Below are 72,089 nucleotides of genomic sequence, written 5' to 3' on the forward strand. Positions count from 1 at the left end.
GTGTCCCTCGAGGGACAGGGCAGCTCTGTACTCTGTTAGAGGTTTGAAGAACAGAGAACAAGAACCAGGCACAATGAGAGGCAGTTTGTGAAGTGTTGATTAGAGGGGTACAAAAAGTGCACCATGCTAGGGTTAGCTATGGGAAGCTTAAATTATGGATAGTGATAGATCTTCAAATATTTGTCTTAGGCAATATTTGACCCACCCTTCTCTTCCTGCTGCCTGTACACTGCTTAAACCCCTCCCTTCTGTGCACCAAGGGTACAATTCATCTTCTCTGTCCTTACCCATCTGAAAGCTGTAGGTCTGGTGTGAACTCAGTGTCGAAGCTCTACCTTTACTCAGTGAAGAAACAGAGGCAAGCAGTGGACAGTCATCTACAGGAGCAGGGTCTAACATGGGGCTGGTGAATTATTTTCTTGGGGTCTCCTGTCTGTATGACTAATCCTGTCATGACACCTAACCTTCAGACAGTTAAAATTAGCTGAAAGGAATCCTGCACCAGGTCTCCTCTTTGACTAAATCCCTTATTAAATACCTACACGTTTTTGAAGCATTAAAAATAACAACTTTAAAAATGTGGTAAACTTCAAGTTCCCAGGGATACACAAAACTACTGTTTCTAGAGATAATTTTCTGTATTTTCTGACCCTCGTACCAAACAGAAAAAGGAAAGTTACAATCCATTTCCCGTTGCTAATGTTACCCTCCTAAGAACTGGAAACCATTTCTGTGATGGGAGCTTAGACAGGAAGGGCTGAAGTCGACAGTTCTTCCTATGACCTGAGGGAATTTTCTAAATATCAGTGTTGCAGTATAATTTTTCGCAAAACAGATGCAGCACAGATAATGAACACTTTGTTAGTACAAAATATATTTTTTATCTACAGCTGACCAAACATAAAAATCCATGATCAAAAATGTTTCATACCGCCAAATGGAAGCAGTGAAAGAAAATAATAAAAAAAATCTTTTCCACAGGTTTTCCCACCAGCTCTAGTTCTGATGAGCTTTAAACTACAGCATTTATTTGAGTGTCTTCACGGGTACTAATTTACATGTCAACAAAGCTGATATGAGCATTTAACTGCTGATCACTTCAGCAGTTACTGTGCTTGTCCCAAAATCCCAGTCTCACCAGTTTCCCTAGATGCAAAAGCCTCAGATGTCCCCAGTATAGCTGTCAAAACCCTCCTGCTATTCTATAATGCTAATGTGCTTTCAGCAAAAAGGGCCATGATACAAAGGCTGGTAAGGAGATTGAAATGAGTGGCTTTCAGTGTAGAAGTATCTTGATGGGGAGAAATTAGTAGGTACTAGATGTCTCCTTCATCCGGCAGAAAAAAGAAAAAAAAATCCAAATAAAACCAAATGGGGATAAGCCAGATGTATTTAAATATGGAGCAAGCTACCTCCTCTCTTGGTGACTTCAAATTGAGATGGCTTTGAGGGAAGTATTATTTGACATCGTGTGCGAGTTGTGCTTTAGGAAAGTGATTGTGACTGTTTAAAAGGGCTAAGTGGGTAAAATACAGTACCTTACTATGCACAGGAGTATTATGATGACCTACTGTTTCTTTCTGACATGAAGAATTTTAAATTCTTGCATCAGGTTACCTTCTCTCAACCTCTCATTGCTTTATAGCACTTCATCATCATCTTCAAAGTAATTTTCTTTCTAAAATAGTCAATAAACCCTCAACCCCTGAACCAATCCTCCTTATCCTCCTCCGTGAATCTTTCCCTGCAACTGCTTTCCATTCCCGTGATGATGTTACTGCCGATGTCTAAAGTCTTTTCAGTTCTGCACCGAGTGTTTTCTGATTTTGCTTTTATTTTTCTGGAAAGGTGACCTGTGCCGCATGGTGACACAAGGACATTTGATAACACTACTGAAGTGCTGCACCTCAGCTGCTGCTGTTGACTTCTGTAAGGACTTTCTGCCTACTGGATCATTGGTAAATCAGCCTCTATATGCTCAAAGTGTTTACATTTCAGAGACATATTTTGGGAAATATTTAGACTGTACTGAAAGAAACAGAAATTTTAACATTTATTTCAAGCTGTTGCAAAGTTTGTCTCACGTTTCCTTCACAGTTTGTCTACTCGATTTGTTAGTGCTTAGTAGATATTAGAAACAACCATTCAGTTCTACTTTCTTCTACATTTCATGCAATTACTTTAATTTAAATTCTGCAATTGGGCAGTTAGAAGTGGAATATTCCTGAAACAGTCTGAAAATTCTAGCTGTCTATTTTTGTTGAAAGGCAGAAATGAGAATTAATAACCAAAAATAAAATTAGATTTGAACTCTTGGATGAAAACTAATTTCCTGTGTTGTTTCTAGAACACATAAAATTACTCTGATAACACAGCTGAGGAGTTCATTAAATACCTGTTTGGTCATGTACAAATGAGCCTCTTTGTTCAGATGGGGAAGACTGACAGGGAAGTTGACCCAGATGGGGAAGACACTAACGAAGTTGACCCTTATTAAAGGTAAGATGCAACTTTAGTAATTCCATTTTTTTTGTTAAAACATTTGCATGCAAAGCAAGATTTCTTCATATGAGTGTCTTCCTGTTTGCTTATTCAGAGAGGCTGTGTCACCAATGGTGATAACGACTGTCAATACATAAATTATACGGCCAGATGGTGGGAATTGCCTGTTTATAACCAATTGTTTTCAATCAGTAATTATCACAACACATCCAGGGTGAAATCTTATTGCTGTAAATGCTGAAAAGTATATAGCAGTGCAATGTGTACCCTGATGACAATATTATAGTCTTGGTGTCACTCAAGCATTCAAGTGAGTTATACTAAAGCACTAATGTATATTTAGTTTGAACCACTAAGGTAGTCCCTGTACAATACGAGTGCTAAATGATTGCACTCTGTCATGGGTGACACTTAGTCTTCAGCATTAAACTTTAGAGGGAAAACTTCTTCACTTGATTTCTTCTGCTTTTTGAAGATGTACTTACTCTGTGCATTGCACAATATGGTACATAATTGCAATTGTATAACCATGCAATTCTACAAGAGCTTTTAATAAGTGAATCTCAAAATGTTTGAAAGTTGGTACTTGAATAAACATAACTCTGAATTCTGCTTCAAAGCTTCCGAACCTTTTGCATATATGTTTTGAGCCGCAAATCTCATGAAAACAGTCTCTGCAGTGGGAATTAATATTGTAAGATTCTATTTCTTGTCAGGCTGGAGGTACTATGAGAATTTATTTTGGTGTTTCCACAGCTGACTATGCCAGATCTAAAAATCCAGAGGTGCAGAGAAATGAAAATTAATCTGATAAATTCATAGGTTTTGATACATTTTCAGTGTCACTGGATGCCCTGGTAGCAGAGGGAAGGCCTCGTACTTCACAGTTATTTACAGTCATCCTGATGAATTTCTAATGGAGACCATTTATGACTTGCAGACTGTTCCTCCCATAAACATTGATCTCCGCACAGGTTAGAAGGAAGCTCCAGGATAAAGAGCACTAGCTTTCTAGTAATTAAGTTTTAATAACTTAATCTGGTAATTCCCCAAACTTAACATAACATTGCCGGTTAACAGTATGCTGCATTGGGAAAGGCAGCATCATCCTCTTCTGTACTTAGCTCAGTAGAAGACTTAAATGTTATTTGAAACAGAAAAGTTAACTGTTCTTTGAGAGCACATACATGAGGATTTTCTTTTATCATCTATTGTTCTAAAAAAGCATTGCTACAATATCCGTAACTGCTCAGATAGCGAGACAAAGACATTGCCCAAATAATTTTGAGGTGCATTTTTCTAAAGCTTTGGGTGGTTGTTGGATTCATTAATGTAATGCATTCAAAATTTCTGGCAAATTTCTTCCAGAACCATGTCATTCATTACTTTGTATGTATCTATGTACCTTGAGGGCTCCATTAAAAATTACTCTCATTCATTAATGAAAGAAATAATATCTGTGAGCCCTACACTTACAGTTGTACTGAATTATTGAATGTTTGATGAACAGTTGATTTTTAAAAAAAGTTTGCAAGCCTATTGAGTGAATATTGTTGAATAACATACTCTCAGAAATAAAGAAAAGCTTATAAGGAATAGAAAGCAAGAATATGCATGCCATAGCAGCCACACAGGTATACATTTCTGATTTGTTGACTACTCTTTGGCAACTTTGATAATAGCAGCAGAGAATTACACTATGAGTTTTGCCAAGGACTCAAAGACTAAGAATTGTGTCAGGAAAACTTTTTGTATTAATTATGTATTTTTCCTCCTCTTTTCTAAATAGTTTTTTCCTAAAAAGAAAAAAAAAAAAACAAACCTGTGCTTAAAATGTTAATTTCCTGTAAAAGATTATTTCCTCTGCTTCAGGAAGTTGGCATGCAGCAGACCACTTCTAAATCAAGCTGCGAGCCGGTACTGTAAAAAACAAAGAGTTTATTGGTACCAGACATTTGTAAATAAGTAATTGACACTCATGCTATAACAATAAGCAATTCCAAAAAAAACAGGGAGCTGCCAGAATAAACAAGTCTGCAATGAGCTCCATCCAATGCTGTATATCCATCAGGGTCAGTCCCATCAGTGGTGGTCAAAATAATAGCTCTGGGACCATCTGGAGTTCTGCAACGCAGCAGCCGTCTCCTGCTTTTGTCTCTTCCTTCCTTCTCCGCAGTCTTCCAGTGGGATCCCTAGGCACAGGCAGGCTGCGAGCTATAGCAATGTTGTCTGAACGATGTGTCTGAGGGTTGGTGACAAATCTAAAGCCTCTGGAATTACTGGGATTTGGATACACAGAGGACCAAGGTGAGAGGTATGCTACTGCCAGGGGGACGTAGGCTCAACACTTCAGTTTTGAGGGACCAGAATGACTCAATCAATCAGGCCTCCCTGCTTTGGGTCAGTGCTGTGGGGACGCAGCTCAGGAACAGACGACGGAGCACGTTTGGCCTTCCTCTGTTCTTGGTAATTGGGTGGGGTGTGATGAACATTCATGGGTTTTGCGATAGCATCTAATTAAATTTTGAGATAGATTTTCCCCTATCCTGCCATTTCAAGCTTCTGGACTGGCTCTCTCCAGTCCACCCTCCCCACTCCCACCACTGCCATTTGCTTTGCTTTCTCCTTACCTCCTGCACTGCTACCTTAAACAGGTCTGTATAAAGCTGGCAGAGCAGTAACGTAAGGGGTGGGGGGGCTGCAGCAGACGTTTGCCACATTTCAGCAACTGACAACAGTCATATAAAGTTGAAGGCAAAACATAAGGTAAGAATGGGTGTAGGGTCTGTGTTGAACTGTAAGCACTCTTCGGTAGCGGTGGGCTTGTTAAAAACCGTATTAGATAATAAGATACTTGAGCAGAAAGTTTCTGTTCATCTCAGTGAAATGTTATGATTTAAATGAGGGAGCGCAGACCTCTAGACTAACTCTGTTCCTTCACTCCTGTCTAATGCAGCATCAGAAAGATGCTATTCATCAGACTGGTGAGCCAGGTAAGAAAGCATAACTTTATTATTAGTGTGATTTAAAACAAAATTAATGATGGCTTTGTGTGGAGTGAAACTGTGCCTAGTGTGAAAAAAACCTGCATTGCCTTTGTCAGGGACTATGGGTGAGGTTGTTTTGGGTGGGGGGGTGGAGGTAGGGGGGTTGTCTGTGTCCATGCCCCTTCCCCGTGGACAGTTATTTTCAGAACACTCCACTGACAATCCAAAGAGCGAGCTAGGTTTCTTTATTTTTTTGTAAATGTGATCTTGTTACCTACATAACTCTCTTAGCAATTAAGTTTTGGAAAGTTAGAGGATAGATCTCAAGACTCCTAAAAGCCTTGGCTTAGAGTATCTGCTATATGAGTTTCTGCCGGCTTTGACTTTCAGGATATCTTTTTTTTTAAATTATTTTCCTAGAAGGAAAGGAAACTGGAAGGGATGAAAAACTACAAATTTTCTTTGATAGCATTTACCTTTCCTATTGAGGGTGATGATGCAGGGCTTTGAAGTGAAGGCAGAGAGGGGTAGTGGGTTGGTGACAAGGAACAGTTTAGGAATGTCTCTTCTCAGCCTCTGCCCAAGACAGTTTGTGGTGTTTGGTGAGGGGTTTTTTGCTGTTGTTGAGGCAACAAGCAGGAAAGTCAGAATATGCAGAAGACGGCTTGAATTCCGGTGAATTGTGGTTTAGGTGTCAGGTGCTGGATACATGTTGTTGAAAGTATTGTTATACAAGTAAGTGCATAAATCTATTTTAACTGCTTTCTTTAAAAAAATGTTTAAAATCATAAATACTATAGGTCGCAAACAACATAAGACAAATAGTACAGTAATAGATATGCACCCACATTTATACTGTAAATCAAATATATGCTGTTATAGAGTAGAAGCCCATTATTTTTAGGAAAGTTCAGTATTTCCAAAGAGATGTTTCATTGCTGAGGCAATTCTAGGCTAATAGGAAGAGTATTTGAATTGTTCAGCAATACTCTCTTCAGTACTTGTGTCATGACAGCAGATTTCTGAAATGTTACTGAGCCAAAGTCACTCTTAATTCCCTTGATGAGTGACACAGTGAGTGAGAGCCATTATCCCAAATTTAGCTGTTCTTTTATTCTCAAATTTATGTATATTTCCCCAAAATATTAACTGAATGGCTTCTAAACAATGAAACTTCAGTCTTGTGAAACTGCTTGCATGCTAGCTGCTCAGTATTTGTGGTGTGCAATGAACAGCCTGTGCCTATTGTTTTTGTTCCCAGACTAAATCTCTGAAGGCTTTGGCAGCCTCAAGCTCTGCTGAAGTCATTGGGCTCTGAAGATGCTCACAACTTTATTATGTTGCTGTTAAAAGTGTTAAAACTTTCAAAGGCCTACCCACCAAAATATTGCAAATAACAGTAGCAAAACCTTTTCATTTTGTACAAACACTAGTGTGACTTGGAGACCATTCCATCCTCCAGACATACATCTGTTTGAGCAAAAGGTTACCAGAAACAAGTAGTAAGGATATTGAGACCATTGCTCAATAACCACAGCCATTATTTTGCAATATTTATTGAGCTCTGCAGGGGTTTTCCTGGGATCGGAACTTGGCTGGGTTCAGTAATGTTTTCAGTTGTGTCATATGGATTGTTTCATGTTATTAGAGCTGAATGCTGTTATCTGCCATTTCAGAATTACCAGTTATAGATCTTGCAGCAGTGCATTTGTATGCTGTAACCTACAGCAAAATGCCATGTAATTTGAACACCAGCTTTACCCACTGTGAGTCTCTCTGGTATGTATCACTATCCAGGGAATGTGTCTGGGGGTACCTTTCCTATTTAACCTGGTTGACTGAACATTATACATCCAGGCACATTATTTTCAAAACTTATTGTTGAATGTTTAGGTGTAAACTGTCCCCCAAAAAGCATATAGATAGTTGCCACTTACTTAAACCAGTTTTGTAAAAATGACATGTGGGGATTTTAAGATGACCTTCACGTCTTTTTCCAAAACTCAGCCTACATAGTGCTTTGAGACACAAGTACAATCAATCAATCAATCAATCAGATGCTTTTTCTTGTACAGCTAAAATATATGGGTGGTTTTTTCAATAGATTTGCATATCTTTCCAGAAAGGACTACTCTTCTTAGGCAGCAGGTAAGGAAAAGAATATGGGTAAAATATTTGGGGAGGAATGGGAAAGGACATTTAATATATTTAATCTTATTATACATTTTTCTACATTAAAGTCAATAGGCTGCAAATATATTCTGCTACAAAGCTTTGTGTAAGAAATATCTCTATAAGAAAATACATCTCATTAAACATTTCCTGTAAATAAATTATCCCAAATAACTATGTTTTGCAAGAGGAAAAGGGGCGGGGGGGGGTAGGCCAATGATAAGAAGAGCTAAAAATTGCTAAGAGCCCATTTCTGTAACCACCCCTGCTGACACTGGGTATCATTTTCTTTTATATGTAGTCACTATGAGAGCAATAGAGCTCCTCTGCCGAGTGTGTGCTGTGTCACTGTACATAACACTTGCAAAATTTGTTCCTGTACTTTTTTAATATCTTGAAATTATGCTACTTCTAAGCCTTATTCCTGTTTCAGTTACACTGGAAAAACTCTGAAATAAGCAGAGTTGCAATGATAGGACTGCAAGATAAAATTCTGAGACTATTAAAAAACAGAAGACGCTGTCTCTGAGCAATCCCTCTACGTCAATAAAAACTAACTCAAGTAGGGGAAAGAGGCATGTGAAATACTCTTCTTATTTAGACTCTTATGAAAGATAAAGGCAATGTAGCTGAGCTCTGTGTTGTAATTAGGATGTCTGAGTCAGGTGGTATAGCTAAGCTGTAGCCTTAAAACAACCACTGGTGGAAAAAGGTGTCAGGTATGGGTGACATGGTCTTCAAAGTTAAACTACATACTGGTCTACCCGCGTTGTTCAGAACTGATTAAACAGAAAAGTCCCTTGTATTACAAAACATGAAAATGGGTAACTATAAATGGGTAATTACAACTTAGCAGTAGGTCAGTTATAGAATCAGACTTCTTTAAAGAAATATCAGTCTCTCTACCACTGTCTATACAAAGGAGTACTTGCAAATAAGTAAAATGAAAAAAGTTTGAAAAGACCTGGGAGACAAGTCAAGGGATAGAGACTGTCCTTTTTTTAACCAGTACACAAACAATGTAGAGTTGTCAGCTTTTTCCACAGTCCATGTACTTCCATCATTCCTGGCAGAACAGTCCAGACTGAGAGGACATCAAGTTCAGGCTGAATACATGCTGGAGGCTGGATATGCTGTGACATTGCATGATGTTTAACAAGTCATTCGCCATCATACCATCTTCCTACATCCTTTTCTGCAGAAGGGGTGCTCACAAGAGCCAACTCCTTTTTCTTTGCTGCCTCTGAGAAACAAATCTGTTATACTTCTGCAGAGTGCCAGCAGTAGCCCATTGCTACTAATAAAATGTAAAAATTTGAGTTTGTAGCAGTATGCTCTAAACACCTTAACAAATGTCTACATCACCTGTTAGCAACAGTGAAACAACTTCATAGCTCTTCATGTTAGGCACTCCACCACTCTGCTATTTCATTTGGAAATGTCTATAATGCAAGTATGCTTAGGCAAGGAAAGTATATTTAGGACTAATTAGCAACTGCCTGTATATAATTCTGGATTCAGCATGCACGTATTTGCTTCATCTGTTCAACCCAATGTATACTAGTAGTAAACGGAGGCAAATACAAGCGATTAAGTGCCATACTATGACATTGAACTACATAAAGCATTTCAATTTACCTATGTATAGGAAACAAAACCCTGTTTAAATGCCTCCTCTTAGAGAAACTGCTGCTCCCTTGAAATTGTGAGATGGCAAGTTTTCTCCTCTTTCATGAGGGCCTGCAAAACGTAGCACTCTTGTCCTGCAGGAGTGCTTTCTTTGCTGAAGTGTCAGCCCTGAATGACGAGGGCATGTGGACATTCACAGTAACTTTATTTCCATTTCTCACACCTGCAATGTGGCCAATAATGTGTTGACAGATTAATCTTCCTGGCATGCACTGCTTCCTATAGGAGTACAATGTATACAATTTATTCAGCAGTCATTACCACGCCAGAAACTCACTGTAGCCCTAACACTGAACCCCTGAAACATCACAGGACAAACACAGCAAGGTAAGTGACATTAATTTCCACTGTACTTGTTTGCATACTAGCATTTCCCACAAACTGTAGAAGTTATTTACAGAAGAGCTGCACAGGAGGAGAACTCCAGCTGCACTTGTGTTTACCACCAGCTCAAAAGGAAATGCATTTGGTGCGACTTCTACTCCTACCCTAACTGTTACTTTAGCCATTCCGCTTTCATTTGCAGTCCTCATTTCCCACCATGCTGTAATGCATTAAATACATAAAGCCACAGTCACTTAATACTATCTTCCCAATCCTCATTCAGATTTTCTGGCACACGTGAAGTCTTGATTTAGAAGAGGAGGTCGCATCTTTCCATACTTTGCAAGACAGGCCCTTGGCACAGTCACATCGTTGGAAAATCTCCAGTCCATGGGACCCCTTCTTGCGCTGTTTGGTGCACACCTCCCCCTGATGCAACACAGGCTTGCAAATTTTGGTCCAGAAATGGCGAGCACAGCAGTGTCCCTCAATACAGTCTGATGACCGTAGGCAGGGATCGCCTTCATGTCCTAAAAAGAGCAACCACACTATTTTACCTCATGGGAAAATGTGAAAGTACAGATTCAGTGCAGACTGATGCAAATGAAGCTCAGAAAAAAAGGAGAGATGATATTTCCATCTGTGGCTATTTGAAGGATGTAAACACAAGGGAAGATATGAATTAGGAAGGTTCAAAGGGGTAGTTAATGAGACCTGCCATAGGACTTAGTAAGGAGAAATTCAGCCGCAAGATTCTAAGCAGAATTGCAAGTCCTTAATTACGTGACTGTTACAAGAGGAGGATACATGCAATCTTGCACAACTGAAAAATGGATTGTCAGTCCACCTCTGATACAGAGGAGAAAGCAGATGCTATTTCAGTCACAGGAACTGTTGGCTGATGTTACATCACTTTTTGAGTCATGCTGGGAATTCTCGCGATAGACATTCATTCCCTGTGAAATTACTGCCTACTTCTGTTTTGTATTGCTGTACCTTAACAGCAATAACATGATTCATAACATAAAGGAACAAAGCAGTGTAGTGCAAATGTGATCTTACCTTTTATGTGTGACAGCTTGGAGCGCGGCCTCCCTAGGTTTTGCCATCCCAAATCCTTGCTAGCATAATGACCGTTCTTCTTGTTGCGTGGCCCTTCTAGAGCAGGGATGTGAGGTGTAAGGATGCTTTCGGTTACTGGTATGCAAATACCTGGGAGGAAAAGACAATCAGTCAAAGATTTGAACAAGAGGAAAAGCAGCTGAGAGACACACACAGACCAGGACCAGGACCAGGACCAGGAAAGTGCTGGGGCTTGGCCTCAGCAACGCTCAGCTCTAATCACACCTCTGTCCCTGATCCCCAGCACCTAACTTCACGGCAGTTCTGCTTCACTCACTGTCAGACAGTCTCGCTGTCACTCTGGCTTTATGGTCTGAGCACCTGGAGACTGCCTTGTAGACATCCCTCTCCAGGCTCCAGAGGAGAGTATGGGAATGCAGACAGTATGGTTATAACCCCCCCCTCAGCAAGAGTAGATCAAGGATTCATTAAATCTTTTTTGCTTCCTTAAAAATACGGGTTCTATGCAGTGAATCAAACCACACTGAATGCAGTGCTGTGATTTCAGTCAGCAGCAGCATCATTTTTGGGTTTCCCCACCCCAAAATAGGAAAAAAAGTCTGGTAGCCTTAAACTTAGAAATATTATTAAAGAAAATGTAGTGGAATGAAGTAGGAAATGAATTTTTCTTTGTTTAGCAAAAGAAGAACAGTCACCCAGAAAAAAATACTGTTCCTGGGTACACACAGAGAAATAGATGCTGTCAAAATGCTCATTTTATGGAGGAAAATCAAGAAATGACTGACGTACCATTGTTGCAGCGGTTCCCAGGGCAGCACATGCCATCTCTGTGGCAACGCTTCTTCTTCCTCCGGCACATCATGCATGCAGACGTTGCTTGATGAGGACTGTGACAGTATCGTCCAACTTCACATTCCTTATCATTGGTACAAGGATAGGCCTGGTGGGTAAAAGAAAGGTTTACAGTGAAGCACTCCTTTGTACAAGGCATGTATGCAGCCCACTTAAAAAAAAAAAAAAAAAAAACCAACCAAACCAAACAAACAAACAAACAAACAAAAAAACCAAAATCCCCACCAATCCACACCACTGAAACCCCCAAACAAAGAAACTCAACAGTTGAGGTACCATTCACCGGGGCTAGGAGATGTGGGGAGAGATGCTTCACTGCAGCCAAATAGCAATCTTTAAGCTCACGCTGCTGGTGAAGACATATCTGCTTAAAGGATCAGGGAGATACAACCAGCTGCCTAGTGGTTTCATCTTTTCATGCCTCAAACATATGTTGGCACAAGAGAACTCATATTTTTGTGGGTTCAGGCCGATAATTCATAGACAAGAGCTTAAAACTCCACAGTGAAGAACAAACAGAGCCATAAAGCTCCCCTCAGTCAGTAACAATCCTGAAACACACCCTCCAATAGGTAACATTTTAATTTAAACTCCAAGGAGGCATTTTCTTTTGATAGCTGTCAAGCACATTGATGGATAGTAAGTTCACTGTCCTCACAGTGAACATCTACACCACATTGGTACAAGCTCCTTTGCAATTGCACCACTCCCCACTGGCCCACCCCAGTTGGACTCCTTGGAAGTGAACAAACATCACTGATCAGCATTTCACTTTGATAACCTTTACTTCACTTATGAGCTTAGTATACTCCTTAAACTTGCCACCTGCTAAACAACACCCTGTGGTATGCAGCATGGAATATATTATAGAGCACAATCTGGTCTTGCACATATAATGCCCTGCAAGCAGAGACACACATATACAATTCTTCTATATTCATCAAAACCAGCATTATCTTACAGGAAAACTGACTTTTAAAAAAAGGGTGTGAAAGCACTGTATTCTCCCATAAAGAGAGAGAAAGAAAAGTTTGTTCCTACAAAAGGAAAAGACATGATGCTTTAAGGAGACATAACAACACACACACACTGCCACATTCCAGGATCCTTTCTGCCGAATCCCACACAGCTACAACTATGCTCTCTGTCTGCATCTAATTTTACTGCCTATTAAATTAATCATAAATCTTTTTCATTCCTCAAAAATTATACTTGAGGAGTTTGTTTAGATAAAAAGATGAGAATAAATTTTGGGCACTTTCTGGAAAATGATGTTTACACTTCCTCAACAAACTTTCTCCAGCATTTTCAATAAATCAAAGTATTGCTTTTACTGTTTTCAAAATGACTCTTGCAATTAATTATTCACCACAAACAAAAACCTCAACTGACTAATTTTGAATGTAGGCTGATTACTTTTCTAATAATATTTTAAATCAAGGCTTGATTATATTGTTCCCAGAGAAGAAAAACTTGGAGGCTGTTGAGAATTTGCTTTGAAAATTGTTCTTTTAGACGGATAACTTCTTGTTTCTCTTTGTGCCATTCTGTTGAGAATCACAGAGGAAACAAGAGATCTGATAATAAAACCAAGCAAGTTTCTCTAGTGCCATTAGTGGGAGGGGAGCCCATCTGATTTCATTAGTCGTTTTCTTTGTCAAATTTTACTTTACAGTACCAAAAGTGCTGGCTGGACATTCCCCAAGTGCTTCTGCCCCATTACTTCTGCCCTCTGAATATGGGTCTTTGAAGAATGACTCCAGAGTGCAGCTGTTTGGAGTAACCTGACATATGTCTAAGTCTTTCTCCCTTAAGAATAAACATTTCCTCTTGAGTTCATCCTCTCAAGGATGAACTCAGGAGGATGAACATCAAAGAAGGCCAGATCTTTTAGCTAGGACTAGCAATAAGACACAAATGCAAGCACTCACCTGTTTGGTACTCTTAAGGCATAAGTGGATTCTACCTATTCTAGCAAAGCGGAACTAAAGTGCCCTCCCCTCAATCTCATCACTCCTTTCCCTCATTTTTTCAGAAAGAAATCATTAACACTGATGTACAATTTATAATATAGTTACCATAAAGGTAAGGCTTGCCTGACTTAAATGAGACGTCACTAAACTAAGGATCTTAGAATGCAAAAAAACAATTTTGTATAAACCTGTGCACGGTTATACTGCATTTGGAAAACACTAACACTGCTAGCTGGGGGAAATGCAAATAAAAAACAGATGGACTAGCTAAAACCTGGAGATGAAGGCATTTTAGACCCTTGTCTGTCATCAAGACCTTCATAACCGCATCTTTTTTCCAATATGGGCATGTGGTATACACCTGCAACTTGTCAGCAAGAAGCCTACTTGCAGTTTTCTTTTGGTTCCTCAAATAGCTTTTAAAAAAAGAGTTCCCTGATCCTGAATGGTGCTAATGAATGCTCTCACATACCATATCTAGCAACTGTTTTACTTTCGGCTCTTAGGCTGATGACATGTAAAAGACACTTTAAGATACACATCTAATTGCCAACTCTCAGCTCTGCCTTTAAGAACTGTAAAAACAACAAAAGACAATTTTGACATTAAACATTGCCAAGGAAAGTGATGTAACTCAGCCTTTAGTCCCACTCTAGAGCCCCATCCTAAATAAAGATGACACTTTCAAAATGAAAAAAAATAAGCCAAAACATTGGCCTACCTAAGGCAAATGACTGCAGCACATCAAAAAATAATTGTGTTACATGTAGCTCAGAAAACAACTGGCAAGTCCATTCAAAATGCCAAAAGACCAGCTGCCAGCCAGCTAAATGAAAAACCCTCTTGCAAATGCCTGGTGCCATCAATTGCCTTGATCTTTCTTCCAAAACCACCATCTATTTGATATCCTAGCTATCAATCACAGGGAACTTGAAACAAAAATGCCTACGTAGCCTTATGTCTGTCTCCTAGTCACTAGACATTCATTGGAGTAACTCCTGCTCCCAGCAAAGTAATTTCTATTGCTGCACAGCATTCAGTATTAAAACACAAAAATAAAACAAAACAATGTAGTGTGTACATAGCCTTGGCTAACAGGAGCGAAAAGGTGTTCATAATTGTCCTATTGTTGACAGTAGCTGAGCCAATCTAGGTATAAATATGTATATATTTTTTAAAATACAGGATAAAGAAAACGTTCTTGTAAAAACATACATGCTAACAATTGTGTCTGCATGAGTTAAGGTTTTCAAAATCTCCTACACCAGAGTGCCTGAAACACAGGCTTAACGTTTAGAGAATTGCAGAGAACATTTCCTATATACAACACAAAGACACAGATCAGTCCCAGATGGAGAGGCAAAAAGCAAGCTGTAAACCAGCTCTACTTCCCCAGCAATGATAACTAATTCTACAAGGCACATCATCCCTTCACATTCTTCAGTTATACATATCATTTTCTGGTCGTAAATCTCTATCCACTAAACACAGCTTTGATATTACGGGAAACCAGATGAAACCGAGATAAAATATGTAGCACTCCCTGAAGCTGCATTTAAACAAACTTACTTAATTTTTTTAGCCCAGATTACAGGCAACCAAGTCACCCGTAGCATGACATAAACTAGATTTGCCCATGATAATGAGTCGTGTTTTCAGAATATGTTGCCTGTTTAAGAGCATTGCTTGCTTAGATGTTTTCTCTTCAGTCATTCCAATTACTTTTGTATCCTTGTATAAAAGATAGTGTTGAATGTGTGTCCAAAAATGTACAGCAAAGATGTACTGGATTTTTTGCAATGTTGGAGGATTCAGGCTAGATATTTAAGTGGGTGCTGCTCGTGGTGTGCCATGATGTCCCCTGCATCAGTTCACCAAGACCAACCTTTGCCAGCCAGGTCATAGCAACACGTAAATGTTAAACTTTTCTTTTTGAGAGAGAGAATATGAATCTCCATTCCTATCCTTCCTGAATTTATATTCAAAATGCCAAGAGTGCATGACAGAAATAGTCAAGGAAAATTATGCAGGTGATAGAGGAGAAAAGTTGGGGATTTTTGCAGTTGAACAAGTCCTTCCAGGCTACTGAGGCTCTTCCTTTTGTATTAACTTCACAGTGAGGCTGAGGAAGGGAGTAACTATCTAACTTTTGTGACTAAAGTGGCTAACGCCATTCCCTTGATTTGAGGAGCATGCAGGAGTGAGGTTTATCTCTACCTTTGTCTTCCCCTTTTGGCAGAGATCTAGCTTAGCACCTTTTCTTGGTGCAATGAGGTTTTCTTGATATTTTTGCTGGAGTCATTTGCTATCCCACATATTTTATATGGTTATCCTGAACCACAGAGTTTCACCGCAAACTGGAGCAGTACGAAGTGGTGGGACTGTTGTGCTATGGAGTCAGTCAGTCTGAGTCTCTCTGTCCGGCACTATAAGACGTAATGGAGAAGCACTCTGGGGAAGAGTAAGACAGACGCTGTGATGTGCTGAAGGGTGAGTGAGTAGACTTATGGCAGACACACTTTACTGAGCTTTGGGAGATAAGGGCTTGAATTTCAGCATGGCCTCCAGCAAATACTTGAAGTCAATACTCCCGGCCAGCGTCTTAGTCACTAGGCTCTCATTTGCTCATATTATGATGTCTCATTTGTTTTTATGCTGAAGTTACTCCACGCTGTGCTAGCTATGTCAGAGAAAGGCAGGAAGAGCCACTGGCATTTTTACCTAGGCTGTGTCATCACTTATCCAGCACAAGCAGTCCTAGACACTGCTAGCTTCAGACCCACCTTCAATGCTGAGAGGAGCTGTGCCTAGATAAGTGATTTGGTGGAACAAATATCAGTAGTGGCTCCCCCAGAAGCAGTTAACTGTTTTTTTTTAAAACACATCATAAAGTCCAAGTGCAGAGTCAGTCCTGGCAGGAGATCATGGCTACTACCACTCCCAGCAGAAGAAACAGCATGGAGGTTATTCATTACCATTGTACTGTGGCTGCTGAGCAGCAGTCAAGAAGAGAACTAAAGTTTCATGTACCACATAAATGACAATATCACTGCAGTTACTGTACTGGACACTCAACCACCAGCTTCTGTCTCATACGATCATTCCATGATGGTACTGAGGACTGAGCCGAAGAACAGGAGAAAAGCCACAGCCAGAAAGTAAGAGCACAGTAAAGCTACCTGCTCAGTCCTTCATCACTCTCTCTCACCTGGCAATAGACAGTAGCTATTGCAAAGGTGAGACAAATGGCTCAAGAAAATGGACATACACATTATCGCAGGAACGGTCTTGCTTTCTAGGTACCAGTGTGTTAGAAAACAGATTTAGGCTACTACCCACAGTCTTATACATACAGAACCCCTAGTTATTAATATCCTATTCAAATACCTGTGCCACTAGGTTATGCTATCACATCCAGCAGAAATGTCTTTTTCTGCTGTCAAAAGACTTCTCTTCTGTATCACATCTACCTCATCTTTTATATTCACACCATGCCTGTAAGACAACTTACCACAAATTAATTGGTCCTGCAACTCAGTCTATTACTCACTTGTTACTTAAGGAAAAAAGGTTTTCTCTATTTCTTTTAATTATACTTTTATAGATTTTAAAATAATGACTGTAAAGGAGGTGGAAGCTGACCTCTCTACAGCCAGTGTGCTAACTAGATAATCAAAACTGGCCTGAACTGTAGGCAACAGGACAGAGTTTCCACCCTCCACATGAGATGAACAATACAGCTTGTTTGCCCTTAGTCTCGGGACTGTGCGCATTGCTTAATATTCCACAGCCATCAGGCACGATGACGCAACTGACTGGCTCAATCATGGTGAGAGCCTTTCCTTCCCATCCTGCTTTGGACAGGACAAATCTATCTTTCTGTGCAAGGACTCAGTCCCCATAGAGCAAACATATGAAATAGCCACAGGGGTGCCAGGTCTGCTTTTGCTTTTCTCTCTGTCTCTGAAGAATTAGTTAATCCAAAGTAAAAGCATGCCAATAAATTAGGAAATGCAAACATATGCTTTAAGCAAATAGCCTGCTGTCAAGACTAATTACAAAGAATGCAAGTCGTTGTTTGGCTCCTCGGTTGGGCCTGATTCTGAGTTGGGATCTCAAATTTGTTTTGGCTTTTAGCAGATCAACATTGGTGGGACAGTTGCACGCAACGTGTGGCCTGTAGAGCTAGATGAATACATCACACGTGGGATTTGTCCCACTTGCCTCTCTGGAGATAGAATGAAGAGCCTCCCTATGAAAGTCAAGGAGAAGACCCAACACGATCTCACAGGATACAAACCTTTGTAACAATGGAAATAAGAGCTCTTTATTCAGAACCACATAAATGTGATAAAGCAAAATGGAGGGGATAAGGGGCAAAGTCAAAGCTTTTTAACAAATGAACAAACAAACCAAACAGACTCCCAACTCTTTGTGGGTTGTTTTTTTTCCCTGCAAGGCAATTAAACTACTTTCTGATAGCTTCTCAAGTGTATTCAGACAAATCCATGTCTAACTGACAAATTTCAGCCTATCTTTCTCCTAGCTGCTAAGCAAACATGTACGTTAAGTTGTGGATGAGAAATGACTGTCATTTACTACTGTTTTGTTTTTAATCCCAAATGAGAATCGAGTTTATCAGCAGCCATCTGGAGCAATGCAGTTTTCCCACAGCACTGCTGATGTTGCTTTTTTCTATTCTTAGCTCAACACAAGCATAGATGATAGCGAGGGATCTCACTGTGCACAAGCAGAAAGCCATGGTTAATTTATCCCATGGAGGAAATCATGCTGTGCGCTCAGACAGCTCCAGACATGGATCCTGTCTCAGACTGATCTCACCAGAAACTCTCAACTCTCAGTGACTGTGGTGGCACAGACCATTCCCGAAAGCAAAACTCACAGTAATTGCAATGAAACAGATTTACCCCGTTCACTTGCCATGACAAGTTTAACGATTCAATTTTTCTCACCGAAACTCCTTCTCGTTAAAATCTCTGACCCATTTGTCTGCCAGACCCAGAGAGAAAAGCACCATCCTCCATCTCTAGATTAAGCACAGGCACTTTCTTCTAGCAATAACTTATTTTTAACTCTTCAACTTAAAACAACACTGCTGTTCATGAGGTCTGATTCACAGAGTGCTACATCATGGAGACGTATACTGCAGCCTCCAAAGATCATTCCTTCAAACTGTGTGGCTAATGGCCCCAGAAGCTTGCATTATTAAGACAATAAATATTCAAGTTTTGAAGTAATACTCAATCCACTGCTAGACCACCGGGGGAAGAACAATTCTAAAACGTGCAGTAGTCCAGCTCTCATGATTTGCTAGAGCCAAAGAAAACTCAGATCCTAACAACCAAAACCCAAACCTCACTGAGGTCCCTCTGAACCGACAAGGCTGCAGGACTCACGTGGGTTCTGACTCAGGCTTTCCTTGTCCCAACAAAAATGTCATGGAAAACAACTTCCCGTTCTGCAAGCGGTAGGCAGTTGTGTGGGGAGCTGTGCTTAGGGGGAGCCTGTAGCTGCACCTGGAGGAAAGAGAGTCTAACACCTTAAAATAAACATCGAACTGTACTGCCCTGTTGCATGCAGAGCCAGCCAGTGCGAGTGGTGCCTCTTCTAATGCAGACAGAAAACCTCCAAAGACTTTTCCTGTATGAAATCTCACTCGCACTGTGACCCTATGTGACCTCCTGGCCCACGTAGTAGATTCCAACGAGCATTTTAGGTCTACAGCAGAAGCTCTTATTCAACAGCTTGCAATTTAACACTCTTGCTTACAGAACTACCTACATTTTGTGTCCTACTGGGAGGAGGTAGTATCTGTTTAAACCTGGCCTTGGCTGTAGGAGAACACATAGAGAAGGTAATCTGAAAGACTGCAAGTGGATCAGGTGAATTCCTGGGTAGATACTATTATCTGAATTAAATTGGCCTTAATTTAGTACATTTTACATGCGTTATGAAAGTATAAACTCGAAGGCTTAAGGCACTTGAAGTAGTCCACCTTACAAGTTTATTCAACTTCGTTCACCTTCAATTCCTCATCTAGGTAAAGCCTGAAATGAGTTACATTTCCAAATGACTTAAAGGGTAGCACACTATGCCCCAAATATGCACAGATGTATGTTGTTTATACCACAGAACAGCATAAAACTATTACCAGGGCATGGCATAGACATTGTAGTTCCCAAGGCAGCACAGCTATGGGTCTTCCTGTTCTATCACACCTTTAAGGCAAATTATTAACCTTAGGTCCATACTGGTGTCACTGCTGAATCCTACCATCTCAAAGGAAGCATACAGTGTTTCCTGCCCCAAGCACAGTGTGCATACATAGGTGCTCAAGTTTTCCCTCCCTACCTTGTATCATGACCATGGGATTACACAGCAGTGCTTCCTTCTCAACATTTGGAGAGACCATGAGGCTCCTACGCTGCTTGATTTCGAAGGAGGCTTCCTGCTCCATAGAAATGGTATCTTACAGAAGACATGATTAAAGAAGGTTCAAAAGTTTGGGCAACAGTCAGTTTGACCCCAAATTTTATGGACTTTGCCTCAATGTGTATGATTGCTATTGTCTAGTGAACTACCAGCAGCAACATTACAACGGAGAGCATCAAAATAATGTTAGGTAATCTTTAAAGTCAACAATGTAGTACTAAATCAATGTGACAGGAAGCCTCTAGGTCTTGATTTTATCTTTTTCGAATGCATCACCAAAGACTGCTTGAAGAATAAAGGTTTGTTAACATGCACTTTGTTCTATGTCCAGCCTTTTCAGCAGACTGTTCTTGCCCTTTTATCTCTGCCTTTTCCCCACCCCTTTTCTGATGGTTTTGCTTTTTAGTTTTGTCTCTAATTGGCTATTTATCATCTGTTCCAGAGTGAGATTCTTCTGGCTTTTTGATCAACATGTTTACCGCGATGGATGAACAGTGGGTTGCCAAAAACAGTTTTCCCTCTGGATCTATTAACTCTAGAAGTATGGAGATTTTTATTAATCTAAGAATACTATCCAGATGGAAACAGCTAGCAGATCCTAGGGCTCACAAAGCACCAAGCATTAAACCACAGGTAGATACTCAGATATTGCAGTTGGGAGTAGAATAATACTGCTTGCAACTGGCAGTAAGTTACTGTTCTAACACTTAGGTCTGAACATCCCCAAATCATGACGCACTTTCAAGGTGGAGCTTTTATTGGGAACCATCTCTGCAAGCATGTATTCACAGCAAGAAAAATGAGATGACAGCTTTACCTTCTGTAGTATAGCTACTAAGGAAAGTAAACTTCCTTTGCTTTTAAACATTCACAAAATCTAGAAGCAGCAAGGGGGAAACCCTGCCTTATTGAAGCCAGTGCAAAAACTCCCTTTGCTACAGCATCTGGGGAGAGAATGCATCCAGGTTATGAACATTTGTGCCACATCTGCAATCCTCACCCTGGAAATGACTCATAGGTATTCCTTGCAGAATACACTTTGCATTGCAGAATACAAAGCATTTAAGACACCACTTTTTAAAATGCAGTTTCTCTGGCCCTCATAGTTAAAAGGACAGCCCTGAAAACACAAGTTCGTGTCAGCTGGAGACACAGCCAGATGCTGTATGTCTGAGAAGGATGAACCGCAGTCTCCACCTCAGCAGACTGCTGACTGCAATCTAACATTGTTACCGAATGTCAGCATTATTGTTTGTCTCCCTGATGGTCATTTATGGGAAAACACCTGGTTCATACGCCTCTTTCAATCCCCAGTTCTTTCTCTACGCATCAGAAACCACCATTGTCATCTGATATTCAAAACACCTTCCCTCTTTTCCTGCTCTACGTGAGCCCCTCTACAATGTGATGGCTGTGACTGCTCCATTGTGAGGGGAACTGAGAGAGACCAAGTCCTTTGAACTCCAAAGCACTTACAGAGAATTGAAATCAGACATATTGTCAAAAAAAATCAGTCAGCCCAGCTTTAATATCAGAACAAACAACGCCGTGGCACCTGCACCAGCTCTCACTATCCAGTCTCATGCACCACAGAGAATTCAGAGACACAGCCACAGAAATTCATGAGTTTTAAGGACTGGGGGGGCGGGGGGTGAAACTACTTCTGTTCTTACATTTGGTCTGCATGAGAGAGACTGAGAAACAGGATGAGTCGATAATGCAACTTGGGGCTTTCCCCTTCATAACAACAGGAAGAATTACATATGAGAGCACAGCTCCTCATCCTGACTCATTCTAGGAACAGTTATGTTTGTATGAGGAGCCAGCAGTGCTCATGCAGTAGGACTACCTGCAAAAGAGCAGCTGTCCTGGGAAAGGGTTTGGTCAGAGCCCCCTGAGGGCGCAGGCAACCTCTGTGAAATGGTTAGATTTGTATTGCTGTTCAGCTGACTCTTCAGTAAGAATAAAAGGAAAAATTGTAATACTAGGCTATTAAGGCAAATTATCACACTTTACTCAAAGGAGGCCAAAGATGGCAGAGAAGGAAAGGACCCCTAACAGCATCGTTAAAAAAAAATCATTGAACTCTTATACAATTAAGTTAGAGCTGCCTACCCAACTTCAGCCTGTGATAAATAACATAGCAATCAAGGTTTCAACACTATTTACCCTTTTTTCCCTTTTCTTTTAAAATGCTCCTAGTTAATTTTGCACAAACAAGAAAACAGGAACAACACAGCAAGGCAAGAATAACTTGTGAGTAAAACCAGATGAACACTAACATATTTACATAGTGTAATGACTTCACTATTAATTCAAACAAACCCAGGCCCCAATTCTCAGAAGAGAGAGCTGAGCACATGCAGTCCAGGAGGCAAGAACAGGGTGGCTTCAGACTACATTTATGTCTGCAGCCCCTGAGTTAGTAGGGACTGCTCTTAGTTTCAGTCTGCAATAGCCACTAAGGGACCATCTTTCATTCCAGACGTTGTACTCTGACTACACCCTCTTCTCGATCTTATGGGCCCCTTTCCACTTTCAAGCAAGACTTTTTTCAGTGCTAGGGACCATAACACAGAAGAGACAGAACAACAGGATCTAAAAAAATAACTAATTCATAGAAAAAATACCTAATGTCATAGAAATGAGAGAAAAAAAGAGAGGGGGAGGGTGTGGGGTGGGATCCAGACTCAGGTCCACTCCCCACAGGGGACAGTCGTTTCTTGATAAAGGTACCAAAAAAAAAAAAAAAACCAAACCACAAAACCCAACCAAACCCACCAAACTCCATCCAAAGAAATAGGAATAATCCTATGCAATTTCTGAATCAAGCCAAAACAGACATTGTCCTATTCTAGTCATTGTCAGCATGCAGTTACCTAGGATTCTGGCATTTAACACTGAATTAACTATAAATTTGTTCTCCACACTCAAAATGAGCTGTTCTGCAGCTGAGGCTTGCATTTATCCTCTTCCCTGCTACATTTTACTGTATCTTCTGAACTTATGTTTTCAAGCACTCTCTTCTTGTCTGAAAATAATATTCTTTATGTGGAGTTACGGAATCTCTTCTTTGTTCCTAGATGTCTTGGATGTTGATCAACAAGAAGTCATTAAAAAGTTTAATCCTCTATGCTTGGCACTACATCAGACTGAGAGCAGTTTCTTTGTAACAGCCTTTGGAATAAATAACCATTAAAGATTTTTTTTTTCCTTATACTGGTCACCCACACTTTATAGTGGGTGGCCCTTTCGTTTACCCGTTACTATATTTCCATTTCTAAAGCTAAGCCAGATGCAGCAACCTGATACTACTTTTTAGTTCACGCAACTTTATTGTAGTGAAAACTTCCGTGTATATCTGATACTTGTTAGGAAAGCCAAAGAAACAGGAACCATGGTAATATTGCACCACCTTCTTGACAACTTTTATTCTGCATGAGTTGGATTCTCCAGGGTACTGCATGCTTCATTAGCAAGCTTTTTTCACATTTAGATGCCCCAGAGTGCAAAGACAGAGTCAACCCATATCTAAACTCCTCTTGTTGGTATTATTTGCATTATAACCATGCCCAGAAGCAGTGTCTAGGTGCTATGCTTTCTTATAAGTCTACATGATCAGTTCTTTAACTGCTAGATAGTCCACATAGGCAAGACCAAACAAGGGCAGAAAAGAATTTAAGGGTTTTGGTTGGTTGGGGTTTTTTGCCCCCCCCCCCCCCCCCCCCCCCCCCCCCCCCCCCCCCCCCTCTTCTTTCTTTTAAACAGATGGACCCAAGGTAGTGGAGATTAAATGGCTCGTCTATGCCAAGGCCACATAAGAAGACCACAGTACATAAGTAATTTTCTTCAACCCTTATGCATTTAACTGTATGATTCTTTCCTTTTTCTGAACTTGTGCCCTTCCTTTCAGATGTGCTAAATATAAGTGACTATGTCTTTAACAATTCTCTCCTCTATACAGGGATACAAACACAAATCAAAGTGGCCACATTTACCAGCCAAGTATGAAAAAACGTAGTCCTACTTTCTAGTGATACCCAAAGAAGCATATTTTGCATAAATAGATTGCCTAAAGCATATTTTACAGATGAACTTAGACTAACAACTGCCAAACATTTCTTAGAGCATGGATGCGTGCAGAGCTCTCCTTAAACTCCACGCTGAAACCAACCATTGATGATGGCTATGTGAGTATGGCAAAGGAAGATTTCCTTCCTTACCTTTTTGCTAGTGTTTGCTGGAAGATGTAAAAGAGATGTGATTTATTGTTTTCCCTGTATTTCACATGCCATGCTGGGGGGGGGGGGGGGGGTGGGGGAAAGATAAAAGGAAGTTTTATTAAGACAGATAAAAATGTTTATAGCTAAATCTTGGGTAGTTCAACTAGCAGCAGTGGAATTATTCAAATGCTTGATGTTATTTATATGTTTATGCTCGTGAGAACATAAGCATATTTATAATAGTTTACACAAAGCATGATTCACCTCTTAGGCAACAGAGGCAGAAAAGCAGACTAGACTGACATGAATAAAAAGTACTCCATCACAGAAAAGTAATGAAGTAACACTAGATGGCTTTCCTCAGTTGTGAGAAGGCTATTTCCCCAGTCAATCAATTCCCTTTAACTTTCCTGCTCTTCTAATTCTCCAGGTGACAGGACTGCACTGAATACTTTGCACTCAAAACAAATGAGACAGCACATTTCCCTGGCAAGGTGCCCTTTGCACCATGTCTTTAGCACTGTGTTCCGACGGAGCACTCAGGCTTGAGGATTTCCCTCCACCTGCACTTGAACCAACAGTTACATCAGTGGTGGTTACACACCTACTCTGCTGAAAAACCTGCAAAAACCACTAGGCAGCTCTTTGCGTATCTAAGTGTCAAAATTCAGCTGAGTGTTTGTATGTTTTGCAAAAACATGCAGGGAAAAAAGCAGAAAAATGTGCCCTTTTTCCCACAGACCATTCAGTCCCCAAACAGGCACAATTCCCACTGGCTTCAGAAGTTTCTCCCAGGTAGGAAAATCAGCCCATAAAGTAACAAAATACCACTGTTAAAATGTTAGAGTGCCTTCTAAATTTGGTGCATTTTCCTTGAAACCAATTCAAAGGATCACACGGGATAGGAGCAAACAGCACTTTGCCTAGTAAGAGGATCTCTCAAAACTGAGGCACTGAGACACAGCCTTGCAGCTACTCGCTGCCTCATTAATTCAGGAATTTAGCTTCCTGGAAGTCATGCAAAATGGTCACCAGAACACAGTGGAGAGGGGCTAAACATCAGGTTTTGCCATCATTTCCTAAGCCAGTCTCTTGCCAGCCTTTTTACATGCATAGGAAGGGAAGAGAGGAGAGAGCATAAGACCTTTGTAGTGTTTTGCTGCTACGACTTGGCATTTTGACCCCTGTCCAGATGAGTATGAATAGAAACGCCCCTCCCTGGAAACGCTGAAATGCCATTTTCATTGCTGTTCATTTTCCCTTGTATCAGCGGCACAGAAGCTATCCGCTTCTACTGCAGCCTGCTTTACAGGTGCTAACGCTCCACTGACTGCAAAGGCTAAAGGAAGGAGGAATGAGTCCTTCCACCCCCAGTGCCCGCAGGGGAAGGAAGAGCTGCTACAGAGTCCCAGTTCCCACTGTGGGAAGCTGCTCCTCTGAACACTCCTGTAAAGCCCATTCCAAAGCCTGGACTCTCTGAGTCCATGCTAGAGAGATGCTGTTACAAATTCCTTTTTTTTTTGGACATATATAGGCATGGTGCATAGCAAATACTGGTTTTGTTCCTGAAAACCCATTCTTGGTCCCTTCAGTGCACTGTTCTCATTTTAACCAACAGAACCTCATTTAAAAGTGACACTTCAGGACTTGGCCCAAAGGCAAGATAGTGCTCTACATTAAAGGGTTAACAATTAGGATATATACTGTAGAGAGGTAAGCTTTGTCACTAAAGGAAAAACATACATTTTTATCAGTATAATTAAAACTATCAGTCAACATTCTTGGTTTGAGGGTGTCAGGCTATCTTGAGCTGCAACAATAGGATATATGAATTACTTAGTAATTAGCTTAAGTTTTAGATAGCACATAGTGTACTTACAAAGGTTTCATCTAATTTACGTACCTTTATCCAGGTTTATTCAATAGAAGAGATTTTTTTTTCCCTCAGTTAAACCAATGCGATCGTGCTGAAGCCTACAGGTTGAATGTGTAAAAGACCATTGGGATCACTGATATCAGTGTAAATACTGAGAGAAGTCTCTCAGTAAGCCATATCATACAAGTACGGCTCGTCAGTTAGGACTCTATATACTTCAGAATATTATTTGAACATGCAAATACAACTACATTGCTATTTTGACATTTTTCTAGAACATTCTGAGAGAACATAACCACTCTGCTCCAAAACATCCCTCTCCAAATCTTTTCTCATTTTTCCTCATCTTGTATTAACAAGATTTACCATGCTTGATCATAAGATCTGGAAAAATAAAGGAAGAAGCACATGCTAATGCAGTTAGCTCATTTTTCCTTTAAACAGAGGACAAAGTCTGTCTACACACACACCTTTGCAATCATTGACCTCACTATTTCTCTCCCATATTTTTACGTCCTCATTATAAAACTCTGTGAAGGGAACTCAAAGGCACCAACAAATATCAGCATTAGCACCAGTGCAACAATCTATCACACCAGGAAAACCCAGCTGTTTGTAGAGTGATGGCCAGTAGGGACTGCATGCTAGGAACAAAATACAAATGCCTGGATCCTCCCCAGCACCTTTTCCAGCTATTATACAAACCTTTGCCGACCTTCTTTCCTCATTTCTTTTCAGTGTCAGCTTCTTTTTACTCATGGCTAAGCCACAGTTGTTTACCATATATCAAAAAATTCAAGTTAATTATCTTAAAGTCTTCAAGTCAAAGTACATCTGGTTTGGAAATGACAGTCTGTCTTAGGCCTGTCTTTCATGTAAATACACACACACACACACACACACATCTGAATGGAAAAATGCTTGCGTGTTACAGATTTGCTGAGGAACGTGCAGTAGTACCCTTATCATTCCTATCGGGTGTAACTCAAGAAAGACTTTTGGAAAGTTCAAAAGAAAAGCAGCAAACTGTTGTTTTAATGAGACTCCATTAGGCAGAACTCTGTTCATGACTCTCCCGGATCATTGTTTTCATTAGCAAGCTACATGAATAACAGCAAAGCTATTTGTACAGCGCTCGTTGCTTGTTGCTCGGGTGCAGAGGCTCCCACTCTGCCAGAGTACTGTCTTTTAGATGTTCAATCCAGCACTGCTGTTATCTGCTCTGTGAGAAAAAAAACTGATGCAGATGAATGGAAATTTTGTGGCTGGCCAACAAAGGGGCTTTCCCAGCCAAAATCAGAACAAAGGTTTTAATTTATTTAGGAAATCAAAAGGCTAAAATGCATGATCTTGCAATTGCTCCCTAATGCGAGTAGTCCTCGCTGAGATATATAATCCCAGGGTTTCACTGGGCTTCACAATGGATTTACTCATTAAAGGCTTAGCACATGAGCAAAGATTTGAAGAGCAAGTCATCAATACATGACAGCACAAAAATATTATGAAAAATATTATGTGTTAGTTGGAAGCATTCACTTTAAGTTATTTTAGAGCAACTTGGACAAACTCTTGAAGAGGCATACAAATGGTCTGGTTTGTTCACAGAAAAGCTAAGACTGTGTGTGTCAATTTTTCTGAAACACCACATCCACTCATCTATGAGCAGAGTAATGTCATGGTCTGACAGTGTCCTCACAAATCCATTTTGTACATCTGAAATAAAACTCTTTCAAGCTTAACTACTCTGCTTTTGTAGACTAACCAAGTCTATAAATATTTAAATCATTAGACACATTTGCAAATCTAAAAATACTCTAAAAACCATTACTGCATTCAGAAAAAGCAGCTGTAGAGCACTCCATAAATCTACTTTTTCTGCTTGCTCTGAGCAAAACCTGTTCCAATTTCAGAGCTAACTCCAGTTCAATACTACAGAACAAACACATCTGAGAGAATAAACCAGATTACTTTTTGATCCTAAGCCTTTCTCCATTTGTAATTATGGCTAAGACAGCGCTTACATTTAGGCTGCTCCATACAGCCACCAAACCTACTCTAGAAAATGACCTAAGTACCTACAAAACCTCCAGTATACGCATGACCCCATTGATTATGATGGGATTATTGATTGAAGGTCTTGCCCTAAATGAGGGAGTACAGGAGCTCTGTACTTTGAATATCAGGCTGCTCGTGGCAAAATAGAAAAGACCTGCAGGTTTGCAGTCAAGCCCCAGCTGAGAAGGGTGGTGGATCTCTACCATCTACTGTCAGCGCTATCTTCAGTGCATGGTGTTGCTCCTCCGCAGGTGCCTGCTGGATGCCTTCCCATGGATCACACAGGAAGCCTGGACTACACACCTTTTAGTTCTTCAGATTCTGCCTAAGTTTTGTCCCCAAAAAAGGGGCCTAAAATGACTGGTAAACTTTTACCATTGTTTGGGAGGAGTTAAGCCTATCCTTATCCCCCCACAGGGTGCCTGCCACCAAGGGAGCTCTGGAGCTACCTCAGAGCAGGGTGCTAGGACACAAGGCTGGAGGCACAGGGCTTGCACTGGCAGGTGGCACCTCCCAAGCAAGCACACAGCAAACAAACACTGCTAGTAACACCTCATCTCCCCCAAAGTGCAAAACTGTGGGTTAAAGTACCGTGACCCTTCATTTGCTGCCTTTCAATTAACTGCTGAATCTCTTTTTCAAAATTCAGGAACTAACACGCTTCAGAAAGCAAAAAACCCTACCACTTTTTACCAAAAAATTTGCAAGAAGCAATACTACTGAAAGGCTACCAACAGTCTGATGTGGACTCTCAGAGGAGAATCACCAAGCAGCACAAGCTGGAAAAAACTTTCTTTAAAAAAAGATAATCTGCTTTTTTATAACAGCCTTAGGAATAATATATTGGCAAAAGGAAAAAAAAAGCAACAAAAAGTGCTAGGAAGCAGATACAGGTACCATTTAGAGACTGGTCTGCATCAATAACCAGGACTGGTGACTACCATGAGCCAGGCTGTCACAGGCTCTATGTGAATGCTATCATGTTCAGGATTTCAAGGGAGGGAGACACACATATGCTTTCATGCTTGAAAAATGTACTGCCTGCCTGTACCACATGCACATGCTAAAACCTATACAGAAATGCATTGATGATTTCATTTTTAAAATCCCTTCACTTATCTAAATATATGTCACACGAATATGTAGCAGAGAGATAACATGGGACCATGCTGGTGCATGGCAAATAATAACGGAATATAACAAGCAACAACATAATTTGCAAGTACTGTTATAACAATGTTATATATTCTTATACTTTTTTTCTACTGGGAGGCAGCAGGAGGAACCTCAGTTAGAGACAAGACCTGCATTGTTCTAAGCAAAGTAGAAATAAGAATTCCAGTGTAAATGCCAGAAGGGTTCAAATCTAGCTCTGTAGTGGATTTACAAAGAGCTGAATGAGGTCCAAAGTCTTTTAGGATATGTCAACAAATCAAATTGAAAACACAGCTATTCCAACAAGGGATCTGCATGTACTTACATACTGCATATTGGTATACCTGCCATGTAAGAATTGGGTTTAGTTAACGTAGTTAGGAAACTCTTCATTTAAGTTTTATTTGCTTCTCCCTTTTGAAAACAGCTTACTATTTTCTTTTTTTCTTTTATGGGCCACCAAATTACATGTGACTAAATGTACCTATTTAGTGAAAATGGGTTCCATTAGTATGTAATCTTATACTTGCATTGTTTTCTTCTGAAGGAAAATAATGGGGAACAGGTGGTGATGCTTAGCATCAGGCTCCTGTTTCTAGAATTACAGTCTACTGGGAGCCACCAGCAATCTCTGAAAGCTGTCATAAGTGCTCAGGAACTAGTATGATCCAGAGCACACTCAATACATTAAAGCGTCTTTTTGAAAATTTAAGTAGGTGTGACAGGAGAAAACTGGCTGAATGGTGCAGGGATTCTAACGTGTCCCTGCAAAGGGTCGTGATTTCCTTCTGCATCCCACAATAAATAACTCAAGCTGGCCTCCATTTCCACAGCAGAAATTAGACATTTAAAAAATTCAAATAGGTACCATATGTACTATAAACCTTTCTGGTTTAGCATTCAAATACAGCCACATTCACGTTGTTGGAAAATACGTGATTTAAATTCTCCTAGAAGAATTTTAAAAAGCTGCTCCTTTACACTTATTTATTCTTTTCTCAGCGTCACAAAAACAGCAGTGCTGATAAATATCTCCTTGATGTAGTTTGAAAACCTACTGATATCACACCGCACAAATAGTTTTACCCAGTGAGTCACAACACTGCATGTCAAATGGACATTTCTTTGTTTTATCAATCCCATCCTTACCTTACCAAGTAGGAAGCTGTTTAGAAGTAATTCTGTATAACCGACAACTGTGTTTCTCAATGCGTTCTCATGATGAATGTGAGACGTAAACAACACCAGCTAGCAGATCTATACAAGCAAACAAGCGTTATAGCCATGTCTTAAAATCTGGCTCCGAAGCTGAGGAGTGGGACAAAGACAACACATATTTGCATGACAATTTCAACTGAGCTACAATTCTACAAAACCAGACATGGAAGACCAGCTGATATCCCTAATTACTGTTCTGTGTCAGGTATACCAAGATACACACTTACATGAGGAAATAGTTAATGCAGGTTTGTTTTGTGGCATTGTAGTTTGGGAATAACAGGAATTAAAAGAAGATAAAGTTACTTGCAGGGCCAGATTTTCTGTTGGTGGAAATTGGCAATCTCCTACCAATTTCCACAGGAATATGTCAAGTTGCTCCAAGTAGTTAGATTGTACTTCACATTCCAGATTTCTTGCATAGCTATACAAGATCAACGTTACATTTATTATTACTGTTATTTCTTTTGGGAGACCTTAGTCAAAGTGGTCCCTGCAACTTGAAATCAGTTGACACTAGGCTAACTTCAACAGACTTTGTGGCAGAGTATATATATTTTAGCCATCATCAGTCTCACCTGTTTTAGCTTTCCTCCAAAACAGGAGGCAGTGTGATGAGCTGCAATTCTACAGAAATCATATTTTGATTCAGCAGTGCTCAGGAAAGACTTTTACTGCTTCTGGCTTTCCTCAAAGTCTTAATGCAAAGAGAATGCCCTGTTCTCCAACGAGTCCCATATAAGCGTCTCTTCACTTGAAGCCCTGTGGCTATGACAGAAGAAAATTAAAAAGGTGCCCATTGCTTTGAAGATACTACAGAAGGAACTCCACCTTACAGATGCAAGACAAGCGCAGCCCACAAAACTAGGAGAGACAGCAAAAGACAAAAGTATTAGCGTAAAGAGGATGGCAAATACTATTTTTGATTCCTGGCACTGGGCTAACAATGAAGTTTTTCTCTTTAAACTTTGTTTTCCAAGATTAAAAACACAACTGTTGTCACACCTATTTTTTTAACCTAAGAAACACTAGATTTGCGCTACAAAAACTCAGTCTTAAATAGTCTTTCCACCTGAAATCAGGTTGCTGAAGTAAGGGATTATGTTAAATTGTCCCATCAGATCCATCTAGAATCAGCCAGTTTCTGAATTTCCTTAATACAGTAAATATTTCCCCCCATTTATCACTCCTGTTAACCTGGATCCAGCTAAATAACTGAAATATCTTCTAGTGTGTGCATCATCAGCAAAATTCTTGAGCACAAGACAATCACAAAATTATTATTACTGGTCATGAGTGAACCAGAAAAAGTGCACAGCCTGATCCCCGGAAAGGTTTAATCTCCAACACATAAAATCGTCCTCATCCTGTTTGTGAACTGACTAAATTTATACATTGGAAAACAATACACATGAATGCACATTATGCCATTTTTTAAGAAACCTGTTTCACAATAATTTTACTTTAATTCCAAACTTCAAACTTACCTTCAAAAGCTACTTAGAAAAGGAAATTTGCTATGCTTTGAGCAGTGAATAAGACTGAATAATGAAATTTAGAATCATGACCTAATTTCTAGGTTTTTTTCCTAACAAGAACTGAAGGGTTTGTGTCTTTATCAACACTTCTCGAGAGAATGTTATTTTATGACATTTTTCCTTTTCCTCGTACTAGAGATTGCAAAAGCAATAACACCAGAGTATTGGTAAAAACCAGAAAGTAAATAATAACCTTCCTGCTTAATCCACATACTATAAATAGTCTTAGCTATTGTATATATGTGTATGTGTGCAGATACGTAAATCAGATATAATGTAAAAAATAATATACAGGTCCAAATTAGGATACGCTATTACAGTGGAAAAGCCAGGGACATTCTTCTTACTATACCATCCCTAAAATTATATTCTTGGCTAAAATTCTGAAGGGATTTTAAAGATAGAAATGCTTTAGTTACCTTATGAAAGATCTTTTTCCATAGCCTAACTGATCACCTGTTAAGTCAATTGCAGCACAAATTTACCTTAGTCTAGAGCATAAAGATATTGGATTTAGCCCTTACAAATATCAACTATTACAAACTTACAAGTATTGTATTGCTTAAATTTCCTTTCAATTCAGACGACTTGCCCAGGTGGAATAAAATCAGTGCAGTTCAGGGAAAATGAGGTTTTCCAAGTTATAATAGCTTACAGTGATTTTTCTTTTCAGAAAAGGAACCTTGGATTTCAAATTCACATGGCTGCTTGAAGAAGCAGCACAGTTATAACACTGCATTTTAATAGGATAACTGGCCATTAAGTCCCCACACTACTTTCCTCCATCCTCGATAATATACTACTACTACTACTAAAGTTAGCTCCATGGTAGAAGCAAATTCCTTTCTTTGTGAAAGGAGAATATAAAGACAATAATGATGAATTTAACCAAGGAACAACAGTGTTAGAACAAAAGATAAACAGGGAACTGAATGCTTGATTTTCCCAAAGATCTCATTTTGTGCTCTATTTTTGTTGCCTTCAGGAAATAATGATTTTACCATCTTTCTTCAAAGAACAGAAATCTTCACTTTCAAAATGATGTGTTGCCAGATGAATCTGTCCTGAATTGTATCATTCTGAACTAGCTGGTAGATGGTACATGTACATGAACTGTATATAATTCATGAGGAACAGTTTTCATGGTACCGTGATTTCAACAGTTCACGGATAAACAAACCCTTTAATTTTTGCCCAGATTGCACTTCTCCATAAGCAGAACATTAGTACCTTGTGGCAACGCACTTTGCAGACAAACTGCATTGCCCTGCATTTGACACAGTTGTTCACCCTTCTCAGTTTGTAAAATCTGGATCCAATTTTCAAATGAAAGATCACTTTGCTGAACATTTATTTTTCCTGTGGAATTACTTTACCGATGCTTGGTGAATAGGCTCCTTTCAACCTTGGGGGTTATTTATTTAGGTTTTTATTCTCTTCAAAATGTTGGTGGAAAATGTTTGTCTGCTGGAGGGACACCACATGCTTCTGATCTGAAGATTGACTGACTTCTACTGCCTAAAAAGCAAGTCAGCAAGTACAAATACAGACAGGAGGTTAAATGATCGTTAAGTATCTAAACGAACTGGGAATTACAGCCCCATTTTCAAAAGTCTGTCAGATGAATTGAGTTCCAGTCTAATTCAGAGTCCTGGGAGTGTAGATTTCTATACACTCAAGAGTTTACTAAACTGAACAATATAATATCGCAAAGAGATGGATGAGCGAGCATGAAAGCCGAGAAGGATGGAAAATGAATGCAGCAGTAACCTGCCATTTCAAGAGCAAATGCAGGTTCCCAAAGCAAATACTTTCCCTATCTGCAATAAATTGTGATATTCTTCTGCTTAGAATCTGTACAAATTGTGAATACAGCACATTTTTTTCATTGAACGATTAAAAAGAAAAAAGCAGCTTTTTATTCCAAGAATTTTTATGGGAAAATGGAGCAGTCCCAGTGAAGTCTTGCAGTTTCCATTACTTTTTTTTCTGTTTCCTCTTAAGCACTAAAAGCACTCACTAAGTTCTGATGTTTCCAGTTATTCTAGAACCAGAATATTCTGTCAAAAAATGGAGTTCCAAAAGTAGACAATATGTTAGGTATATGCATCTTTTAAGAACAAATATTTCCAAGGCAAGTTTAGAAAAACTACTGTTTAAAGGAATATTGATTTAAACAGTATCATTTTCAACCTGTGTACTTCCTATTAAACTTTATGACTTTTAACACCATTCTTTATTAATTTCATCTGTATCTTTCTTCTCTGAAAATACTCTACTGCGCATTGTATAAATGTTTGGATTGGTCATCTATATGTTATCATTTTCCAAACGTTTTGAGTTCCTTAAAATATCATATATTTGTTTTGGATAAGAGCATTTTTACATAATGGGGAAATTCAGATGGGATACAATGGCAAGTTTTTGGAATCAATGCCATAAAAGTTTAGCATAACTGATGACTGAGCCAACCAAACATTACACTCAAAATGATAGGCTTCCACTCATGGGTGAATCAAGTGGAGCCTTTATGCTTTTGAATGAGATGGTCATCTATTGAATACAGGTCTTAGACCAAGTTTCACCGTATTCGGTTTAATTTACACTTACGTAACAGTGGACCATCTTGGGAAGGTAATTTCACTTTTTCTCCAATACTTTGTGCACTTAGAACTGTTTGAATGACTCAGTTCTTCTATTTCAGTTTAACTTCTGCTTATGCACCCTTTAATACTATTAATGCAATGCTTTGAAGGTAATACAACACTGAAGTTAAAAATATTTCTTTTTGCCTACGTAGGAACTCTTGCTGAATCACAGGAAGAGACTTAGGCCTGGATAGATGTCTTTGGGAAAAGGAGAGGTGGGATTCTGCTCCAAATCCAGGGAATTTTAGTGCCTACTTCTTATTTCAAATTCTGTGTCATAAAAACAATTCTAAATTATCTTTTTTTAAGCAAAGAAATGTCATTGCAGAACCAAAACCAATCTCCAAACCCAAAATCTACATTAGTCTTACCAATGCATTTCTATCAGCAACAGCAATGCTGTGGCATCAAGATGCAAGTAGCAAAGCAATGTTTTTATTACCACATCATGGAGACCTGTATGGGCTTGGGTGACTGACAGTGCACAGGCTAGAAAGGACTTGGGAACTTATCCATTCATGAGCCCATCAATATAGAGGAGATACATTATCTTTTATTAGATGTCTAATACCAACTCTATTTTTTTCTTGAACACAGTTGTGCAGTGTTGGTCCATGCACTCTAATTTTATAATTATTTAACAGCAGTTCTTTGCTTTTAAATATACCGTCTTGCAAAGGCACAATACTACTGTCTTGAGAGGAGGACTCAAGGGAAGAATTTGGAGTTTTTGATTAATCTTTGAAAATGCTGAAATGAGAACCGACACGGACAATGGAGTGGAGCTGTGAGCCAGGCTTTCTCGACATCTAGATAAGTGGGCTGACTTTCAAAAGTGACTAAGCACCCAGTGTCTTCCAGCTACAACCTATAAGTATTGCTGGAAGCTCAATTTGAAAAATCAGACTATGTACCTAAAACTGTAAAAGGGACCTGGCAGCCCCACATTAGTCCAAAAAAAACAAACCCAACTAACCAAGCATTTGTGGCCGTTATAAATACTATATCACATACCCATTAAATACAGTGTGCTCAGATAAGCAATAAACTGTATGCACAAAACCAGCAGAATGAACACATACATGCCATTAGTTGGGATTTTTTTTCCCCAGCAAAACTGTGTCAAAATCAGAGATTTTAACAATCAGTCAAGTTCAGGGTAGCAAATTCCTTTCCACTTCTGCTTTAAAGAAGGGAGCAGACTGGACTTGGTCACATCTATCAAAAAATCATATACTGCATTAGCCATAAATGTGACAAGACTTGTCATGTCAATCGACTAGTCACAAGACATCACATCTTTCTCTCAAGTGCAGTGGAGAGACAGCAGCTCTGCCAAGCTCTTTACTGAACCTGGGTAGTTGGAATCCAGGTTTGAATGCCAAAGTATTTTAAACATGTGTTAGGAGTTTGCAGGTGGAAGAGGAGACCAAAGGAGAAGGTTTAAATTTTTTTTTTTTATACTATTGATATTCATTAAGTTAGAGCTGGTAATCAGAGACTGCAGCTAGGGGGAGCAACAGAGAGAACACAATATTTTTTAGACTGCAAATTCCCACTTTTGCCTGATGTGGAGGGAAATCCAGTGAAAGCAGGGAAAGACACATCCCCCCCTCCCCACCAGCACTTATAACACCGTGACTTTTATTGAGGCTCCCTAAAATCTCTGGTCAAATACATTTGAAACATGAAGTAGGAGATTCTTGGGTTGTTTGACTATAATCTTGAGTTGCTTTGTCCTCAGTTGTCCTATTTATTTGTAGATGTCCTATTTATTTGTAGATGGAGCCAACCAACCCTGTACTTCCCTGGTGTGAGAATAGTTTCCATCAAAACTAGCAACTTTGGAAACATTAGACTTTTCAAAAAGCTGTAAGGTTGTTCTAACAGCAGAAGTGATAAATATAATTTGCACTAGTAAAGTGTTCTGTTAATGCATCACTGAAATATAGAGTACATTTAAAGGAGAAAAAAATCTCACTTTTGTCTTCCAGAGTTGCATATTTTCATCAGCTTAGAATGTACTTCACCAAGAGGCAGGAGGAAGTATTGACGTATTGCTTCTGCCATGAGCTCTTGAGGAAGTGACACTTACTCTGCTGTCAGGTCCAAGTTTGCCGACCTTGCCTATGGCGAACTCTGCCTTGAAAGATAACTGTGCATACAGAAGGGCTGAGAGGTCTGAGCAGAAAAAAGAAGGTGGATTCTGGAGGTAAATTTAAGTCAATTCACTGAGTTATACAGAGTTTACCATAGAAGCTCACTACAAAATTACAGGATGTATTTATGAAGTTTTCTATAAAGTACAAAGATACTCAGCCCTATGTATAATGATAATTTGGGAGGGAAGAATTTACTCATGAGCAAAAAAAAAAGATTGAAGAAGTAACAAAGAAAAGCAAAAAGAAAAACCTTCAAAGCCAAAAAGCTTCATTCTGAGTGATGAATGACTTGAAAATCTGACCCTTTTTTGAGAGTATTTGTAGCTGACTAAATAGTAGCAAAATTCTTTGAAAAGTCTCCCCTGGCTTGTGCATGCTACATACTTTGTAAATCTGTCCTAAGCCTCTTTGTCTATTTCTTCGTTTTTCCATTTCCTTTTCATTATAGTCATGTTTTCCATTCTCTGCAGCAACCTCTTTGGAATATTTAACATTTTGCCTAGAAGTCTCTCTGGATAACAAACCCACAGTGAAGCTCGTGGGAGTATTCACACTGATGTCCATGGGCATTGGAGAGGATATGCAAATCAGTGCCCACTGTCATAGACCCAAAGACCGAGTCCAGCAAAATAGTTAAATCTTTGCCTGACTAATATTTATATATGCACATCCTAACTGAATTACAGAAGACAACATGAATGCCTCCATTGAACCACATACGCTTAACTTTCCCAATAAACTGAGGCAACAAGCTGGGTTATTTATGATACTGATAAAATATAAATTGATATTTATTTATTATGTTGACAAAAATAATAAATTCTTGAGAAACTACATAAGAACATAAGAGTTGCCATAACGTATCAGAGCAAAGTGGTCAGGCCAGTGTCCTGCTAGTTGCAAATACTCCAAGGAGTAAGAACATAGGCAAGTGCAGAAGGATTTCTCCCAGATGCACTCTCCCAGCTTCAGCCAACAGCAGCTTAGACGCATCAGAAGCTGGAAGTTTTACCACTGTGTTTAGTACCTACCAGTGCAATCACTTGTCTCTGTGTCTGCCTCATCTCCGTTTGAGCATTTCCATACGGCTCCCACAGCATCATGTGGCAATGAGCTATACAACATGAAAAAGTAGTTCCTGGCTCTCTGATAATTTCACACTGTCTGCTCTTGGCTCTTCTTCTAGGGCAGATACTGAGTGATTGTTCCCCATTCACCTTTTCCTCACTCTTCATTATTTGTATCTCTCTGTCCTGTTCTCCCATGGGCATCCCTTTTCCAAACTGATGTGTTGTGTCCTATTTAATTTCTCCTGTGTTAGAGCAGTTCTGCTGCTCTGATCACCCCTGCTGTCCTCCTCCCCCATCTAATCCTGACTGCTTGTATATCCTTTTAACAGTTACTCAGCACCATGAACTTAGAAGTAGTGTAAAAATACCCTCTCTTTTGTTCTCGGTTCCTGATCTTCTGCTTTTTTTTTTTTTTTTTTAATATTTAATTTTTGTCTCTGCTGCTGTTTCACCATTAACTGATAGCTAAAGTGACTCTAATTCAGAAGTTATCACTGTATGTGCCTAACTGACATCACATTATGCCATGTACATTGCTTTATACTTACAGAAATGGAATTTTACCTGTGGGTTTTATTTCTCAGATGCTCAGGATACAGACATTTACTGCAACTCTTTGTGGTCGATTTAAGTTCTTACTGTTCTGAATACATTTCATTAAGAATTCTGTGCCTCACTAATCCCCTGTTTTCCAGACAATTTACCAATAAGTTGAACATCAGTCTCTAAAAGATTTGTGTGAAACTTTGCTTATAGCCTTCCTGTATTGTGAAAGCTGGCCATTTAGTCCTGCTTATTTTCTCCTCCCTACTGATCAGTTATTAGTTATTCTAATCAGTTATGAAGTGGGTTATCCCTTGGCAGTTCAGTTTAAGTTTTTGTACTTGAGCTATGGCTCCATTCACACAAGTATTTGCAGAGCAGTGGTAAATTACTTGGCAGAAAAGGTGTCATTTGATTTTGATCTGTCATTAGCCTGGTAAGAGAGTGCTGTTTTGAAACATTAACCTTAATATTATCTTTATAAATATGATTAAGGCTGAGTATTAAGAAAGTGTTTTCAGAGGTAAGCTGGAAGGAAGAGGGAAGCCTCAGCCTCGCACATGTTACCAGGACAGCAGAGTGTTTGAGGTTTTTTGTTCTGGAAAACATTCAGGTGAAACATACTGTGAAAATAAACTTTAGAAGAAGCAAATGTTCACAAAATGTCTTCTAGTAGCTACTGTTTAAATTAATTTCCTGCCAATAGGGTCATTTAGGACAGAAGGGGATCAAAAGTAAAAGCAGTGTGATATTTCACTAACAAGTGGTCAAAGCATACAAGCACAAAGACTTCCAGTGAAGTCAACAGCACCAGGCACAGCCGAACTCCCTGTCCTGCAGTAACGCAGACACATGTTGTACCACTGACAGCGCACAAACCGTGTTCATGGCTGGTCTTGTCTGCTCATACTATTTCAGCAGCATGGATCACCCTGGCTGAAATTCAACCCTGCGCCACATAAGCAGCCCTTCAAGCCCTCCAGCTGGTATCTCACAGAAACTAGTCTGCCCTTCAGACAAGGACTAAAACTCAAATTTAAAGTACTACATCACAAAAGTCTTGCGCTTAAAAAAAAAAATTAAAAAAAAATCCCCAAGCCCCAACAACCCCCCAAAACCCCCAAATAAAAAAACCACACACACACACAAACTCTACAACCTGAGACCTGAATACCAACCAACAGCCAGAAGGAGCACTGGAGGTCAAACCAGGGAAGAGAGGAAATCAAAACCAGAAACTGAGTGTCAGTCTCTGTTGTGCAATCTATTTTCACAGAATCAGCTAAATCTGAATTAGTGAATTCCACTTCAGCTTTTGCTCCTACCGCCACTATATCCATGGTATCTGGGAAATGACTTAGACACATCTCTGGAGAACAGCATGGGTCCAGTGCTTCCAAAAGGCCAAAGTCAATACGTTCATGTGTCAGATACATGTGCCAGGGTAGCTGTCCCAGCTGCACAACACATGATGTGTCAACTGCTTTACATAGGGTGGGGTCAGGAAGAGGCTCATTAAAGAGAAACACTACAGCTCTGCTGGCAACATCTCTGCATCCCTGTCCAGTTTTACACCAAAAAAAAAAGTGACATTGCTTTAAGAAAAGGGTAACTCTGGATGGAGATCAAAACCAGCACAGAAGGGCCAGAGGAGTGTGTACATTAGATACAGATCCATCATCGATCTTTCATATCATTATTTCATCATTAAGGGGACAGTGTAAACTATTCTGATTTAAGTTTTTCTGTAATAGCAACAAATACTCTGAATTTGTTCATCAGAATAATCTTACATAGGTGATGAAAGACAGGAGAGCTCCTTGTCCCCGAGCACGCTTTGCAGCGGGGGAGTCTCCACCAGACTATTTCCTCTGAGCTGAATTTTTCTCCTGCATGGAAAAGGCCATGATCCCGCTCCCTCGAGGCATGCAGAACCTAATTCTCGCTGAAAACATTCAGGGAGTTAGGTACATAAATACCCTTCAAATTCATCCTATCTATAAACAGGGCCTAACCTTTGAGATGGTTTTCTGTGCAGAGGCGTATGGCACCTCTTGCATAAGATGGCAATGAGACAGCACGTTTTGCAGAGTAAGGAGCTGAAGCGTGGCATTTCTGGGCAGCAAGAACTTGTGTCTGTGGCCACATTTTTTTGGTGCATCTGCTGGGAAACAGTGCTGGAGGGGACCGAGTTACATCACTTCTTTGGGTACTGAATTGTCACCACCATTACAGACGTTCCCCTCAGTGGACCTGAAAGCTGTTCCTGAACAAGTGAAGATATTGCCATGTAGCTGTTATACAAGATAATGGTGTTTCTCTCATTTTCCCCATCCTTGACCCTTTCATTCTGTCCCTTTAGCTGTAAAATACACTTCAGTCCCACCAAATTCAAGAATGACAACTGCAGCCCAGACCCGGAACTCATACACTGCTATCATACCTGTTCGTACAATGTATGCACTGGCTTCTATTCATCTAAAACATTTAAAACAGAGTTAAGACAGCGTTATCCTACTCTTCGTCTGTTTGTTCCTATTGGAGGGGGATTTTGTGGGTAACTCACTGAGACAAGAGCCTGAAAGTGGACACCGTTTGACACTGGATGGGGTATCTCGGCTAGCAGGGCCTGTCTGTGGTACACGCCTGTTCAGAAAAATGAAAGCTTTTCACAGTGCTAATCCCTGTTACACAGACAATCTGCAGCCCATTTGCTATTCCTTTTTGGCTTTATTTTTAACAGGGCCTTAAAACATATTTTTCCTTAAAATGACAACAATCTTTTCTGCCCTCTTTGTTCGTGGGGCTTTGTGCGCTCATAAACAGTTTAAGAGTTCCCTTCACACCTGTGGTGCACATGTGTGGCTGTAATAAAGACTCTCTTATCTATCCTTCACTGATAACTTAAGAGGACAGTGTTTAAGAAACGGCACCATCCTTGCGACTGTAATGAACAAAACCAAACCTAAATCCCAAACCTACAGCAGTGACAGTAAGGCCAGCATGCCTGGGGAAGGAGGTAACCTGACCCAAAAAACTCAGTAGAAATCTGCTTTCCCAGGGACTAAGGAGTGTTGTCTCTAGTTTTGCTGTCCCATATTTAAACCCTCCATAACCTGAGTTCATTCAAGTGCACCAATAACAGACATTGCATTTCAAATGAACGTCTTCTGCCTAACAGGCACCTCTATGCATGAAGGTCTTTAAACATTTTACAAATGTTTTTTACTAAAGCCATCCAAAATCCCTGTCAAGCACAGGGCCAAATATGCGCTTCCCAGTTTGGCAAATCAGGAAAGCAAGCAGGGAAAAGCTAAACTTGAAACTTTGACTTTCACACTCATTCTTCCAACCACCCAATAACCGTCCCCCTTCAGCATTCCAGCCAATTGTTTCTTCTACACTTCCAGTGAAATCTAAAGGTAAAAAAAGCTCTTGCATTGTTAATAATAATAATAATAATAATGCATTTTAATTTATTATTTATCTCTGTCTACCACTGTTGTTTAGACAATACTTAAACGGAGATTTTCATATGCTTATAGACAAACACATAGGCTAAGAAAGCCTGAGTTCCTACCTCTGAAATCCTTAGAAAATTTTGCACTATCTGGCATATTTTATATATTTGTGCAATACCATAACTTAGAACCTCCCATTTCCCATGTAATAAAAGATGCATCTTCTTTCCTATTCTAGTCCCTAGAGGGACTCTAGAGTCCTCTAGAGGAACGAAGGGACAGTCGTCTTTATCCTCCCTGCTGGCCCCGAAGTCGGAGCAGAAAGGCTGAGGGGAAGGCAAGCAGACCTGCGACTCCTTTCCAGCTGGGAAACCCTGCTCAAAGACACAAGGAAGCAGCCTGCACCATCCCAAGGTTTTGCTACTTCCTTCCTTGACCTCCCCGGACTCTGCGTTGCTTATTTGGAAAATTGTGCCAAAAATGCTTCCCAGTTAGCATAATCTGAGCTATGCTAAAGCTATGCTGCTACTCAAAACCAACTTGCTCAGAAAATGCCCCCTGGAGCCTTGTTTACACAGCAAGGAGCGGATCAGCACGCATTAGACTGCAGTGCCATGACTCCTCTTTTCGGCTGCCTCGTGATGGTTATACTCTGCTTGCGCTGACATCACTGGCCGGGCGCCAGCGCCCAGGTCTCAGTGGAAGGAAAACCCTAAGTCAGCCTAACCACAGGACAGTTTGGGATCAGCAAGACTTTCCCAGCCTCTTTCAGCTTAGGCACTGGTACAAAGTCTGAGAGAAATTTCCCTCCACAGAGAAAACCTTAATCTTCTGGTTAGACAACACCACACACTACAATTTGATACTTAATAAATTGTCGTGGAGCTATAATACAAATATTCACTTGGTCACTTATCCTTTTAGCAATAAAAAACAATTGGGACTGAAATTCAGTTGCAATTTGTTGCAGCTGCTGTGGCAAGGACCCCCTCAGAAAGTAATTTCCAGAGGATTCTTCTTGTTAAAAAGCCATTTCCTTGGCGAGGAGTGGGATGTCTGGAAGATAGCAACAGGGACAAAACCAAGCACAGAAGTTTACAAGCATTCCTGAAGGGCATTTAAAAAACCCTGTATTTATTCAAACAATTACAAAAACATTTTATGCAGCTAAGAAGTTTAGCCCCTCCACCAAACTATAAAGTAGACTTTGAAACCTAACCTTTGATAGGCAGATTTCCTCATTACCCTTAAGACAACACAGACAATGTGTGAGGCAGCATCAACACTTGGCTCCACCCTGAAGAAGGTGTGGAGAGAGGATGGCAACCTCCTGGTTTCCCAGTCCTTCCACGGCTCGAGGATTTCCATTCTTCAGTTCTGACCCACACCCACTCTCTCCCCACCACAGGACATGGTTGAACTACTTGGTTATGAATAATATACATTGCAAATTTAGCTTTGTTGGGAGTAACAGGAACTGAGAGGGTCTGGAAGAACAACTTCCAGTCTCACTGGGCAATCCCATAGTGTTCAGCTCACACATTATGGCATGTGGTTGGTTATGTGGGTCAGATGGTATCCTTATTACTACCTGAGTGGGTGACAAACTGAAAGTTAAGAATGACAAGTCTGGTAAAACTTTCAGCCTATACTAAATACGTGAAACAGTCTTCACATTTATTTGGTGGCTCCCATCATCCCAGGGAGTTAATGAGATAATCCCCCCGCAAAGAGAAGTCTAATGATTCCAAGCTGTTTATCTCTGTAAATGCTCATGAATTTATCATCAGATAACACCCCAGCCATGCCGCCTTCTCTAGCCTGCCAAATGGTTACCCTTTTCCTTGATGGAAACACAGGATAGGAGCCAGCTTTTTCTTCCCTTCTGCTTCTTCCATTATTATTATTATCCCTTCACGTTACTCACCAGATGGTCTCTCTCTATGTGAAAGAGATATGTTAACTATTTAATCACAATTTGCAACTCTTCTTTGGTAAGGAATGCCATTCTCCTGTCTACCTCTAAAAGGCAGAATGGCCATTTGACATCTCCTCTCTCCTTCCCTCCCGTGTGAAGAATGACAGGGGAGATCATGTATGAAAAAGAAAGTTAAGTACCCACCCAGTACTCCTCCTACCAAAGAGGAGAAGTAGGAGACACACAGCTCAGGCTCTGTGTCCTGAACAGCCTAACGCCCCATAAGATAGAGCGAAACACAAACTTTTCAAGACAGAAAACAGGATCCTGAGTGTCCCAGGAAATTCACAATGGACTGGATGGGAGGCAGGCTATGCTCTCTCGTTTTCAAGCCAAAAGAGAAGAAACAAAGAAATATGGCAAGTTCTGCAATCTGTACTAGCCCTGCCAGGTCAGGCCAATGGAAACTTCATTTGGCCATTTTTCACTCAGCTGCTGCTGAAGACACACTGCAAAGACAAACTGTCTGCCAAGCCCAAGGCTCCCTAACACCATCTCTTGCTTGCAGCTCTCTGTCTTATTGGACAGAGGTTTTTCTCCTTTTAAACCCATGTTCTGTGAAAACTCACCCTGAACAGAGACCATATAAGTTAAAGCACCTCTGTGTTATACTCCACATGAACACAGCCACAGTAAGAAAAACAGGAAAAACACTGGAGCACGCCAGTAAATCTAGCTGTAAGAGCGGGTGGCAGGTGGAGTCTTCCTCAGAACTTGCAGCATTGGGAAGGCCAAAATCAATTTTCTGTAGTGACTTCTGAAAACAACCTAAGCTATTTAAGATGGGACCCAAGCCCCAATTAAACATAGGACCTAGATTTCTATGGCTCTTTTGAGTTGACATGAATACTTGACACGAGCCATCCAGAGTACTGTGGCTGTACTTCATGAAACACTAGAGTTTTTCTGATAAAAAAAAAAAAAAAAACCTAAAAGGAGGGGAGAAAGTTATATGAAAGTTAAAAGGTTAAATACAAGATGGTAGCACATCTGCCAGTACCTTTTTTTTTTCTTTTTTTTTTTGGACACAGCCTAAATCTTTCTGATACTTCTGAAAATGAATTGAACTAAGTTAATGCCGACTATATTAGTTAGACTTAGCATTTTGCATTTCTTCTAGTGGTTTTACATACAGTTCTCTCCCCTGCTTCCAGAGACCTTGTTTTACAGCAAAATGTCCAGCTTTAGGATCTCTGCAGGCTGTCAAGAAGAGGTGCACCATTTTCTGTAGGAACACCTAGCAAAAGAAACAATTCTGGAAACTACCCCACTCTGTGCAAAAGGGAAAATAAAGGAGCTTTTCCCCCACCAGATGCATTACTTTTCTTGATGCTGTTCTAGTTAAGAATGAGATTCCAAGAATAAAAGTTTCCTGATGCAACATAAACATATTCTGTTTGCAATTCCTTTTAAGAGATCTCTGCTTTAGGCATTTCAGACTTGCAGGGAAGAGATCACACTACCAGCAAGTCACTGCTTCACTCAATGCAGGCTGCCAAAACGCATAGAACTGAACCCTGTCCTCTCATTCACTGGACCGATAAATATGCTTTTAAGAGCATGCACAGACTGGTTCACACTTACATGATGCACAGAGAATGAGGCAGAGGGCTTGCAGAGTGAAGCAACACCTCATTCCCGAGCATGTGCAGAACAGTCCACCTTCGCTTACTGCTAAAAATGCTAAACCAGTGCCATTTGCACTACATATGTGCAACATGCATGTCTCCGAGATTCATTACTGTGCATATGAAAATTCAATCATATCAAAGCTTAGCTTTAAGAAAGTCTCAAGGGGCTGAACCGTGTACTTATGTGCTTTGAGGGGGAAAAAACCAACAATTCTTAAGCTTTTTGTAGCATTGCCCCGGTCTTTCCTTTTGGAAGGACAAAATAGCTGCTAAATGAGTGAACTCCACATTCCCACTGTGTGTTTATATCCATTCATTTTCATAACTCAATTTCTGTTTGCGTGAACACAAATGTATAAATCATAGATGGATTTAGGGCCGATCCCAAGAAAACTGTAACTAAGATGAACAAAACTCATTCTTTTATTTGAAAACTGCTGTGCTTTAGTCATTTAGTATGACCATATGTATCCTTTTACACCATCTCTCTCTCTCCAACACTACTTTCTGTAGCTCATTCTAGAGCAAAGGATTCTGCAATGAGCTTGCAAGTATCACAAATTCACCTATTTTCACATTTCATTGTAATTTGAAAATTGCTTTATGTTCTTGAAATTTTCCATTAAAATAAATCTGTCCTTCAAACAAAAAGGGAAAAAAATTATACTGAATAAAAGTGACGGTTTAGGGACACATATGGTCATTGCACATCCTATGCTTGATCAAAAAAGAAGAGAAGAATGTTCACGTTCTTTAATGAAAATAAAGACTTTTGCAGGCAAAATTAATTTTTAAAAAGTAACAGAACAAACCTTCTGATCTTCTTGGCTTTTGTATGGCCTTTCACATTCATGGACATGAAGCTTATAGAAGCTGGCTTGAACATAAAGGTACCAGAAACACAGCCTAGAACATAGCACTGAAAGACGAGGATTTCCAAAGAATTATCCTCAGTTCTTTAAAAAAAAAAAAAAAAAATTTAGAAAAAGTCTAAACACACTTGGCGTTTCACCAATGCAGGAAAAGCAGAGAGGCGGCTTCTGGTTTTCTTCCCCATTTCTGCAGTGCCATACAAACTTCAGCTCCTCAAACCTATCATAAATGTCTAACGACTGCAGTGCCGAAACCGACACAAAGCTCCCACCGCGGTGGGACATGGTGACAAGCCATGTGCCAGTGATGGGCAGGTGGGGGCTGCTGGCTCCAAGTCTGGCCCATTGCATCCTGACTCTTGCCAGCCACGACCAGTGTGTGCATGTGGGGGTAGCATGAGCTTGGCAGGGACTTCAGCAACCCAAGCAGGAAGGGAAGGTCTCTGCTTTGAAGGTGTTCTCCAAATTAACATTTTTACGCATATGTAAAACTTCATTGGATATACTTAAAAAAATTCTCAGATACAAAAAACCTGAAAAGGAAAGCAATGCTTGAAAAACAAACAGAAGCGGGAGCTTCATGGGACTCCTCCTTTGCAGAGTTAAATTCCTCCTAAATGACATTTCCAGGGTGAGACATTTGTAAGTACAACTGTAAAAGGACCAAAGGCTCAACTGACAAACCATGAGATATGAAGTGCTTGCAAGATACATCCGGTGTTGAGATAATTAAAATCAAAATTAAACTTGTGCTATATTTGCAACTGCAAAGTATCAGTTAATCAAACATAATGAGTTAATCAGACTCATTTTTCTGAGGGCAAAATGTAATCATGCTTCATCATCTTTTGTGTTGTCCTTAGACTCTGACAGACTTTCCAGACAAAAACTAACTCTTCTTAAGTATTTGCACACCCACTAGCACAGCAGAGTCCAGGAAGTTTTATAGGCATTATTGCAACGTTAATAGGAAATAGTTGTAGTAAAGCCACTTTATAGAAGCTTTTGCTCTATATTAAGAAGTCAAATAATAATAACAAATTGAAGGGGACACCAAGCATGACCCAGGAAGGAGATAATACTCTGCATCCCATTTTTGCAATCAAGAGACAAGCCACTCAGCTATTTAGCAAGACTGCTGCCAGTAAACCAGTATGTCTCCCAGATTCCTAACAGCAAACAGCAAGAGCAAAGAATACGTTCTCTGGTGACCTCTGTGGATTTAGCAATTCTGTATTTATTTTTTTATTTAAAAAAAAAAAAAAAAAAAGCAGCTGTTGCTGGATGTAATTTCTAGGTATTGTAATTAATTTATTTTTAATCCCATGGAGAAATAATTTATACTGTTTTGGTTGCTAGCTATTCAAGATATTGTGGTTACATTTTTGGTGTCTTTGGTACATTTTATTGTAACATTCTCAGGGCACTGCAGTCAATTACTACATCTCATGCTGTTTTACTTGCTACAAAGCATCATCCAAGCATTTTCTAGCAAGTCCTTGTGGGTAACTACGTCCTGTTCAGGAAACACATGTATGTCTATGCGCTGATAGGTATGAGATCAGCGTCAGCTTAGCCATTTGGATTAATGCCTTTTGGTTTGGCTTCTGTGGCCTCAAGCCTCTTAGCTCAAGCTGTGATAGAGTTTAAAAAAAAAAAAACACACACACAAAAAAAACATTTTAAAAATTAAACCAAGTACATTTGGAATACAAAGGCTTATCTGGTATCTGAGTGTTGTGCCTCTGCAGTGTTAAAACTTGTCCCAGCTTTTCACTCTTCTCTCGCTTTTCCAGGCCTCATTACCTCTGATTCAGGCCCACAGTTGTGCCGGTCCCCTCTCTTGGCCATCCCAGTTCTTCCCTTCGTTGCTGCTGCTCCCGCCGTGCGCGTGGGGGAAGCGGGAGGGACAGTCCCAGCGGGAAGCACAAACCCAACCAGCTACGCAGCAGCAAAGGGAAGGAGAGACACAACTTGCTGGGGAAAGAGCCGAAACAATAGCTTGTGGCCAGGACTCGGAAAGGCCAGAAGATAATAGCTCCCGCGGATTAAAGAAGGAAAACAGCTGGAAATAAAGTTTGGTAGGTCTCAGCCTACCAGATCACTAAAAGTGTTTGAGTGTGAAGGATTGCAAACCCCAGCACTGATGGAGGGGACAAGCCTCAGAGGAGAGCAAGGACCATAACCCTGAGACAAGAAGTCAAAAATATGGTGAAGTGAATTAAAGAGGCTACAGAGCCATCATCCAGGAATCTATGGAATGGCTATGCCTTTCAATCACAGCTATGATACATGGGATTTTCCCTTTCAAGTTGCATCTCTATAGTTGAGTGAGAGCACTCAGGTGGGACAGCTTGTCCTAACACAGTGGAAGCTATAGCTAACATGCAGAAAAATTAATCCACCATCATTGTTAATCTGGCCTTTTTCATTTATGACTCTATTCACTGTATTGTACTTATTTAGAGATGACATATCCAGAACGGTTTCCCAGAGAGGCTACCCTACTGAGGTGTTAGCTGTTCCTAGAAGCCATTTCTCTAAATCAAGTTTTGAAAGGAAATTGATGGCAGACAGTATATAGTACTGACCCCCAAAAAGTAACCTAGTCTAACATGCACTTTACAGTCCTATTTCTGAGCATATTTTTCCCTTGTGCAAATTCTGTAGGTACATTCTGATTCTCTGTGAAATTCAGAAAACATTAACAGTTTGCAAAGGGGAAAACAGGAGTGACAGTGAAGAACAGTGAAGACAGTGAAATCTCACCCATTTAGCACGTCAGTGCTCTTCATTCTTTGCTGATCCAAGGCAGTAAAGGGAATAAGAACAGAAAATAAATAATATTCCTCAGAAAGACAGAAAAGCGTAAGTCTTACTAAAAACCACATTTGCCCTGCCAGTCCCTCCAGCAAGATAGATCAGCTTGCTTTGCTCATGTGAGTATTTTCATTAATTTGAATGGGAACTTTGCCTGATGAAGGAGCGCTGGATCTTCCCTTTCTGGGCAGAAGCACTGTAACTACCAGCTGAAATACATCAGCACTCTAGATAAGCCATGAACTATTGTGTCCGTTGATTTATTGCTGATTAAAGACTCCCAAGTTGCTCCTAGTCCTGAGAATTAACAGAACTGAAAACGTTATGTTAACATATTAGAGAAACATTCTGAAAGTGCATTAGTCTACCAAGCTGAATAAGCACATAGGTTGCTGGCTGATGGTCCTTTCATTAGTTTCGGTGAGAGTCCTCTGATTTCCGCTACATATATCTGCAGAGAGTTGAATGCACAGCTTCAAGCTGTCATAACAGCAACATTCTATTAATTTTCCTTTAAGTTGCATATCCTTGGTCCTTACTAAAACTATTTCCTAGTTTTAAACAAGACACTCAACTCACCATTTGAAGTTACCAAGATATAAAAGGTACTCCTACTTTTGACACATTAAAAATACCACTAATGCAACAGAATGTTTTAGAAAGAAAAGCATAGGTCTGTTCTTTTAGCAAATGGCATGCAGAACTTAAGCACAAAGTCCCATAATCTAAACAAATCAAGTACTAACGTAATAAGAGAGTACTTTAAAAAAAATTATGAAAATGTCATGTCTTAATTGGTTGAGATGTGTGACATTGCTGTTAAAAAATGCAGCAGCTCACCAGCCCTGCAACTGGAAGTATCACCAAAGATAAAGCATTATCACAAAAGTTACTTCTTTTTTTTTCTTTTTTTTTTTCTTCTTTTTATTGCAATTCTGTGTTAATTGTGTTGCTTCAGGTGGATGGCCGAAAGTAGCATCTACAATTCTTGGCAGCAAATCTGAGTCATTTTCACAGACTACATCTGTGTGAGACCACGCAGGAGCCAGGGACGGAGTCCCAGGGAGAGAGGGTGAAATCGGGACCAACAACCCTTGACAGGAGGTCAGGCTTTGCTCCCTGAGAGCCAAAGTCACCGATTCTCCGGGCGTCTTTGCTTGTGATACAAAAGGGACACCTTAAAAAGCATACCACCTTTTCTATCATTACAGATACTTACAGAGCTGTCTCTGACTTGAAGTGTACCTTGTGAGTTCATGCCAACAACTAGAAGCCCCTAGCCAACAATCCGGGTTGGCAAGTAAGGGGCAAATCTTGCAAATACAACCGGTGGACAGTGCAACTTGTTTTCCAGGAACTGGGTGAATTATAATCAATCATTCTCAACATTGCACTAAATACACATTGAAGTGCTAAGGATGTTGTACACAGGGAAAGGTGGCAAGATTTCGCCAAAAGGCAAAAATTATATATCATGTTTGGAGCTGTACAGCACAGCCCTGCAAGTACCCACACTCAAACTCATGAGACTGAGATAACACTCAGTGGGAAAATAGGTCCTATATATTGACTTTTTGTGAATACAGAGAAAACAAAAGAAAACCCAAGGAGAACATGTAAGAAAGCATATCATGCTCCTGTATTTCCTCAAGGTGACTTAACATAGTAATTATTACAATGTGCACTAGGAAAGAGCACAGTACTTTAGTAACATGAAACTTCAGCACAGCATCTGTTACTAAACTTTGCTCAGAGGTAATGAGAGGCGACCAAATTCTGGGTAAATTATAAAAAAATTGAGTGGCTAGGGAAAGAAAGCTTAGAGGAATTTAAAAACAAATTTCTTACACACAATACCAAAACTACCACCACTGTTATTATGCCTGCACACAAACCCAAATGATAACATTCAATTATTAGGAAGCTGATGTAAAACACTTTAGCAAATTCAGTGGATTGCTTGAATTTGCAGTTTCTCTGCTGCTTTAAGGAAAAGGTAGGCAAGATACAGACCCTTCAGGCTTTGAGTATTTTGCCTTTTTAGTCCTGAATGTTGGTAGCTCCCTTGCTGCTACAGTGTTTGTTGCTTATGAAAAGCAGCTGTATTTGGAGGTACTAATAATACCCAGTGGTATAAAATCTATATTTTCTGAAGTCTACCTCCTTCAACACCACAATGAGCAACATTCATACCATCCACATGGAGACTTGATAGGGAAGTAGAGAACTGATGGCTAGCTGAGCGAAGATAATTTTCTATCAGACTTCCAAGTTTCCAAGCAGGGTATAGAAGAAAGAAGACTGCATACGCAAGTCGGGGTCTTTTTTTTTTTTTTTTCTTCATAAAGTTTCTATAACCTTTTCTTTCTTCCTTACACTCAAATTTCCTATTCAGGGCTTTCAATCCCTGCTTATCTCAACTGGACATAACCAAACAAAACTTCCACAACCACTGGAGCGAATTCTGGACAAGTAACCTAGAATTTATTTTCTGTCATATTAAGCAAATAAATGTACCTTAAACTTATAGCACCGGGACAGCATGCTTTTTTATTCTCACCATGGAGAAAGATATCAGACATCAACTTGCTAGGTGTGATTTTTAAAACCAATTTTGTTTCACTGCTGTAAACACAGTTTTCACTTCATGCTCAAATTTTCCTCACCTATTCAAATTCAATTCATTTACTGTCTGAGAGTTAAGAAGAAATTTCTTCCTTTACTTCTAGCAGCCCTTTGAAGGAGTCAAACAAAGAAATGCTGAAGATATATTTTTAGATAACTCCTTCTTCCATCAGTTATTAATCCTACAGAGAAAAATGAAATGTTTAAAACCTTCCAAATCCCACTTGCACAGTTCTTAACACCAATTATGAGATTATATTGTCCCAGACAACCCCAATGAAATAAATTAATTAATTTAACACAGTAAAGCTTTGAAAACAACGTGAGGGGAAGACTAGCAATTATTTGCATATAGCACACAGACAGACAGACACTCGAGCAATGAAGCAATGTCCTACCTCTCCTTGCCGGTGATAGTGCTTGGGAGGTTTTCCCATCTGCTCTAGCATTTTGCCCTTCTTACTGCTAGCAAGCGTCAGTCCCAGGTGGATGCCTGCAGATCTGTTGGTTGCCTGAGTTGGAGCCTCCCCCATCAGGGTGGATTTGATGGAGTTCACCTTGGAGCTGGAGCTGTCTAGCTGGGAGCTCTCCACGATCAGGACCGCGGCTAGTAAGAGGAGACAGCAGGAGCACTTATTCCACATCAGCACGATCATCTCCCCTCCCCCCAAAAGGGTTATTTTTTTTCTTTCTTTTTTTTTTTTTTTTAAAGCAAAGAAAACAAAAGAGAGGAAAAAAAAAGTTTTTAAAAATATCTCCCAAAGTTGTTAACAAAGCAATGGATTTCAACGCCACACACTCAAGGAACTGCTGTTCTGAGAGATACGGGAGAAAAATAATTTTAAAAAGAATCCCCTAGGAAAAAACCGCGTCAAGTCTATAGACAGTGAGCAACTATCGGGTCTGTGAAGTGATGGCTTTCTCCTCCAGGTCCTCGAGAAGTCCAGGCAATTCTTTAGTAACTGAGAGCAATAAGCTACGAGGCAACTGCACCCAGGGCAGCTCCCCACCAGTGCAGGCACCAGCACGTTTGCTTAAGCTTCAGAGGCAGAGTGAGTGAGTTACTTCCCCCCACTCCTCCTCCCTTGCTGCACAAGCCAGCAGAGAGGAAACTCAAACCAGATCCAATCCAAGCAGCACCGGCAAAAGCTGGGCTTAGTTTTCTTGCTCTCTCTCTCCCCCCCCTTTACTTTTTATTCCCCTCCTCCTTTTTCTGTCTTTTCCCTCAGCCTCTGCAGCCAGCAGGAGTGAAAGCGCCCGGTCTCCTCCTCCTCCTTCTCCTCCTCCAGCCCGGCCAGTGCGGGCCGAGGGGCTCTGGGCATGCGGCCGAGGGGCGGGCAGGGCAGGGGGAGGGAGCCCCGGGGCTGACCCCCCCACACCCCGGCGGGACCGCCAGCACACGGCCAGAGGGGCAGACCCCCCCCGGCGGGCTTCCTGCGCTGCTGCCCCTCGCACTCGGGGGTCTCCGGCAGCCTCTCGCTGCCCCCCCCTTATCATTATAGCCGCTGGCAGCGGGTGTCCCTTCCCCCTGACCCCCCCCCCCCAGCCCGGAGGAGGGACACGCCGCGCAGAGACTTGCGACCCCTCCGCGTCGTGTGTCCGTCCTCCCCCCCGCCCTCACCTCTCCGGAGTCCACCTTCTCCCCAGCCTGGGGGGTTCCCCCTCTCTCCGGCCGGGGTCTGCCCACGGCCACGCACAGCCCCGGACACGCGTGCTACGCTCTCAGTGGCACCTCGCTGCCGCTCCGAGATCCAGCCCCGAGGTGGAGGTGAAGTCTCGCCGAAGGGGACGGGCGCCGGCAGGCTTTCCGCACGGGCTCCCCAAATTGCGCTGCCGAACCGAAGCGTGCTCCGGCTCCCTGAAACGCTCAGAAGCGCAAAGCGCGTTAGTCCTGCAGCGCTGTGAAAGCATGGGGCTGGCACGCAAATCCTGCCAAATCTTATGCCAGAGCCTGCAAAGCCCGCTGCCCAGGTAAAGGGCATGTCCAGCCACTAATGGTGCACCGCACTACTCCTAAACGTGACGCTTCTCAGTGCCACTAGCAACTCGAGAGACTGATTTTGTATTCATCTTCTCAGTTTCCTTGGCATGAGCACATGTCCGAGTGCTGTGGAACATCCAGGTGCTACTAACTACACCCGCATGCTCCAAGGCCCTTGCGTCTCCCCGCCGCTGCACCAAAACACTGCGTTTCAGAAAACGGAAGGTAAACAGGGACACAGAGTGCAAAATTAGCAGAACTGGGGTAAACCCAGCTCTTAACTTTTCCCAGTTACCTGCAAAAGGCTTAGTGCAGAGAACACCACCATGGGGCACTTGTGTACTGCAGTGGAGAGCTGCAAGCCCTTGTCTTTCCCCTGGACATGCAAAAGTGGGGTGGAGGGAACAGAAGATGGTGAGAGGAGCAGCCTTCTTGCTGTCCCATATGTTCATGTACAAACACTACCTTGTCTGGGAACAGTACAGAGAATTTTCATGTTTCCCCCCCCTCCCCTTCTCTCAGCTATCAATCCTTTCTGGTTACTCTACCTCTTTCCACAGCAGAAGAGATGAAGAAGAAGAAATGCTCACCTGAAATTTCATTTCTTCTAAATTAACAGCTGTGAAAAAAAGAAGTTGCTAAGGCAAGAAATACCAGGGAGGAGTCAGGCTCTCTTTTGGCCCCCAGTGCTCCTGCTCCCTCTCAGTGAGCAGAAGCCCTCCTGGGCGCTCAGGAGCTCTCTGCAGGGAATACTCCATGAACTACACCACCTTGGGTAAGTTTTTCAAAATGTTGTCTGTCTATCGACGTGTGATTGCTAGCTAGCAGTGTGTCCTAATGTTAGGGCTTGTATTATATTAAACAGAGCATCTTATAAAGAGTAGCTTAATTTACGTCTTTTTCCACAGCTCAAACCTTAGAATTGTTTCAGAGGGTTTAATCCTATCTCACAGGGCAGATTCTTTTTTTTTTTTTTTCTTTCTTATCTAATGACCTCTCACTTCAGGGGATTACTACTGATCTTTTAATTTTTTTTTTAATTTTTCTTTAAGTAACAACTGAAATGACATATCAGCCCCCAAGACTGGATTTTGAACTGTTCTACAGAGCGTGACATTTGCTCTGACTCGGGCTTCAGATGAGTTCACATTTACTGGTTTTGAAGCTGAGAGCAATTTTATTAGCGCTTGATTTCAGAAAACTAAGTTCAGAATTAAAATTTCACTTTTTTTCTGCATTCAGCTTTGTAAGGAGTAAGGAATGAAAATAAAAGTTTGCCTTCTTCACAGCATTTCCTTTTTTCTGTCTTTGTGCAGCCTTAAATAAACTAAAATTACATTTCTGTCCTCATCCCTGATAATTCCTGAAGACATTTGTAAGGAAATATTTCTAAAAGATCAGAAAGCAATTTGCAATTTCACAAGAAAGTGATAAAAGCCAATCCTTTTTGATCGTTTTTGACTTGACTTTCAACACCCAGCCCTCCTGGTGTTTCATCCATCCCTCCCAAACCCCAAAACAAAGAGCTATCAGGGCCACAGGAAAAGCTCTAACAGATAATTTCATAGAAAGTTGGCAGAGAGCCATATAAACACCACACACACACACACACACACACAAAACGGGTAAAATCACAGCCACAGAGAAACACACAATCCATTCCGGCAGACATATACAGTGTATATACACATGTGCATAGGCAGCCTCATGCCACAAACACAGGAGGGCTGACGTCCACCCACCCATTCACGTAGGATCAAGCTGAGATGGAGAAACACAACCTCGTAACAGCTCCCTGATTTCTAATAACAAGTAAGTCCTGCATTTCCTCGTCCTATTACCATGGACTGCCCTAGTCACATTTTGTTTTCTTGCTGGGGATAAATACACTTAAGTTCCAATTCACATCTGTCTTCCCGGTATTCCCCATATATGCCACCATGGAGGCTTAGCCCTGATCTGTCCTGCTACGTGGATGGTACCAAATTTGTAAAAATATCAAGTCAACAGGTTTTGGGAGACTACCACAAAACTTGGACAAGCAAGATGTGATTTTCCTACCTCTAAGACATTTGATATATGTGATGGGTCTGGGCTATTGATCAAAATATATGGGAGGCTGTGTTAATTCACACTTCAAACAGCCCCCTTCTCCAAAATGCTTTACACAACTGAGAATTTATGGTATATTTAACTAGGCTCTGAATCTATTAACTGACTTGTTTGTTAACTTTGGTGACAGCAATAAAACCCCCCCTCAAATTATAACTTTTTTTGGATGTTATCTCACCTGTGTTTCTCTTACCCAAGAAGGAAGAGAAATTCATAAGTCAGTGGTAAAGTATGCTCCACCAGAGTTGCTTTGAATAAGGGAAGATTACAAAGAGAACAAAATAAACTGATGAGGCACGCAAAGAGAATCCATGACAATAAGAAACACAATATGATGACCTCATTCGAGTATCATTCAGCTCTTCTTGAAATAAAAGGACATGTGTGGTATTAAAGAGAGGCATGCAGCACCTAAAGGACCAGACTGTAAGTAGACTCTGTCTAAATTAATATATATATTAATATCTTATTAGAATTATCACCTAAATCAATAAATGTAAAAAGCAAGCCACATTCCAAGTCCTTCAATGGAAATAACAAAGTCCCCCTATATTCATAACCTCTAGAAATTTGAAGAAAACTAGGGAGGAATGCTCAAAACTTTTCAGATATTTACGAACAGGTGCCCAAACTCATTTTTTCAAATCAGTCCAGATTCAGCTAAGTATGAAGTTCATCAGTCAGCCGGATTCAACTAAGTTTCCAGACATTAAGTTAAATTTAGTGGGAATGGAAATGGGTATCTTTCCAACAGAGCAAGACCTATCTTGTAACTCACTGCTCTGAAGGGAAGATAGTTTGCAGCATCTCTGAGGAAATGGAAACAGGTTTTGCTTTGCTACCCTGACAGACAGTTCCCTCCAGAGCAAGCAACAACCCACTTTGCTGCAGGGCAGTTGCTGCCAGACCAACATGCTGCTCAAGACCAAAGAAATGAGAAGTAGATGGACAGAACACTAAACCTGTGTTGGGGAGAAGTTTGGTTTTTTTTTTTTTCCCTTCTTAACAGAAGCATGATATATAGATATACTTTGAGACAAACAAGCTAGTTGGTATTTTGGGTTTTTTCACTTTTAACTAGCATTCAGCCCACACCTTGTGTACTTCAAACTGGTCAAATACAAACTTCCAAACTTAGATGTGGATTTCCTATGCTTCCCATTGCAGCAACTCTTATGTCCTTTAAAGACACAGATTTACTTTGCAATATCTACTCAAGTAAGATGGTATGGAGGCAAAAATACCAAGGAGCACCTCTGCTTTTCAGATTTATGACTGTGCCACTACAACCTAGATTTTGAGAGATACCACGAACTTCTAAAACATTTAAGTGCCATGGGGGAATCTACCAGAGGAACCAGCTAAAAACCCCAATGGTTGTTAAGTGCATGAAGTGCACTAAGCAGAGGCTGTCACACCACTGAAGATCAGGCAGAGTTTACTACTGAGTTCACCACTAAGTTTGGATGCCTGGTTTGGAGAAGCTAAGGCCCACGTACTTTGTGTATGTACGTGTGGTTAGTCAAACATTTCAGAGCAATACAGTCTTTTGCCCAGAATGGCGTTTTGCAGCTAACCGTGCAGAGTAATGGAAGAAGCATTACCCTGAAAACCACAGTCAGTAGCAAATGCTACGTAACACGTGGGATGGTCACTAGAAATCTCTCATCAAGTGTCATATTGCAGAGACCGAACCTGCTCCTGACCATTGCGTACATAACCACGAATCTCCCTGGGATCCTCCACTTATGCCCTAGCACGGGGGGCAGATTGTTCGAAGACCCCCATGCTCAGCTTTAACTGCTAACTCTTCCTGCAGATTTCCAGTAGGCAGAAGGAGAGGCTATGCTGGTTACAACCCAGGCACAAAAGCTCCGCAGTCAAGAGGGCAAATGTTCATTTAACACCAGTGAGACCTCCAGCTGCAAACACTGAGAACTACATCAGTGAGCCACAAGTACTCAGTTCTCATTTAATGTTAAAAATATATATTTCAATATAGAAATGTGCATTTGTATCTCCTTTGGGCTAAAGTAGCGTGCTTTCTAAAAAGTAGGTTTTTCTTTTGCCTTATTTGTTCCCATAGAGAGGAGACACATCACAGAGCTTGCATTTATTTTTAAATCATATTCATACCCTGAACAAATGTTGGAGGTTTAAATATTCCAAACACATATTTCTGTTCTACAAATGCTTTGGTGTTTCTTTTAATTACACTTGTTTATAAATTTAATGAAAAAACTGAGTGGCCTTAAACAAACAAAGGTTTTGTAGAATTTTTCCAGTTTCACTACTTAGTCTTGCCAAAATAAAAAAATGGCAAAAAAAAAATTAAATTTGTTGGTATTTTCATTGAAAAATATCAACATTTTAATTGCTTTTCTAGTATCTCTTATTTTTCTGTATGAACTCCCCCCCTTACGTTCTTTGCCAGGGAGTTGCATTAGATTCATTGTAGCCTTTTTTTTCATTTTTCGTGGGGGAGAAGAGGATTTTAGGGGGGCAGGAAAGACATAGAAAAGAAGAGTAACCTTTTTTTGTTCTTGCCTTTTTTTCCCCTTTTGTCTCTGAAACTTTTTAAAAGAGGAAATATTTGGAAAAAGCAGAGTCTAGCAGAAATCAAGACAAAAGCAAGAAATAAAGGAAATTAAGAAATTAATATATTCAATTTAAGGACAAAAAGGAAATACAATGAAAATGAGGAGATCCTTTACCTGACCTCCTCCAAGGGGCCAAAATTACACACTGTAAATGCAAAATATTATGGGCCAGATTATAATCCTGTGTATTTTACAGCATCTATATTTTAAGCCACTTCAATTGAACCGTTTTTGATTTACACCAGCTTTAGTTCAGTCTAATATCCTATGTTTTTCTTTCCCTTAAATAAACAAAATTACCTGTTCTTCAAATTAAATCTGTTTTTAATTCTATATAAAGCAATTTGGGACACTTGATGTATGAAAGACATTCTATAACACAGAGGTGTATTGTTTTTTGTTATTATTTTTTAGGTTCACCAGCTGCACTGAATTTTCATTGCCCCTTACAGCAACTCTCACAACTTGGATATGGCCAAATCTCCCTTAGCACTGCCCCTGGGGCCTACTCTGTCTTTTATTTAACTTCTGACTAAAAAAATTCAATCAGCGTTGAGCAATACCTAGTTTTGCTAAAGCTGCAGCTCAACAATACAACATTTTCTTTTAAAAAAGCATTTTTAAGGAGCTCCTTCTTCCCCTCTGTCTTCCAGCTCTCTAGGGGAAGTGTTTTACGTTTGTTTCTTTCCTTTTTCACCATTTTTCTATTCAGGTCACAACAAACCCCCCTCAACCAATTTTCCCCCCCTCCCATAGTGGGGGCTTTGCATGGCAGCACAAGGGCAAGAGAGTGCAGGCACTGGTTGTAGGGTGGGGACAAAGGGCAAGGGGATCCCCTCGCTCCAGCATTTTCACCAAATGCTTTGTGTCCTGGGACTGTGGCCCCAGCAAAGCACCCAAGAGAACCAGTTGGGGCGTGAGATACCCGAAAGCGTGACAGGTTGGTGTCAGCTCCAGAAATCCACACTAATGCAGTCCGTGGCCACCACAGAACTCTTCTCCATAGATAATATTTCTATATTAGCATCATGGGAACCACTCATTAGCGCTTATGCCGTGTTTCTACCAGCATTGAAGTCCGTAGGTGTGACCACTGCCCCGAGAGCTGGCCCGCTCCTCCTCCTCTTTCCCTCTTGACAGAGGACATGTGAAAGCCGCAGCCGTACCCCGCGACCCAAAAGTGCCCAGGGACCCCCCCTTCTGCGGCCGCTGAGAGAGGCTGCCAGGTGGCTAAAGCTCTTCCTCCTCCTCAGCCTTCATCCCTGACCGCTCCGTGGGGTAAGGACACGCTGCCAGTGCGGCGCGGGGATGGCGTAGCAAGGTGCCGGCAGCAGCGGCTCGGCGTTGCTCCTCAGGACGGCCGGCATACCCAGCAGTCGGAGCAAGCCAGCGTCGCACTCGCTGGGCTGCCGCCGCAAACAACCCCTGGCAGGGGTCCGACGCCGGCTGCGGAGCATCCCCACACTGACATCGTGCCCGCCTAGCCAGGCCACATCAAGAGGTCCCAGCTCACCTCTCCCTCTAAAGGTTACCCTCTCCCCAAAACTGTCAGCAAGCCCAGCCACTGGTGTAATTGCTGCCTGGCCCAGCTGAGCCGCGACGGGCGGCCCCGGCTGCAGCCGGAGCAGGAGGCACGACCGCAGCCCAGAGAGAGGCAGGCTCACAGCGTGCAACCCCGGTCACGGAAACAGGAGAAGAAATATCACGTCCTTTGATTTCTCTATTTTTGGGTCTAATTCCTAATGCCATGCTCCTCGTGAGCAGGAATGCAAATGATGCAATAGAACTGTTTTGAAATCCATACTTATGATTTTTCTCCTGCTGACTTTTTTTTCAAAAAGACGAGTACTGAATGTTACAGTTATTCCTCATAAATAACTCCTTTTCCTGATTAAAACAGCCCAGGATGGTGTCACAGTTAATTAACGACACAGTGTGCTGCGACTGGCTTGGTTACTCACAGTTCAGGATTTGAATCAGCCCCTCTGACAACAATTAACCCTTCGGAGTGGGAATCACCGATTTCTTGGGAGGACGACAACAGCAAAGGGAAACACTCCCAGCCCACCAAAATTAGTAACTGTCAACAAACGTTGCTTCAAAAGCCAAATGTAATAACCAGTCAATATAAATTACTTTAAGCCACTTCATTATTTTCTCTAAAACATCTTCACTGCGTCACTGAACCGAACCCAGCCTGGCCACGCTCCCAAAGTGGTATACGTTTCAGCATTAATCAGAGAAAGAAGTACTTTCCAAAAGGAAAGGTTTCAGCAAAATGCAGCAGAGGTGTGGGTCTCATGGCCGGGAGGCCACAAGTTAAACCCTCTGGTCTCCCTGACGGGAGCGAGCCGCACGTGCAGAGCGAGAGGAGCCGTGGTGTTTGCTCGTTCTCCTCCCGTGTCCGCATGCGGGACGGCTGCTGGCCCCACGGGAGCCCTCCCCAGCGCAAAGCACCGCAAGGAAGACGTACGTAAGGTACGCTGTGTGTGCACAGCACGTGGTTTTCCAGAGGATCGCAATGCACAAACCAAAACACGGATTCGCGGTAGCCCAGAAAGACGGCTCACTTGATATGGAAATAGCTGGAATTTCAGCCTCCCTCCCTCAGCTGCCTATGTTGAAGAGTTGTTAAAACAATAAAAATACTTATAATTAGCAAGTCTACATACACCCATTTTCTTTGCAATATTCTTGGCAATATTGGAGCCAAGTTACTCAAACTTTCCAAAGAAAAATAACCGTAAGGAAAATTCCCTTCTCAGGAATGAAAGCAGCAGAAAATTATGAGGCTGAAAAGGGGGTTAGAATGGAAACCATTGTGCAACCTTAGCTATAATAAGTACTGAAAAAGCTGATTGCTGTTTATTACATCTATCTCGTGTTTTCTGATAAATGCAGTCACATCTGAAGACTGTATAAAACAGCAAATGTAAAAATAGTTTCAGTCATTTGCTTCGGCTTGCAAACCTACCTTAAACAAATGTTTTTTGGAGCTAGGATGGTGTATCTACAGGCTGTAATAAATATCCCACTCTCAGAGAAAGAGCAGAGCCTCTGCTTTGCAAAAAAAGGAGTTAGGGAGGTTGCTTCCTTCTCTGTATGATTTCTTAAAGATGGGGAGTAAAATTGAGCAAACAACTAAAAGATAAAGAGATAAGTCTTCTACAACATAAACCCCTATGCAGTTTTTTTTTTGTCACAAGTATACTGCTGTAGAATCAGGAAATAATGAGACATGACAAAAATTCCTTATCCGCAATGTAAGAATTTATGCTGAATGGTTAGTTCATTAAATAGAGTCAAAATCTGTCCTACTAACAGGCTAATATGACTGCATTTGATAAATTAAGAATCTGGTGATTCTTATGAGCTGTGTCTCCAATTGGGTTATGTTCTTAAAAAAATGTAAACTTTATAAATACTTGTCCAAAAAAGGGACATCGCACTTCTCTTAATGAAATAATGGTTTAAATGTCATTCCTGATCACCTTAGTCTTTTCATTCCAATATGCTTGCAATAAATAGCAATACATAAAAAAAGTAAATGTCTAAATAAAAAGTAATTTTGGAAAAAAAATTGGAACATTTTGTTTGCAAATAGATTTCATTTCTCGGATTTTTTTTTTTTAAATTTTGATTTTTTTCAATTGAAACAGTTTTTCCATTGAAATGCCAACTTAATGACTGCTTTCTGACCACCTACAAAGGTGTACTTTGCAGGGGACATGATGTTTGTTGTGAAAGAAAAATAACATTCCATATGCAATTTTTGCAAATGTGGGAAAAGAACAAATTAGTATCGCATATTTGCACAGCAGAAAAGAACCTCAAGCTAGCGCTGAAGATACCCCATCTCTTTGCTATACCTGTTGTTGAAAGTGGACAGCAAAAAAGAGGTTCAATCCATACTGTTTTAAAGACACTGCTTATATGGCTGCTAAATAAAATAGCAGCAAAATCCAGAATTTTTTTCCCCTAAAATCTTTGAAGAGGGTAAAATTAGGATAGCCATTCAACAAACTATGCAGGCTGCATTCCTGGCTAGTTGCACAGGTGATGGAGAGCAACTGTGAAGCTCAATAGTCACAGGTAAGAACAAGATGTTGCAGTTTTCCTCTTCTGCATGCATGTTTACACTCCATTCCCTGGTTGCAGTCATTTCCCCATTTTTCTCTCAGCATTAGAAGGCGCAAAAATGATCAGAAGGGGAAGGAAGGGGAGCCTCTTCTCTTTGGTGTGCAGCCCAGCGCGATAGAGAGAAGGGAGCTTGCTTCACTGCTCAAACACAAATACCCCAGGGAGCATCTAAATTTACTCCCATTCTGGCATTTGGTAACTCAGCCCCACTCTGGCCTTTGGTAATTCAAAGACAATAACTATGTAAACCTCAGCCTAAGCTTCCTTCCCAAAGCTTGGCTCTTCCTGGCACTGTGCTCCAGGGCCTGCTCTGTCCCAGATTTTTCCAGCTGAAAGAGTTAATGGAACCTTTTTGCCAGCCTCACTCAGCATAACTTTTCTGGGTCTTAGAAGAAGTTAGCACTTGAACCTCAAGTGGTGACTCGAAGACCCCTGCCAAAAGAATTCCTGGTTTAAGTCCATTGACACCAATGGAGTTAGAAGAGGAACAGAACTGGTCCTTTGCCTTTTTTGCTATTATCCACAATAGGCAGCTCTATTTTTCTGCATAACAAGTACCAGAATACTGAATGTATTGGCTGCCAAGAAATGCAGAACAAACAGACTTACATGTTTTTCCCTTTATTTCCATCATCTGACCTTTGCTTTTTATGTCTTAGGAGCAAGCTGCAACTTTATTTACATGTATAATCTAGATGAAATTCTAGTTTGTGTGTAGAAAGCTATGTGGACTTTGATCTTTGAATTTGATTTTCCATCTTTTTCAAAGCAAAACATAATGAATTAATGGAAACATGGAAATGTTAGGTTTTAGAATGATTCTCATTTCATGTTTTTGATTCTTTCAGCCCAGGCTACATCTTTTAGGCCTCCCTAAAGGCTTGAAGCATTAGTTCATAGTCCAAAATATTAACTTGTATCCTGACATAGTAGATACTGAAATCACTCATATTGCCCAGTTCAATAATGATAGATTTTGAATCCCCATAGCAGTACTTGACTGCAACAAAAGGTTCTGCTAGCCACCTCAAAATTGTATAAAGTACCAGTAGTGAGAGAATGAATGATTAAATTATTAAAACAGTGGAATTCACATTATGAGGAAGAGAGAAAAATCTAATAGGGCAAGGGAACAAGTACTATGAGAGTCAATAGGAAGAAGTAAATCAGATAATAATATAGGAACGTTTGGGGGGGGGGTTAATAGGTTTTAACCCAAGGTTTCAAATCTGCAACTTAATACATTGACTCTTTTTTCATTCCCCAGTCTGATCGATTTTGGACATTTCGTTTATATTTTAAAATCTCAAATTTTTTTACTTCTATGTATCTGCCCAGACTTGGCTCTGATTGCCAATGTGCAAAGAATACCTCACTTCTACCCCATACTTCATGTCTGAGCCATGGAATCTTCCTAATTTTACGTACCAAGCGAAAATAAGTTGTTACTGATACATGCTAAATCTTAATCTTTCTAAGTCAGAAACTTTTCACAAAATAACAGTAAATAGTCTGCAATATTGAAATGGGGGGAGTGAATAAGAGAGAAAAATAAAGTGCTAACTTCTGTGTACTGCTTATTGAAGCAAAGTATTAATTCTGATATTAATTTTTAAATTCTCTATAAAATCACTGAAAAAATCTTTTATATCCATGTCTCCATGCATTACAAGCATACTATTGTGATAAAACCATAATACTTTACCTAAAACTCTGAGCAAGGGAAGGTTCTTCATGGGAATTCTATAAGTAATCAAAGGGAAATTAATATGGTTTTACTGTTACAATATCTGTTTTAATAATGTTTTTAACATACATATTGCTAACTACATGTCTTTTTTGTTATCTCTATCCCCACTGGTTTACAGACGATCATCAACTCAGCATCACTGGCGCAGGAGCTGGCAGTATCTTTTTGGAAATAACCCCCTCCCAAATTGCATGGCACTATTTTGTGACCCAGTTAAAGGCTAAAAGACTACTCTTTTTATTTGCTACCACACACAACCCACATTGTCAGTAGCAAACCATCAAAGCAATCCAGATGGTTACTGTCAGAGCTAGGTATTTTTCAGGAAGGGAAAAAAAAAAAAAAAAAAGAATGAGAATCTAGGGCACTTTTCAGAGGACACCATCTACAACTCAGGAGTTTCTCACTGGAGCAATGGTGAAATTAACTGTATGGCAAGTGCCCAACCCAAAGTGGCTGGGATGTGGATCTCTGCTGCTTCAGTGAAAGCCACTGCCTGTTACCATGCATTCATCATCACAGAGAGAAAATTCCCTCCCGAAAAAAAAGATCAAGATGATTAGAATCTCACTTGCATGTACACACACTCTCTGTCACTCTGGCTTTAATATTATAAAAATTACTGCTCAGTTCCTAAACATTGAATTTACAGATGAGCAGCCAATTACAGCAGCATTTGATAGCTTTTTCATTCTGCAGCAACACAGATGCCATGCCTGGTTTCGACTTGGAGGTTGTATTATTTTTTGATTGATTAAACTGAGAATATACTTAATCTACTCTAGTTCTAATTCTTCATATGATTTTAGGAATAGGACTACTTTGTCAATACTATGTTTAAAATTAGCTCTCGAGAACATACATTCCTATAGGTCCATTGTTCTTTTCAAGGTGGGGAAGATGATCAATGCTTCCAGCAGACAAGTGCAGTAGCTGGGGATGTTGTACAGCAAGCTCAGTTAAACGGAGTTAATCACAGTTAAACTCTTCAGTTCAGAAATTAACTTGTTTTTCAAAATGCTTCTGGGATGAGGAGAGCAGTCTCAAAAAGCAGCTCCCTCTCAAAACTGAAGGAGAGAGGCATATGTCCCTGCATCTTTTAAAAGCTCTCAGAATTGTTGAATAGACCTCCTGTGAGTCTGTCAGATACTGAGCTTCCCAAGACAAATGAAACTATCTTCATTTCACAGACTTGTAAAGCAAGAATGTACGTAAGCTGCTTTCTCAAAACACACGTACTGCAAATAAAGATATCAAGTGTGCTGACATTTCTGCATTACAGCTTAAAATAACATCCTGTGTGATGCATATATGCTGTGCTGTTAGCTCAGTTTTGGATTTTCTAAACACTGGGTTTGCTTTCAAAGAATAACGCCCCGGTTGCTGTACAATACATGAGTACACTGGCTCTTCAGCTGGGAAACAAAGTTAAGAATGTGTGGGCTTTGGCTTCAAAATTAACCATGCTTTAGTAATCCAGTATACTAAACTGTTTCTTATTAATGTATCATGCAAATACTCTCCAGTCCTCCCGCAAGTCTGACACTTTCCCAACATATCAATAGCAAATGTTCTGTGAAATGCAACTTTTCTGATGTAGGCCACCCTGACTTTCAGTGTGATCTCAACCCACCATCCAAATCTTCATGGCAGATGCAGAATGGAGTTCTTCTTTAATAAGGAAAACAATATTGAAAAAAAAGTTTCTTACTAGTTTGATACATCGAGCTTGTTTTTTCAGTAAAGAGCCTGCTGCTGGCTTTTTTACCCCCTTTTTTTTTTTTCCTAATTATGGCTGAACAGACTTAAGTTTGTTGTGTTTACTGAGTCAGAATGTAAGGTAATGCACGGGGATGGTTGGTATCAGTCCCTTATTAATGTAACTATTTGACTTAAAATACAGTTTTGAAGTGAGTCAGCTTAACCCCAGCTGTTTTCCATCTTAATGCAGATGAGACAGAGAATGTACCCAAGGACTTTTGTTACATGACAAATGAGCTTTGTAGAGGCTCTGCGACAACTGTCCCCATCTCCCAGAGCAGATTTTTATTTAATGATGCTGTGGCTATGCCACTCGGCAGCACCAGCCAGCTTCGCGTCCCTTCTCCGGACAGTGGATGTGACCAAGCAAACACACAGTAGCGTCATATGAAGCTACAAGAGCTATTTCTAAGCAAGTTGGCTGGGTGCTGGCTGCAGAAGACAGCAGGTTAACCTGCCCTGCTATTCAAGTGGTTTTGTGGTTTGCCCCGGGCTGACAGCTGCCCCACCAGACTGCTACCAGCACCAGACCGATGCTCACGCTCGCCGTTTCAAAGCCACCCCTGCACGCTAGGCTGCAGCCTGCAATGCAGATATCACCAGAGGTTCTGGCCCAAACGGCAGACCATTTAAAATGACACACGAAGGGCATGGGAGGAGTATATAGCCACTGATGTTTAGTTTTCATATACTTATGTTTTACATCTTTTTGCACTATAATTAAAGCCACAGCGGTATCTAGTCTTCTCTGTGACTCAGCCATATCATCTTTCAGAAGCTTTTTATAGGCACAAAAAGAGAACCTCGAGGAATAATTAAGGAGGGTAACTTATTTTAATTTTTAGCTATTACATGTCCAAAGTGCTGCTTTTTATCTCCCCTCTGTTTTTAACATTCTCTGCACAGATGCACTACAGTTTTTCCCCCATAAACCGTATGGTTGTCAGTTCACAAAGGGAATACTAGCAGTGCCGGAGGAAAAGCCATGTGAGCTGCGTGAAGGCAGATCCAGGGTGACTCAGCGGCTGAGCAGAGGAGCAAGCTCAGAGAAATAAGAGTGCATACATCAGGGGTGGAAGCCAAAGTGAAGAGCTTTGGAAGTTCAGGTGGGGCTGGATGTTGACCAGACACCGGTACTCGGAGAACACAAATGAAAACCAGAGAGAGAGCAATGCCACGATTGGTGACATGGGTCAGGGAGAAAAACTTAGCAGATATGTTTCAACTGAACTGCATTCCAGAGAGGAGCTGGCCAGTTTCAGAGGCCACTCATGGAGCACACGAACATTTCACCTCTTGCCTCTTTAGACATGGAAGGGGGATGCAACAACCAACCTCAGCAAACAATGAAGTTAGAGTCTCTATGCAGGGCTCTTCACTGCCAAGTCCAAGAGAATTGCTGGACTTTTTTGTTTGTTTGCTTGCTTTTAAATGTAGCTCTTGGAGCTAGGAGACGAAGAGGAACAATGCTTTGGGAAAACACAGGCTACTACTCAATGAAGTTCCCTTTGTACCAAGCAAGAGTTTGAACTAAAACTAAACCTAAGTGAAGAAGTCCGGAATTTGGCCCAGGATGCCCAAAGCAATGTCTTCTCCCATATTTCATTCATCACCTATTCTTAACCAATCAGTACTATAACCTGTGTCCTCTCACTTCAGCAAAGTTGTACAGTTGTAAATGACATAAATGGCTTTGCACTCAGGCGTAATACGACATGACAGAAAAATGAGGGGGAAACCAGTTTTGCTAGACTTATTTGGATTATGCCTTTTTGTACCCCCAAAACTGAAAGCAACTGGAAATGCTAAGGAAATTCAGGAGATTTAGGGGTTGTTTATACAGCAGATGAAAACAACTGACCCAAATGCCTCTATATTTTAAAGCTTCAAGGTAGGGGCATAGTTTATATATTAAAAATAACCAGGTCCTCTAGGTTCTATGGCCTACAGAAAACTTAAATCTAAAATAATTGCTTTTAAAAATTGATTTCCTTTAACATGTGTACAAGATTAAGTGGTTACAAATAGAAATGTTAGTTATTCTGAAATATTTATAGTGAATATCTGAGTTGCTTATTCTGGCAGCTTCCATAAGAAGGGATCAGATGAAGCCTACATCTTTTTTTCCAGAGAAAAAACATTAAGAAAAAACAGTAAGAACAAAGTGAATAAAACGAGTTCAGACTAAATTGCAGAGCATACCTCTGCCTCGGTTCCCTGGTAATGAAAAGGCACTATACACATACTACAAGACTAATCTAAACTTCCTTTCCAAACAACGTACTCGAATGAGCAATTGAAATAAGTGGGTGCAAGTCTAACATTTTCTATTTGCAACGCAGCTATATCTGATTTATAGCGCGCCCCCACTCTTAAATCAGAATTCCTTTATCTTCGGGATTATAAAGTACGGTCACATGCCCTCTAGTGAGCTACACAGCAACTGCATCTTGCTAGGTGGAGAATTGTCATATCATTTAAGAGATGCTTCTTCACACTGCCACGTGCTATTTATCTCTCAAAGGTATTCAACGTGTTTTGAGCTCAAGCCTTCTGAATCATGTAGTTCTCTGCGAGTCCCTATTTGAGGACAGGGAATGAAATGTCCTGAATTAGGGAACACAAATACTTAATCTAGTGAGCAACATTTAAAGCAAAGCTAGACTTTGGAACTATAGAAGTCCTGTTGGTCCAGCTAAATATCAAAGGCTCAGTGTATCAAGAACATTTTCATAAGAGTTTTCGTATCTCTTGGGGAAAAAAAAAAATCCTAACCTAAGAAATAAAAGCGTGGGATGATACTGATTCAGAAGCTGTAATAATTGTCCTAATGCACACAGTACTGTTACAGCTTGGATGTGGTTTTTTTGTGTTTTGGAAATAAGCTCTCTCTTTCCACACACCACTGAGTGAAGTGGACCGAGGCGCGTCTCTGAACATCTCCTAGCATGAGGCCCTGGGCAAGGATCTTCTGTATCATGCCCTTTTGGACTGGATTATCTGTCCACTTTTAGGCAGTAGCCAGTTGGAAATGGAGCCCTGCGGGTGCTGAGGAATCAGTGCTCGCAGCAGGTTTATACCATGCTAATGCTTGGGTAGAGGATATTTAGTCTTCCTCTTCAGTGGGCTCTCATTAAACATGTCAAGATGTTTCACGGGCCACATGTGCCTTCTATGCCACAGGCTGGCAGCGCCCGCTTTAAAGCGATGTTCTCATTCTGGCTAGATAATTCAGGTCTCAATCAGCAGCTTCGCCATTCACATGAGTAAAGTTTAACATGTGCTTAAAAGTTTGCAGGATTGGATTAAAACACAGGATTACCCAAAGCTTGCCACAGCTCCTTTTCGTTCATTTGTGCCCCCGCAATGCATCATTACCCACATCCTTAAAGAGTCTTACTCTGTCATAATACATAATAGTTGGCCTGATACTAATAAAGCCTGATTCACGTGAAAAGAATAAGCATTTCTGTTGCTATTTGCCAATGGTAATAATGAAGTGTCCTATTCACTTCATACAAGTTACAGATGCACAGAACATGTGATTCCTATTTTATGATAATGATTATCATTCTCCACAATTAATAAATATTGCACTATAATTATTCCTAAAGCAACAACAAAAATAGAAGTTTAGTATTAATCCTGTTTCTCTAGATATGCTCAGAAAATGATTTAATACATCAGGAAAATTAGCTGCTGACATACAGATTAAATATTACATTTGGAATGTCAGTCTCATCTGAAAAGTATAAAATGCCTTTTTGAAATGTTTTGTCACAAATGAGGAACTGTTGTATTCAAGTTATGCAGTACAAGTAACTGTCACTCACTACTTTGCCATGTTACGAGCTTTATACCAAAAAGCAGCATAGCAAATGTATTTTCCAATTGTTACGCTCTGGCATATTTTCCAGCCATTAATTCTTGACCTGTATACTTCCATGAAGTCCTTCTTCAGCTATGCTAGCTTCAGCTGTGCACTTGCCTGGTGGCTTTAATGTACTTCAGCCTGATTTTATGGGCTCACCTACTTAAAGAGTTGCATCGGTCCCAAAATGCCCTTTCCACAGGGAATAGCTGCAGATTATGAATATGTTTTTAATGTAGGTCTATCTCCTCTATGTAGGCGTTTACGTAGGAGTTACTACTGCTGTCTGAAAACCTCGTCATCCCAACTGGAGTAGTAATTGGAATTTCTCCATGTTGGGCAACAACAAATGATCTTCATATGAAGATGGTTATCTGAGTACAGCAAGGTAGTTATTCCAGGGGAAATTATGGCTGACAGCATAACAAAGTCTGGTTAGTAATCCAAGTGACATCTTGGAATATGTAACAGATTAAGTAATAATGTCTGGACTGGACCAGATCAAGACAAATCAGAATCCAGTGGGAACTTCAGTGGCTAAAAGAGCACTAAATAATCTCAGGAATCCATCTAAAGATTCTAGAGGAAAACAAGCCCATTCCTTCACTTATATACCCTTGGTCTGGTTCACAGTTTTGTTGTTGTTGGATGCCTATCTCCTTAGCCAATGTCTAGCCTGGCTTTTTAGCCAATACTTTATAGCAATAAAATACGTTATTTGTATGAATAATATTTATTTGTTAGCAACAAAGTCTGATTCTGACCAAATATGGTCTCCTTTCTTTGTGTAGCCCATCATGGGTCATAACCAAAGGAAAAAACCCACAAAGTTTTACTATTCCCATTAGAAGCCTTCATAATGGAAGAATGTTTATTTCCAAAGCTTTCACCCAGAAGTAGAGATCAGAACGTGTTTGGGGGAGGTACAACTACATTTGTATGTGAGAGGAAGGAATACCATCTCTTCTGTATTGACAATGGTTTGTTGAATTTCCCTACCTACCAGGTATCTCTACCAAACTAGAAAGTTCACGATCCTAAGATAACTCAGTGCATTTGGAAATCTTGCCAAGAGAGCCTTGACCTGGTGTATGCACACATCATTTTTACAAATTTGTATTTGTTTTTAACATCAGTCTTGCTGTCTCACCTTCCCACCTAAGCGAGAAGCAGAGCTTTGGAATTTGTCTCTGTCTCCGTATTAACTCTACGCGAAAACGTTCTTCCCATGCTCTTAAAGCTTTACTCAGGACAATAATCTCACCTAAACCTGCAAACAGGCAACATAATATGGCAAAATAACTTGTTTATAAACTGCTGAATAAAACAGCACAGCAATTACCATTCATCTCTCCCCCATCTAAAGCCTTGTATCCCAGCCCTTCTCATTAGTTTAATGTTTAGCAATCTTCTAGCACTGTCTCCCCACTGTTGTAAAACACTTTTAGGGATGATAATTATCAAAATACCCTGAGCCTAATAAGCATAACCATCTTGGTAACGAACATAACTTGGACTCAACTTTCAAAAAAACCCAAGCTAGACAGTATTCTCTGAATAATTGTGTTATTTTTTTTCAATTCTTTTTTGACATGCAGGTGTCAGAGCACCCTGCCTTCAAGAAGGTCTTTCTATAGCTCTAACATAAACACATTGGAGGAGAGCAATAATAACAGCAAACCTGAGTTAAGGTTACATTTGGAGTCCCAGTAGAAGACATAGCTTACAGCTCATCCTCTCTGCCTGAGATCACTAAATTATGTCACCTCCTGCATTCAAGTCGGTATGTATTTTAACTGCTTAAAGGTACATAGGGGTTTGGGGGTCTTATGGACCATCACCTGGTCCATAAAAGAGACATTTCCTGAAAAATTAAGAGCAATGTTAGAACCTTTGTCCCCTCCATCAACTCTTTCAGGAACTGCTGTGCTGATTAGAGGTGATGCTGGCACAGGCTCACGCTC

The 72,089-nt window shown here is 40.5% G+C and overlaps 1 protein-coding gene and 1 long non-coding RNA gene across 2 annotated transcripts; one reads left to right on the plus strand and one right to left on the minus strand.

The window, feature by feature from the left end:
• Positions 1–5,717: 5,717 nt before the first annotated feature.
• Positions 5,718–53,048, minus strand: DKK2 (dickkopf WNT signaling pathway inhibitor 2). Its single transcript, XM_030026209.1, has 4 exons — positions 52,309–53,048; positions 11,547–11,697; positions 10,737–10,886; positions 5,718–10,204 (listed from the first exon to the last, which is right to left on the minus strand). The coding sequence occupies exons 1-4, from the start codon at positions 52,564–52,566 to the stop codon at positions 9,954–9,956; spliced, it is 810 nt and encodes a 269-aa protein (XP_029882069.1). The 5' UTR covers positions 52,567–53,048; the 3' UTR covers positions 5,718–9,953.
• Positions 34,905–42,281, plus strand: LOC115346312. The gene is made up of 3 exons (XR_003925101.1): positions 34,905–34,963; positions 36,743–36,960; positions 42,223–42,281. It is a non-coding gene; the product is annotated as an uncharacterized LOC115346312 (long non-coding RNA).
• Positions 53,049–72,089: the final 19,041 nt, after the last annotated feature.

The sequence above is a fragment of the Aquila chrysaetos genome, chromosome 1 (assembly GCF_900496995.4).
Source record: "Aquila chrysaetos chrysaetos chromosome 1, bAquChr1.4, whole genome shotgun sequence".
In the NCBI taxonomy this organism is placed as follows: domain Eukaryota; kingdom Metazoa; phylum Chordata; class Aves; order Accipitriformes; family Accipitridae; genus Aquila; species Aquila chrysaetos.

Coding starts and splice junctions, on each gene's coding strand:
- DKK2 (XM_030026209.1), bottom strand. CDS start 52,566: ATGATCGTGCTGATGTGGAATAAGTGCTCCTGCTGTCTCCTCTTACTA. Junction 11,698..52,308: donor ACTATCACCGGCAAGGAGAG/GTAGGACATTGC, acceptor TTTACCCACCAG/GCCTATCCTTGTACCAATGA. Junction 10,887..11,546: donor TGGGAACCGCTGCAACAATG/GTACGTCAGTCA, acceptor TTTTCCTCCCAG/GTATTTGCATACCAGTAACC.